Genomic DNA, 70,154 nt, shown 5'->3' on the forward strand with positions numbered 1-70,154 from the left:
TATGAATTTTTAATGGAAATACTGGATACTAATAGAAAAAAATTATATAAATAAAAATTATTTAATTTCAATTTCAATTTCATATAACAAAACAGTGGTTTTCAAAAATTATGGAATCTTTTTTTGACATATGTATCTCCCCCTTCTCGACTAGGTGGAGGCTCTCGCCATTCCGGCGATCAAACAACATGTTTCAAACTTTTCTCTTGACAATGCTTTTGTCATCATATCAGCACCATTATCATCAGTGTGAACTTTCTCAAGTTCTAACAACTTTGAATCTAACACATCCCGTATCCAGTGATACCTAACATCAATATGTTTAGATCTTGGATGAAAAGTAGAATTCTTGGCAAGATGAATAGCACTTTGGCTATCACACAACAACACATAACGGTCTTGCTTGAAACCAAGTGCTGCAAGAAACTTCTTCATCCACAACAACTCTTTACATGCTTCAGTTGCTGCAATAAACTCTGCCTCTGTGGTAGAAAGTGCAACACACTTTTGTAGCCTTGACTGCCATGAAATAGCTCTCCCTGCAAACTTGACCAAATAACCTGAAGTAGACTTTCGAGAATCAATATCTCCTGCCATGTCTGCATCAGTAAAGCCAACTAGCAAAGGTTTCTCACCACCAAAACTCAAACTCAAGTTAGTTGTACCTTTGAGATATCTCATAATCCATTTAACAGCATTCCAATGTTCTTTACCTGGATTAGAGAGAAAACGACTCACAGTACTAACTGCATGAGCAATGTCTGGTCTAGTACACACCATAGCATACATCAAGCTTCCAACAGCTGAGGCATAAGGAATTTCATCCATTGCTTGTTTCTCCTCATCAGTGGTTGGACACTGCTTGGTACTCAACTTAAAATGAGGAGCAAAAGAACTAGCAACACATTTGGCATCATTCATGCCAAACCTTTGAAGCACCTTCTTTATGTACTTCTCCTGTGACAAATAAAGCTTCTTGGAATCTCTATAACGAGTAATAGTCATGCCCAAAATTTGTTTGGCAGGACCCAAGTCCTTCATAGCAAAGAACTTGCTTAATTGTTTCTTCAACTCATTAATCCTCAAAGCATTCTTGCCCACAATCAAAATATCATCCACATAAAGCAAAAGAATGATAAAATCATCATCAGAAAATTTTTGCACAAATACACAATGATCTGAAGTTGTCTTACGGTAACCATGCTTCCCCATAACAGATTCAAACTTCTTGTACCACTGTCTTGGAGCTTGCTTCAACCCATAAAGACTCTTCTTAAGCTTGCACACAAAATCTTCCTTTCCTTTAACAACAAAGCCCTCCGGTTGCTCCATGTAGATCTCCTTGTCTAAATCACCATGAAGAAAAGCCGTCTTCACATCCATTTGCTCAATCTCCAAATCAAGAGACGCTGCTAATCCAAGCACAGCACGAATAGATGACATCCTCACAACAGGAGAAAAAATCTCCTCATAATCAACACCTTTTCTCTGGCTAAAGCCTCTAACAACCAATCTAGCCTTATACCGAGGCTTAGAATTGTGTTCTTCATTCTTGATTCTGAATACCCATTTGTTCTTCAAAACTCGCATACCCTTCGGTAGCTTCACCAACTCATAGGTATCATTCTCAAGCAAGGACTTCATTTCTTCTTGCATAGCTTCAAGCCATTGAGCTTTGCTTTCATCTTCAACAGCCTCTCCAAAGCATTCAGGTTCTCCCCCATCAGTCAACAAAACAAACTCATGTGGAGAATACCTTGACGAAGGCTTTCTCTCTCTTGTAGACCTTCTAAGTGCATTTGCAGGAATTTCTAAAGCTGGTTCTTCATCTTGATCATCATCACCAACTTCATCAAGTATTGGATCAACTGTTCCATCTTCACCTGCACTTGTATCATGCTCATTATTTTGAGCTTCAACTCTACCATCTTCTACCATAGGCATAGAGGGAGTAATATCCAAGTCATAAAAATCATCACTAGGCTGAACCATTGGCTTCTCTGCATTATCAACATCCTTCAATGTTTGGTCTTCAACAAAGACAACATCTCTACTCCGAATCACCTTTTTGTTAATAGGATCATAAAACCTATAACCAAACTCATCCATGCCATAGCCAATAAAAATACATTGCCTAGTCTTTACATCAAGCTTAGATCTCTCATCTTTAGGAATATGAACAAAAGCTTTACATCCAAAGACTCTTAAATGATCATAAGAAACATCTTTACCTGACCATACCTTCTCTGGCACTTCAAATTGCAAGGGAACACATGGTGTTCGGTTCAAGACATGAACAACAGTGCTCAAAGCTTCACCCCAAAAGGATTTTGCCAATCCAGACTGTGACAATAAGCACCTAACTCTTTCAACCAATGTTCTGTTCATCCTTTCAGCCAAGCCATTCAACTGAGGAGTCTTTGGAGGAGTCTTCTGATGTCTTATACCATGCTCTTTACAATAAGCATCAAATGGACCTGAGTACTCACCACCATTGTCAGTACGAATGCATTTCAACTTCTTCCCAGTTTCTCTTTCAACAGAAGCTTGAAATTGCTTGAACACATTCAAAACTTGATCTTTGGTCTTCAAAGTGTAAACCCATAATTTCCTAGAATGATCATCAATAAAGGTTACAAAATAGATAGACCCTCCAAGTGTTCTTGTCTTCATCGGCCCACATACATCAGAATGCACCAAGTCAAGTATCTCTGACTTCCTTGAAGGTGGGTGGCTCTTGAAAGAAACCCTGTTCTGTTTTCCAGCAAAGCAATGGTTGCACTTTTGCAAAGCAACCTTACAACCAGATAAAAGATTTCTCTTGGATAACATATTCATGCCCTTCTCACTCATATGACATAATCTCTTATGCCATAAATCAGTTTCATCAACAAACTCAGCAGCATTAACAACATCTTTTACAATCTTTGCTTGAGTTAAATAAAGAGTAGAGTGTCGAGTACCTCTAGCAACAACCATGGAACCCTTGGTGAGCTTCCAACTATCACGAGAGAATGAGCTATCCAAGTCTTCATCACACAACTTACCAACAGAAAGTAAGTTCAACCGAATATCTGGAACATGCTTCACACGCTTCAAAGTCAACTTGGTACCATTGGAGGTTTCCAAGCAAACCTGTCCAACACCGGCACATTTTGCAACACCTTGATGAGCCATTTTTACATCACCAAAATCACCAGGAGTATAGGACGTAAACAAATCCCTCCTAGATGTAACATGAATAGAAGCACCGCTATCAATCACCCAACTAGTACTATTATCAACAAGGTTAACAGATTCAAACTCCTCAACAACAAGAAAATCATCATGAGTTACATTAACCTTGTCTTCCTTGCTACCATCATCTTTATTTGTGCTCTTGTCTTTACTTGCCTTGGCTTTCTCCTTCTTTAGCTGCCAACAAAATTTCTTCACATGTCCCTTTTGACCACAATGATGACACTCAATATTCTTATACTTTCCTCGAGACTTGCTCCTGCTTTGATCTCTACCTTTAGGACCTCGACTTTTGCTTCTCCCCCTAGACTCAGAAACAAGAACATCTGAATGTGTAGTCGATGTACCTTGTGACTTTCTTCTCATCTCTTCATTCAAAACACTGCTCTTGGCAAGATCCATAGAGATTACACCATCAGGAGCAGAATTGGACAATGACATTCTGAGAATTTCCCACGAGTCTGGTAAGGAGCCAAGAAGTAACAATCCTTGAACCTCTTCATCAAACTTGATACCCATGGAAGATAACTGATTCATAATTCCTTGGAAATTATTCAAGTGATCTGTCATTGATGTCCCATCTGTATACTTCAAAGCCAACAACTGCTTGATCAAAAACATCTTGTTATTCCCAGTTTTTCGAGCATACAACTGTTCAAGCTTAATCCAAAGAGTCCGAGCATGTGTCTCTCCAATAATATGGTTCAACACATTATCGTCAACCCACTGCCTAATATATCCACAGACTTGTCTATGCAACAAAGTCCAATCATCATCAGATTTATCATTAGGCTTCTCTGTACCAAAAACTGGTTGATGAAAATTCTTGACATAAAGCAAATCTTCCATTTTTGACTTCCACAAATCATAATTAGGACCATTAAGAGTGATCATCCTACTAGTATTAGTATTAGCTTCCATTGTTCACAAAATCACAAGCCCAGAAAAATACCAACAAGCTCTGATACCACTTGTTGGGGCCACCGTGGGGAGCTCTTGACCATTGGAGAGAATTCGGGGAGGAATCAAGTGAGAGAACATAAGATGAGAAGACACCACATCCAACTCAAAACCTTAAGGTGTCAAGTTAATGGGTCTCTTATCTTATAAACTCCTCACTCTTCCATGCTTTCTTTGATGTGGGACTAACTTCAACACTTCTCACACTTGCAACACTAACAATCTCCCCCTCAAGTGTGAGCCTCCACATCAAGCATCAACTCCCCCTCTTTCTAGCTCCTCACCACCACGAGTATTCGTCCATCACACCACCGCAAAACACCGCGGGACACGCCGCCCGGACCACCTTTGCCGGGAAGACTTTCGATGCTTCACCTTGAATACTCCTTAAACCAGACCGATTAAACCATCGGCTCTGATACCAGTATGAAAAGAGCCTAGCAGCGGAAACGACACAAATGTCCAATACAAGAACAATATGGAAGCACTCACAACACAATATGGTAGCAACTATAACAAGCAAATATAGCAAGTAAAGCAATAATAAGAACACACCGAGATTTTAACGTGGAAAACCCCCTCAATGTGAGAGGTAAAAACCACGAGTCGTCCAGACCAATGAAATAGCTCCACTATAATCAAATGAGGTACAAGAGAGTCTCAAATAAAGCACAAAAATGTGCATATAACCAGCCAAAACATCAAAGCACCAAAGCTCACAAATGAAAAGCAAGAAGATGAAATATACCCAAAAACAGAGCTACTGTCGAAGCCAATTTCTCCCTCTGCAGACCTCCAATTAAAATCTCCACCATCCAGAATGAAGAACAAGATGTGAAGAATCTACAGTTCAAATTTCACGTCGATCCAACGGTGAAAGAATGAGAAAATGCCGTTCCAAAATCGCTGCTCTGTGTAAAAACGGGAAACCTAATTTCTCTCTTGCGAAGCCAATTTCTCTCACTGAAAATCTCCAATCAACATCTCCACCGACCAGAATGAAGAAAAAGATGATAGGAACATGCAGTTTAAATTTCAAGCCGATCCAACGGTGAACAACTGAGAAACTGACATTTGAAATTTACAGCTTTGGGCAAAAACGGGAATTCTGTTTTTCCCCTTCTCTCTCACTTGGTGGCTACTCTCTCTCACTCTCAATGACCCCAAAAATCTGAACTAGGGTTGTGGCACAATGGGTGTAAGAGACACCCTCAAAATGTTGGGCTTGGGCCTCACAAAGGAGAGAAAAACCCAACACCTTTGACTTGAAAGGCTATATAGAATAATTTAGATAATTTAATTTTATGGTTTTCTTTTTTTAGTGTTATTTATTTAATTTATGCAGTCTCTCCCAGTTAAAAATTATTGTAAATCTTTTAGACGATATTTTTAAAAAATCTCATTTTCTTGCTACTTATATCTTTTATAATCCTTCTTGTATTTTCTTTCGTAATATACAAAATTAGCTTATCTTTAATTAAAAAATGATAATTATTCTAAGTAAAAGAAATAGTAATTATCTTATGAGTTTGATTTTAATATCTTAAAACAAGTTTAATCACCCGTGCCATGCACGTGATAAGATTGAAATTATAATTTTAAGTTGTTATGTTAAATTTCATTTTAATTATAATAATTTAATTAATAAAAAAATAACTTGTATGCGTTGTTTTTCTTTTCTTAATATAGTGTTAATTGTATTAACTATAAAATAGTTATTTAATCTATTTTTTTTCAATAAATCAGGTATATATACTCAATATGACCATAAATAATCTAGTAATACTTAAATCTACCAACAAAGTTTTATATGTTGGTTTACTGTGAAGTAAGAAAATATCAAAATCAACTCAAAATGAAGAACAAATTAATAGAGAATTCTAATACAGAAAGTTTTGTAATAAACAATATATATACTAATTACAAACAATATGAATTTTTAATGGAAATATTGGATACTAATAGAAAAAAATTATATAAATAAAAATTATTTAATTTCAATTTCAATTTCATATAACAAAACAGTGGTTTTCAAAAATTATGGAATCTTTTTTTGACATATGTATTATGCCATACGTATAAATTATATGGGTTATTATTTAAATTCATATATATACATAACAAAACAGTTTAATATTACATATTTTTTACATTAATTATATGCTAATATTTTGAAAAAAGAGATAAAAGAAGAGATATATAAATATATATAATATTATTGCTATATATGAAACAATTTTATATTGCTTTAATTATAGAGACTTACTATAATTATATAAAATTTAATTTTAGAAAATAATTTCTATTGCCATAAATAATATACTAAAACTGTTAATATATTATCTTCTTTATGGTTAATTGAATTTATCAATGATTTTCCCGTGTAAATCGTTATTACTCAGTTTTTAATAAAGACTTAATATACAAAATTTGAAATTGGAAATTGTTATTACTAATTCAATTAACTGGTTAATTGAATAATAATTGTCAAATTATTAAGGTGCAAAATCATTGATTTATTCAATAGATTTTCATATATTATTTATATTTCAAGTAATAATTTAAAATTATATTATTTACCCAGGTAATAATACTATTATTAAAAATTATTTTTTGCATTGATTTTTAAATCAATTATTAAGTAATTATTTTTGTTAAGGTAATTGTTTATAAATTATTTCAAATTATATTTTGTTAATATATAATTATTTAGATTATTATTCATGATATGAGTATTGTTCATACCCTGTCCCAACACTAAGGCCCAGGATAAAAAAAAAAGGCCCAACCCAAAAGAGTTGAGCCTTTCATTACACCGACCAGATACCTCAAAAGTCGGCTATCTTCACGACTTGCTCCAAAGAAGTCAGTACGAGGATTAGCTGGCAGATCAACCCTCCCTCAAGATGATAACTGCCCCTAGAATCTCTCTAACCACTTCCAGGAGTCATATCTTAACCTCCCTAAGATAAAGGGACGGTTATTCTCCTTGAAAGGCGGAACTACTTCAACGGTGGTTATGGGTTTATCCCTATAAATACACTGACACTTCTCAGGTATCTCAGAAGCCCAATACTCTCTAGACCTGTTTTGCTCCCTTTGCTGACTTTGGCATCGGAGTGTCTTTGCAGGTACCACCCCCCTCACTTCTCACGAACAAGTCAGACGGAGGCCCCCAAGGCGTCAACCCACTTGCAAGCCTCCTCTTTCATACGTTTGGGCTAACCAATACCATCTAGCCCATTAATCTCCGGTTACCCATCGTAACATTGGCGCCGTTGCCGGGGAACCGAGAGATCAACCAGTGATGGCGGACAGATCCCCTGAGGAGGGTCATGTAGAAACAGATTCCGAACAAGAGAATCTGGATACCGGAAATAATGACGCGGACCTAACCCTTCGCCAGGAAACCAACAATCAACACAGAGAGGGTACCTCCAGAGTCAAAACCCCGAAGGAGAATTCCTCTGAAGGCCGTGAATCAGAGAAGGACGGACAGTCTCACGCAACTGAACTTATGGGATTAGTCCATGTCCACCAAAGTCGCTTGGAACAACTAGAACAGGAATGGGAGCGACAAAGGGAGATAGAAAAGCACCTAAGAGAGGAGATGGATCGACGAAAAGAGTTAGAGAAAAAACTCTTAAAGTTAGAATCCTCCCTCAAAGGTCGGAACTCCCGTGACGATAGAGAAGAGTCGCCCCTAGGAGGGGAGGATCCTTTTAGTGAGGACATAATGAGGGCAAAGGTTCCAAGAAACTTTAAAAGCCTCGATATGGACCTCTATGATGGAACCACAGATCCAAAGCATCACTTGAGCAACTTTAAAAGTCGGATGTATCTGGCTGATGCTTCTGACGCAACGCGCTGCAAAGCTTTTCCGACCACCTTGTCGAAAGCAGCGATGAAGTGGTTCGACAGCCTCCCCCCGAGGTCGGTAACCAGTTTTGAAGACCTCTCAAGGAAATTCTTGATGAGGTTCTCCATCCAAAAAGACAAAGTAAAACATGCGCCAAGCCTCCTGGGAATAAAGCAGGAGGTTGGAGAATCCTTACGAGCCTACATGGAAAGGTTCAATAAAGCATGTCTAGAAATTCAAGACCTGCCCACTGAGGCAGTCATAATGGGGTTAGTCAATGAGCTTAGAGAAGGTCCCTTCTCACAGTCCATATCTAAAAGACACCCCACTCCCTAAGTGATGTACAGGAAAGAGCTGAAAAGTACATCAACATGGAGGAAAATGCTAGACTGAGAGAGTCGAGTTGGCGACCTGGACATCTCCCCTCAACAAAAGAGAGGGAGAGGGAACCCAAGAAGAAGGAAGAACTCGGCCTCGATAGACCAAGGAAATATCACTCTTATACTCCTCTAAAGGTCTCTATAGTGGATGTATACAGAGAGATCTGCAATACTGAAAGGCTGCCGCCTCCCAGACCCATCAAAAATAAAAAAGGGGGGAGTTGCAGCGACTACTGTGAGTACCATAAAATATATGGTCACTCGACAAATGACTGTTACAACCTTAAAAATGTGATAGAAAAGCTGGCTAGAGAAGGCCGGCTTGACAGATATCTCATAGAAAGGTCAGACGGTCATGGGAAGAGAAAGCGAGACGAGATGGATAAAAGAGACCCACCACCGTAGACTCCGGAGAGACATATACATATGATCTCAGGAGGATTTGCGGGTGGGGGACTCACCAAATCCTCTCGCAAAAGACATTTCAAGCGAGTTTATCAGGTCGGAGGAGAACCATCCGACCTTCCCACCATTTCATTCACAAGAGAAGATGGGCAAGGAATAATTCCTGGGCACGATGACCCAGTAGTAGTTACTATGATCCTAGCCAATGCCCATCTCCACAAAACCCTAGTAGATCAAGGGAGCTCAGCGGACATCCTTTTCAAGCCCGCTTTCGACAAACTAGGGTTGGATGAGAAAGAATTAAGAGCCTACCCCGACACCCTGTACGGACTAGGCGACACACCAATAAGACCACTAGGATTTCTACCCCTACACACTACCTTTGGAAAAGGGGAAAAATCCAAAACTCTGAGCATAGACTTCATAGTCATCGATGTAGGGTCAGCATATAATGCCTTGATCAGCAGAGCTACCCTAAATCGACTCGGAGCGGTGGTGTCAACTCCCCACCTTTGCATGAAATTCCCGACCCCAGCGGGAATAGCAATGGTGAGGGGAGATCAGAAGCTAGCAAGAAAATGCTATAACGAAAGCCTGAACCTGAGGGGAAAAGGCAAAGAAGTCCACACTATAGAGCTCGGCGGTACAAGGGCCCGAGAAGAGCTGCGACCACAGCCGGGAGGAAAAATTGAGGAAATACAGGTCGGCAAAGAGGAAGGAAAAAATACCAACATAGGAGCAAACCTAGGGGAAACCCTAAAGCAAGGGTTGACTAAGCTCCTAAGAGACAATTCTGACCTCTTTGCCTGGAAAGCCTCCGACATGCCCGGTATAGTCCCTGAGCTCATGTCCCACAAGCTCTCGGTATACCCAGGGTCCCAACTTGTGCAACCGAGAAGGCGTAAGCTCGGCCCAGAACGAGCTCTAGTAGTGGAAGAGCAAGTGCAGGCACTCCTAGAAGCCGGCTTCATCAGAGAAGTTAAATATCCAACATGTCTAGCCAATGTAGTGCTAGTCAAAAAGCAAAATGGCAAATGGAGAATGTGTGTCGACTACACCGACCTAAATAAGGCATGTCCTAAGGACCCTTATCCACTCCCAATCATTGACACCCTTGTAGACTCTAGCTCAGGGTATCAATACTTGTCATTCATGGATGCCTACTCGGGATATAACCAAATCCCGATGCATGAGCCAGACCAGGAGAAGACCTCATTCATCACGCCCAGAGCTAACTTCTGCTATGTGGTCATGCCCTTTGGATTGAAAAATGCAGGGGCCATATATCAGAGGCTGATGAATAAGGTGTTCACTCCCCACCTGGGGAGCCTAATGGAAGTTTATGTAGACGACATGCTGGTAAAAACCGAAAAAGAGGCCGACCTCTTAGCAGACCTCTCGCAGGTATTTGACACCATAAGGTCACACGGGATGAGACTAAATCCTGCAAAGTGTACCTTCGCGGTGGAAGCTGGAAAATTTCTAGGGTTTATGCTGACGCAAAGAGGGATCGAAGCGAATCCCGATAAGTGTAGAGCTATCCTAGAAATGAAAATCCCGACTTGCTTAAGAGAGGTCCAGCAGCTAAACGGCCGACTTGCAGCCCTCTCCAGATTCTTGGCAGGATCAGCACTAAAATCCCTTCCACTGTTCTCCTTATTGAGAAAGGGATGTCAGTTCGAGTGGACCCCTGAATGCGAAGAGACGTTCCAGGAATTCAAAAGATTCTTGAGTCAACCTCCGATTTTGACCCGACCTATAGCTGGGGAAGACCTCGTCCTATACTTATCTGTAGCAGACAAGGCTGTCGCATCAGCCCTGATAAGAGAAGATGAGGTCGGTCAGCACCCAGTGTATTTCATCAGCAAAGTTCTACAAGGCCCTGAACTAAGGTACCACAAACTAGAGAAGTTTGCCTACTCCTTAGTAGTAGCCTCACGAAGGCTACGGCCTTACTTCCAAGCTCACACAATAAGAGTCCGCACGAACCAACCCATGAAGCAAATCCTCCAAAAGACGGATGTTACAGGGAGAATGGTTCAATGGGCAATAGAGCTCTCCGAGTTCGACTTGAGGTATGAAACTCGGACGGTAATTAAAGCCCAATGCCTCACCGACTTTATAGCAGAATACGCAGGAGATCAAGAGGAAAAGCCAACTACATGGGAACTCTACGTAGATGGATCCTCAAATAAAACAGGAAGCGGTGCAGGCATAATATTGGCGGATGAAAGAGGAACCCAAATAGAGGTTTCCCTCAAATTTGAATTCCCAGCTTCAAATAATCAGGCAGAATATGAAGCCCTGATTGCTGGATTAAAGCTGGCAGAAGAAGTCGGTGCAACAAAAGTGATGATATATAGCGACTCCCAAGTGGTGACTTCCCAGATAAACGAAGAGTATCAAGCAAAAGATCCAAATATGACGAGATACTTGGAAAAAACTTTGGAGTACCTCGGGCACTTTGCGGAAACCGAGGTCAAACACATAACTCGGGATCTCAATAGCAAAGCAGACGCCCTCTCCAAGTTAGCAAGTACCAAACCAGGAGGGAATAATAGAAGCTTGATCCAGGAAACTCTCCAGGAACCTTCCGTGGTAAAAACAGAAGAAAGGCAAGTGGTCCTTAAAGTAACCGGATTAAACTTCGGATGGATGAACCCCTTGGTCGAATACCTGAAATTCGACATCCTCCCCAAAGAGGAAAAAGAGGCTAAGAAAATCCGGAGGAAAGCACAACACTACACTCTGGCAAAGAATATTCTCTATAGAAGAGGAATATCAACACCATTGTTAAAGTGCGTACCGACCTCGAGAACCACGGAGGTATTAGAGGAGGTTCACAGTGGGATCTGTGGAAATCATCTCGGAGCAAAGTCACTAGCCAGGAAAGTAATCCAAGTTGGATTCTATTGGCCGACCTTGCAGAAAGATGCCTCGGAATTTGTGAAAAAATGTCAACCATGCCAAATGCATGCAAACTTCCACGTGGCTCCCCCCGAGGAGCTAATCAGTATAACTTCTCCATGGCCCTTTGCAAAATGGGGAATGGACTTGTTAGGCCCTTTTCCCCAGGCCCCGGGACAAGTCAAATACCTGATCGTGGGAATCGACTACTTCACAAAGTGGATAGAAGCAGAACCACTAGCCTCCATCACAGCCCAGAAAAGTCGAAAGTTCCTCTACAAGAATATCATCACAAGATATGGGATACCATATTCCATCACCACAGATAATGGAACCCAGTTCACCGACTCTGCCTTTCAAAGCCTTGTAACCAGTATGAAGATTAAACACCAGTTCACCTCGGTGGAACATCCACAAGCAAATGGACAAGCCGAGGCAGCCAACAAAGTCATACTGGCAGGACTGAAGAAAAGGCTACAAGATGCAAAAGGAGCCTGGGCTGAAGAGCTCCCAGAAGTGCTATGGGCTTACAGAACAACGCCCCAATCCGCCACTGGAGAAACACCCTTCCGACTAGTCTATGACGTAGAAGCCATGATACCCATAGAAATCAATGAACAAAGCCCAAGGGTGATTCTCCATGACGAGATCGGAAACATACAGGGGCACAAAGAGGAGCTCGACTTGCTGCCCGAAGTCCGAGAAGAAGCCCAGATAAGAGAAGCAGCGTTGAAGCAAAGGATGACTACAAGGTACAACAAAAAAGTCATTCGAAGAACCTTAGCACCGAACGACTTGGTCTTGATCAGAAACGACATTGGGGTCAACAAATCGGGGGAAGGAAAACTCGCTGCCAATTGGAAGGGACCATACAAAATCAATGAGATCTTAGGGAAAGGTTATTATAAGGTGACCGACCTGAACGGCACCGAGTTACCGAGGTCGTGGCATGCTTGTAATATGAAAAGGTACTACAGTTAAAAGCGAACTCTACTCCCTGATGTACTCTTTTCCCAACTTCATGATTTTTTCCCGAAAGTAAAAGGGTTTTTTCTGGAGAAGGGTTTTTAACGAGGCATCATAGTAGAGGCTAAGGAAAAATAGGCTGTCAAAAACCCTTAGTAGCAATAAGGTACCTTCCCAATAAATAAAGATCTTTTTTCATTTCACAAATATCTCTTATAAATTCCTTCTAGTTTTCTCTTTCTACGAAACGCGCCGACTTAAGCTCGACAAAACGTGAAAATCCCATGAACCGACCTAGATGGTCGTCAGGATAAAACGACGAGGTACAAGTCGGTGTAAAGAGGTTATAAAAGATGATCGCGAAGAACCCGGAAACGTTCAGACTCATAAGTCAAAATGAAAATCTGAGTAGAAAAGAAAACGCATCACAAAAATAACCTAAGTCATAGGAACTCAATAAATCACAAAGTTGAGTAAAAGGAATAGCAAAAGAGATCGAAAAACCTATTAAAGCATAAGTACTATCCTGAAGTCCTTAGAGAAAAGGAACCCAAAAGGACAGACAGCCAGGAAAAAGGTTTTCAAAACTGAAAAGATCAAAAAGGGTTTTTTTTCAAAAACAGAAGTCAGAAAAGCATACACGCATAAGGTAACTTAAACCCTTATCCAAAAAAGGGTATTTATTTTGTTAACTTAAACCCTTATCAAAAAGGATATTTTTTGTTTACGGCCTTAAAAGGCCAGAAGAAATTGTTCAACAAACACCACCACCAACAAACAAATATAAAGAGTTTAAAAAAGGGGGGACCCACAGGACGGGCCCCCATATAGCCAATAAAATTATTTTTGCAGAGGAGTAGACGGATCACCACCAGAACCAAGAAGAGTAGTTGGAGCAGCTTCAGGGCCAGGGAGAGAAGTATCCATAGGAGTCGGAGATGAGGAACCTTGGGGCTTTGAGGAACTCGGAGCATCCTTCGAACGAGGAGGGGACTCAATGATTCTTTGCTCCCGAGTCTTCAACTCTGACTCGGAGACAACCTGAGGTGCTGGGGGATAAACAATGGCCCCATCAATCACAACCTTGTCGGGATCTAAAGGGGAAAGATCCAAGTCGGGGGCAATGACTCCGACCTGATCCTTAAAAATCCTCCAAGCTTCCTCAAATCCCTCAGCAATGGAGTCCTCCAACTCGGCGTAGGCAGCCCGAGCATTCAGCAAATCTTTTTAAACCCCCACAAGGTCCTCGAACAAGCTCTGGTAACTCTCCTGGGCAGTCTTTCTCAAGCCCACCTCCATGTTGCACTGAGCCTGCAGCTTGCTCTCCTTCTCCCGAAGGCTATCTCTCTCCTCCCTCAATTTGGTAACTTCCTTCTTCAACTCCTTCTCATGCTCCTGATACATGAGAAGTCTTCCCTCTAACTCTTCAACCTTCGAGGTTGAACCCAAAGAACTAAGAGGGGCCTTCTCAAAGATATCCAAGAGCTTGGTACAGACCCCCGCTGCCCTGATACTCTCCTCAGCCAGAGAGGTAAGGTGGTTCCGGACAGAAACATCATCCATACCTATACGAGTATGGGGATAGATGTTTTTCCGGATGAATGCAGGGGCATCAATTTTAACCTCACCTTCCAAGGAAGAGCCAGGCTCCAAAGCCTTGCGCTTCTTCCTCTCTGGCTCAGGAGAAGGTCAGGGAGAGGGGGGCGGCTGAGAAGAAGCTGAAATCACAATGGGCTCTGAAGGAGTCCCTAAATTTCGGGGAGGAGGAGGGATAACCGCCCTGGCACCACCAGTCCTGGCCCGGGACCTCGCTTTAACTTCCTGCACTCTCTGGTAAGACTCATTCGAATTCCTCTTCGCCATCTCTGCAAAAACAAGTAACAACCAATAGATTAGACAAGTTGGAAAAGCAAGTCAGACAAGTCAGAAATTTAATAAACAAGTAAAAGCCACCTAGTTGTGCCTGGACAAAGGTCGGGGACCCCTGGAGAAACTTTTTAGTGTCCAAATATGGGGCCCTCCCCCACACTTCTCGGAGGAACCCCACAATGGCTGCCTCCACTTCATCCAGGTCATCCAGGCCATATTTCTCATAGGGGGAGGCCTCCAGCCAATATAGAGGAAAGCGAGGAGAAGAGTCATCATTCAGAAAAAAGAGGTGGTGACCCTCTACAGCTTGCACTTTGAAAAAATAATTTTTGAAGTCATGAAAAGATTCATCAAAAAGGGTGAAAACCCTTCGACATTGGATAGCTCGGAGGGACACCCATTGCTGTTTATTATTTTTCCCACTAAAGGGCTTGGTCATATGGAAGAGATAGAAAAAAATCCTCAAAGACGTCGGAAATTCCAGGGCATGACTGATGAACTGGTAAATTTTCAAAAAATCCCAAGAGTTGGGATGAAGTTGAGTAGGAGCAACTCGGCAGTGGCGTAAAACATCAACTTCAAAATCGGAAAACGGAAGAAAAACACCCAAACGGGTAATCATACTCTCGTACATGAAGAAGAAATGAGGGGCCGCCTCAGTGGCCCTCCCAAAACACACCCGGTCCTCCGGACCTGGGGCCACTAACTCATATTTCGACTCATCCTCCTCAGACGTACAAAGCCGGTGATGAGTGCGAAGGTGGGTGATAAATTCGGCATCCACCAAAGGTTCCTCTTCTAATACAGTGACATCAACCCACTGAGCAAGAATGTCTACAGAGGCCATTATTTTTCCTAAAAGGTGAGAAAAACCTACAAAGGAAAAAGAAAAAGAAAAATAAAAAACAAGGTCTCTAAGGGGAATACGGAGTCAGAACCTACAAACCAACTTCTCTCTAAGCATGAAAGCCAGAAGCATTTTTTTCGTAGAAAAGAGAAGAAAGGACTAACCTTTGTCTGGGTGTGAAAGAAAGGAAGATGAAAGCTTTCGAACAGAGGTTGCACCACGAGCAAGTAAAGAAGAAGAGAAAATTTTAAATCGTAGAAACGAAATAACGAAGGAGAGGGAAAGTATTTATAAACATGCTAGGGGCATAATGGTAAAAGCGGAGCAGTCATTAATAAGAATGCACCGTTACCAAGGTCATCAATCCCTACGCAAATCCCTAACGGACGCGACCCTTGATTAGACGTAACTGTCAGAACCAAAAGGTCACGAAAAGTCACGTCGGTTACAGACCATCACGTCGGTCCCCCAACAAGTCGGCTACGACCCCGAGTAGAATACTCGAACCCAAATCTTGAAGGAAATTGGGCTCGAGTAGGGGCACTGTTCATACCCTGGCCCAACACTAAGGCCCAGGATCCAAGAAAAAAGGCCCAACCCAAAAGAGTTGAGCCTTTTATTACACCGACCAGATACCTCAAAAGTCGGCTATCTTCACGACTTGCTCCAAAGAAGTCGGTACGAGGATTAGCTGGCAGATAAACCCTCCCTCAAGAGGATAACTGCCCCTAGAATCTCTCTAACCACTTCCAGGAGCCATATCTTAACCTCCCTAAGATAAAGGGACGGTTGTTCCCCTTGAAAGGCGGAACTACTTCAACGGTGGTTATGGGTTTATCCCTATAAATACACTGACACTTCTCAGGTATCTCAGAAGCCCAATACTCTCTAGACCTGTTTTGCTCCCTTTGCTGACTTTGGCATCGGAGTGTCTTTGCAGGTACCACCCCCCTCACTTCTCACGAACAAGTCGGACGGAGGCCCCCAAGGCGTCAACCCACTTGCAGGCCTCCTCTTTCATACGTTTGGGCCAACCAATACCATCTAGCCCATTAATCTCCGGTTACCCATCGTAACAGGTATAATTTAATTTTATACCAATTAATCAATTATAATTATATGACACGGGTGTAATTTTAATTTTATCTACGGATTATTTCCCGTAATAATATACAATATATTATTTACCGTGATAATTTGATTTGATTGATTTCTATTTTATTTATGTAATAAATAATTAAAATATATAACATAAATATCGTAATTATTATAATTCTATGATATAATTATAATTAAGATATTTTATCATAATTAAATATTAATTTGATATAATTATAATGAAAATATTTTCCCAAAATGATATAATCTACTATTATTCATCCACTAATTATTTGGCAATAAACCTTAATATGATTTTTTACATCTCCGCTATGAGAAATAACTATTTAGATATACCAAATAATATGTAACATATTACTACCTGTATAAGTTAAGGCACAAAGACAGAATTTAATTAAAGTGATTGAAACTTTCACCAAACAAAATATGACCTCAATCGAATAAAAAAGGGTACTCGATTTTGTATTAATTAGCTAGTCGAAGAAATAACATACTCATTCATTATTCATGTTTCATTATATTTTTTAAATAATATATAGAAAACATATATCCTGTGTATAAAAATGTGACTATTAGTAATTTTATTAATAAACCTTTTTTTAAACTATTACTAATTTCAATTTTAATAGAAAATCTGAGGAAATAATTTCGCTTGCCATAAATAATATACTAAAACAGTTAGTATATTATCTTCTATCTGGTTAATTGAATTTATCAATGATTTTTCTGTGTAAATCGTTATTACCCAATTTTTAATAACTACTTAATATACAAAATTTGAAATTGAAAATTGTTATTACTAATTTAATTAACTGGTTAATTGAGTAATAATTGTCAAATTATTAAGGTACAAAATCATTGATTTACTCAATAGATTTCTATATATTATTTATATATCAAGTAATAAATTGAAATTATATTATTTACCCAATTAATAATACTATTATTAATAATTATTTTTTGCATTGATTTTTAAATCAATTATTAAATAATTATTTTTGTTAAGATAATTGTTTATAAATTATTTTAAATTATATTTTGTTAAGATATAATTATTTAGATTATTACTCATGACACGGATATAATTTCATTTTATACCAATTAATCAATTATAATTATATGACACGGGTGTAATTTCAATTTTATCCACCGATTATTGGTAAATAAATTTTATTCCAATTATAAATAAAATCTGTTTTTATTGGTAAATAAATTGTCTTTAGGTCAACGATTTAATATATGTGTAGGTTCATTTTTTTGTCAAATATAATGAAAATACAAATAAAGAAATAAAGGATAAATATAAACTTAATAATATCTGACACTACTTTATTTTATTAAATTATTTAAAAATAGTACATCTACAAAAAATAATCGTAATATATATAAATTGAGGCAATCATTTAAAATTCTATAATTATAATTTAATCAAATACTAATAGTAAAACCAAATTATCTAAGTAATATTGAACCTATTCTAGTCCTTAGTCACGTATAGTATAAAATTATTCTTGTAACGACAACCAATTGAAATAACATCGTAAGTTTCAATATTTAGAATTCGTGCAAAATCAATCCATTCTCTTGTTAGATAAGCTTCATCATCCGCTATCCATACAATGCAGCAAGGTATAGAATTGCCACACCGAGAAACCAAACTAACTCTTATTCCCCTCAATGGCATTGCATGCATGCAAAAGAAAGCTGGTAATTTCTGAAAAAAAATCAAAATATATTAAAAAATTATTCTAATAATGAACGACTTAAACTAAGAAAATTTAAATATATTACCAATCGTTGAAATTGCATATCTGAATTTGTCACGAATTTATCAAAACTGAACTGAAACTGAGGGAATTCAATTTCATTATATGCTCCACTTCGAAGATTTTTGGGCAGACGTAAAAAGCATGGAGGGGATGGAACTTGAACTTGCCCTATAAAGTTCCATGGATGCAATTCCTCAATCAAAAATCGAGCTCCTCCTAAGAAATCTAACTTTAACCACATTCCATTGGGTTGGTCATAATAGGCGAGTAGATCCAACCATCCTTCGGTAAAGTAGAGACTATTGCCTCTTCTTTGAACGCTTACATCCATGTAGTTGAAACCCGAATCAGTGAAGACAACTCGATGAGGTATTTCATGGATGTGATGCATTGTAAATGATTGTGGCAAAAGACAATCGAACTGGAACATTAGACGATAAGAATAACTTAGAGTAACAACAAATAAAAAATTATCAAAAGAATAATATAATAGAATGAGTATATGAAAAATATTATAAAAAATTATAAATTGTACCTTAAAAGGATCAACTTCAATAAAAAAACGAAGAATACATTCTTATTCTATGAAGTAGTAAAAAAAAAACACTAAATATAAAATTATGAATTGACTCTCAAATTTAGATTCATGTACCACAGAAAAACACTATATATAGACTTTAGTAAAACAAAAATAAATATGTAAATTACCTATTATTAAGGTAATTTTTTAATAATGCATTAAATATTGATTTGATACGATTATAATGAATATATGTTCCTAAATTAGTATAATTATATATTAATTTCATCATATCACGGGTAACAAAGATTTTTTATTATTAGTATTACTATTATTGATATTATTATTATCATTAAAATGAATAAAAGTATTTTTAATTGATAATTGATAAGTAGTTTAATAATGCATTAAATTTTTATTTGATACAATTATAATGAAGATATGTTTCTAAATTAATATAATTATATATTATTTATAAATATTAAATACAAAATAATTATATTAAAGATATTTTTTATAAAATAATTTAAAAAAATTATTTGATATACGTGAATCGGGTAACAAAGATTTATTATTATTATTATTACTATTATTGATATTATTATTATCATTAAAATTATTAAAAGTATTTTTAATTGATAATTGATAAGTAGTTTAATAGTGCATTAAATATTGATTTGATATAATTATAATGAAGATATGTTGTTAAATTAGTATAATTATATATTATTCATTTAGTATTAATTATAATATAATTACAATAAAATAATTTAGAATAGAAAAAAATTTATTCGTTTTGGAGGGAAAACGGAGGCATGAGAGATTGACACGTCACCTTTAGTAGTTAGGGAAAAACCCAGTTTTAGTATATTAAGTAGATAGATATTTTTTATAATCATTCAATTAAATCATTTTTTAATAATTATTTATGTAATTAATATAAAAAATAATTATTTTTATTAATATAATGTTACGTGATTAGATACACATATAAAATTATCTTACATTAAATTTAAATTCTTATCTTATATTTTATTAAAAGTTTTGTTTATTACTATATTTTTAAAAAAATAATAAGATATTAACATTTTTAATGTAAAAACTAAAAAGAAAGGAATTTACTAGTGCTGATTGAAAAGTAAAAAAAAAAAAAATCAGCTAGAATTTCTCTTAATTTTTTTACTATAATTAGTTAAACAATTTTTAGTTAAAAGATCTACAAACTTTAATGTATACCCTTTTTTTTATATCACTATGTTGACAACTGGTAACACACAACGGCACAGATAGTCAGATACATATGAATATCTAATAAATAAAATAAAATAGGAAACATTTCAAGTGCACCGGTACTATTTTAATCGTTGATCTGAATTATAAAAAAATATATAATAAATATTAATTGAAATCAACGATTAAAATAACTGGTACACGAGTTCTCTCGATACACTTGAAATGTTTCCAATAAAATAATATTAATAAATTGATTTATTACAATTTATGAGTTTTCTTTTTCTGGCACCATTTTCCCCTCATGTTCAAAATCCAGAATCCCCAACTAAATCATGTATCAGCCAGAAAACACAAATCAACAACAGATTCTGTCATCGGAAAAGAAGCCTGAGCCGCACGTGTTACATGCCACATATATAAAAACCACACATCCCAAAATCAAAAAACTTGTTCTTCCCTCTTACGTTGCTCCATTATTTGTAGTCCAAGGTTTGTTTTTGTAACACACCCTCTTCAAAGCTTTAATCTTTTGTTGCTGCTGTTGCTGTTGCTGCTTCAAGATGGAAGGTTTGACCTCCCTCAAGGTACCCTTTCAGGCCTTTTCATCATCTTCCAGACCTAGAAGTTGGATTACCTCAACCCAAGTGAATGTTTCTAGAAGAAACCCGTTTTTCACTTTCTCTGTCCGTGCTCAGGTGATTTTTTTTATTATTACCATAAATTTTATATCTTTTGTTGGGGTTTTGTTGTGCATTGATATGGGTATCTCTTAATTTTGTGGGTATGTTGATTTTTCATTTTGGATTTGGGTTCAATTGGTGTATGAATTGCAGAATCTTGTACTTATGAGGAATCCCAGTTGATTTTATCATGTGTTATTGTCTCTTAAGTTGGATTTCTTGTGGTTCACTGATTAGGATAAGTTTAGATTAGAACCATTGGAATAAATCAATTGCAACCACATGAATTTGACTAGTCCAAATGATGAAACTGATTGTAATAATTAGCCTTAATATGCTGTGAATGTTAATATGTGTTATAGAAGTAGAACTTGGGTTCAATTGGAATGCAGAGTGCAGAACACTTTTTTCAATTTTGGAGGAACCCTGATCAGTTTTTTTAATCATTTGTTTCTGTGGATGGTTTGATTAGGTGGAGTCTACTGAGGGTTCGGCTACAATTGCTGCAACCTCTGCTGAATCTGTGGTAGAGGCACTGAAAGTGAAGGAGTGGGAAGTGGGAATGTTCCAAGATGAAGTTGCTGCTAGCCAGGGTATCAGGATAAGGAGGAGACCACCAACAGGACCCCCTTTGCATTACGTAGGACCCTTCGAGTTCCGATTGCAGAATGAGGGCAATACGCCCCGTAACATTTTGGAAGAGATTGTGTGGAACAAGGATGTAGAAGTTTCACAGGTACTGATGGTTGATTTGCTTTATTCTCGGTTTTTCTGTATATATGTATATTCTGGAAAAAACTGCTTTAATGCTGAGTAATATTTGATTTTCAGCTTAAAGAAAGAAAACCCCTCATTTCTCTGAAGAAGGACCTTGAAAATGCTCCTCCTGTGCGGGATTTTATTGGTGCTTTGAGGGCGGCACATGAGCGAACTAGACTTCCGGGATTGATAGCTGAAGTGAAGAAGGCTTCACCAAGTAGAGGTGTCTTGAGAGAGAACTTTGATCCAGTAAGTTCATTTTGTTTTTCTGCTATTGTTTTTATTGCTAGAATTGTTATGTTTCTTGTTTCTTTGTAACAGCTTTGGACTTGTTACATCATAGGTGCTTGATTTGAGTCATGTTTGCAGTGATAGGTCTTAAATGATTTCATGCTGTATCAATTTCTTCATTCAAACATCTTAAGCTTTTTGCTTCCCTCATACACTATGAATTGTTCTTATCCCTTTGTCATGACCACCAAAATGAGTTGTTTCGTCCCTCATGATATATGCTCTTGATTGCTGATCTTATAGGTTGAAATTGCTCAAGCTTACGAGAGAGGTGGAGCGGCATGTCTAAGTGTTCTGACAGATCAAAAGTATTTTAAGGTAAACAACTAACTTGAAATTTGTTAGAAACTCTATAATATTTGGTCAAGTGAGAAATTGGTCTTATTCCGATGCTAAATAAAAACTAATCCTGGTTTATTTATTCAGGGAAGCTTTGAAAACCTTGAGCTAATAAGAAAGGCTGGAGTAAAGGTTTGCTTTCTGAATTGCATTACTGTGGTTTCATGCTTTATGTAGGCCATGTTATTGACTCTTAAAAAAATTTGCAGTGTCCTTTGTTGTGCAAAGAGTTCATCATAGATGCATGGCAACTCTATTATGCTCGAATCAAAGGTGCAGATGCAGTGCTTTTAATTGCTGCTGTTTTGCCTGATCTTGACATAAAATACATGATTAAGATATGCAAAATACTTGGACTGGCAGCACTTGTTGAGGTACCGGTTGTGTTTCTTTGTTTTGTTCCCTTAATTTCATATAACATCAAACACTAATGGAACCTTTTGTGATTTTACTGATATATGATGTTAATTTTGAATTCAATCATATTATATAGTGTAAACTTGTCTTTTATGTGGACCTGATATGAGTTGAGGTGTGAATAGTGCATATATACAAATTTAATTCATTAACGTAATGATTTCTTTCTTTAAGACAAGAATTTGATTGTTGTGTGGTATTTAGGCTGAAACCATGAATTGCTATAAAAGGTTTCATGAATGTGATACTCAATCTGTTTGGCATATTCTTGTTTGTTATTACCTCATAGTCATAGGTCAACTGTGCACCGAACGTTTTATTTCATGATGGCTCGGAGGAAAGAAACCTTCTCTTATTTTGAAAATCTTATGATTGGTTTCTTCTAGGTGCATGACGAGAAGGAATTCGATCGTGTTCTTGGCATAGAGGGGATTGAGCTTATTGGCATCAACAATCGGAATCTTGGTAGGCGTTATTATTTGTCTTTCATCCTTTTTGGTCAATTTGTGAATATATCTAAACTTTGAGGCTAGGATCATCAATGATTGATTTACCTTTATTGGCTTGCAGAAACATTCGAGGTGGATATTGCCAATACGAAGAAACTTCTCGAAGGAGAGCGAGGCAAGATAGTCCGTGAGAGAAACATAATTGTAAGTAGCCTTTTCTGTTAATTGCAGTTAAATTAAAGTGATGTTATCTGAATCTTCTTAACCCTGCTAATGGTTTTATGGCTTCTTCAGATGGTAGGAGAATCTGGTCTTTTCACACCAAATGATATTGCATATGTGCAAGAAGCAGGTGTTAAAGCTGTAAGTATTGCAAGTTTAATATGTACATAAAAGTGATTTTGACTTAAATTTTTGTAACCAATTGTATCATATAATGTTAATGTGCCAATTTTACTTTTATGCAGGTATTGGTTGGAGAGTCTATTGTGAAACAAAACGATCCTAGGAAGGGAATCACCAACCTCTTTGGCAAAGATATATCTCTCAGTTGAATTCACCAAACATTTCTTGAGATATTTGAGTCAACAGATTTTGCTAGAGTCCTTGATCTGCTCATTTCTACCTTTTATTGTATTAAATTATCAAACTCTTATTAGTAGTAAACTTATGCCAAAATAAATTAATGTATATCTAAGGATGCTTTTCAACCAAATATATGGTTTTGTCCCATTGGATTTATTCAATCTTACATAAATTCTTAGCATGTTCCATTGTTCCTTAATCTTATTCTTGTGGCTGTGTTGTAAATGTAAAGAATTATTGGTTCTTTCATTATAAGAATTCTGTTTGCATGTGTGATTATTGATCATAGCAAATCAGTGTGAATAACTAGTAGAATAACATAAGTTACAAGTTTAGGTACTCTCTAGTTTGATTCTACTTCCCTTTGCTCACTTGAAGTATCACATTTTCTAAATTCATTCCGAGATTCAGAGATTTAAAGCTCAACCATGAGACATGGCACTTTATAAATACATGATATATAAATTTCTCACAAATACTAATAAGGACTCAAATAAATAAACTAAGTGAGAAGAATGAATCTACAAAAGCTACTAGCTCCCTAGTATCTGATTCCCTTGGCAACCTCAAAAAAATGTGCTACATTCTCCTCAGGAGTTCCTACAACAATTCCATGACCAAGATTCAAGATATGCTTCCCTCTACCTGCTTTTCTCACAGTATCATTTATTCTCTCAGTGATGAACTCTTTTGAACCAAAAAGAACACCAGGATCCACGTTCCCCTGCACTGCCATGTTTGCACCCAACCTTTTTCGTCCCTCGGCCATGTCCACTGTCCAATCCAAACTAACTACGTCGACACCTGTCAATGCTAGCCTCTCAAGCAAACCCCCTGAACCGCTCGCATAGAGGATTATAGGTAGTTCTGGATGAGTTTTCTTCACAGTATCTACAATCTGCTTCAAGTACGGTAAGCTGAATTCTTCGAAATCGACTGGACTCAATTCTGTGGCCCATGAGTCGAAGATTTGAACCGCTTGAGCACCGTTGTCGGCTTGGTATTGAACATATCTTGCCATTGATGATGTGAATTTCTGTAGTAATGAATGGAGGACCTGTGGAAGGATCATGGTTCGATTAAAGGCATGGAAGTTACAAGCAAACTACATATTTGCTTTTGTTTTTGTTTCCTATTTTCACTTTCAATGTTATGTTTACAAAATTTTTTAAAGGAAAAAAAGTAAAAATAATAAAATCTTATTTTCTGTTTATGTTTCACTTTATATGAATAGGATCAAGCTTAAGTCTTAGATTCGCAACAGAGCTGAAGACTTCTAGCATCATGTCCAAGTAACTACTGATAGGCCAACAAGAATGTGTTTACCTTGGGTTCGGAGAAAGCTAATCTCTTTATTTTTGAGAAGTGTTTCGATGAGCCTCCTTCAACCACATATGATGCGAGGGTGAATGGAGCCCCAACAAAACCAAGAACCGCTGCTTTATTATCCACCTGCAATCATCATACAGCTTTTGATATTCAATAAGGGCAGAGAAATAGTAGTTTTGTACCATGAGACATAAATATCAACCAAATTATCTTAAAAGCAACATTCTAGAGCTAAATAGGTTGATGAGTTCTCAAAATTATACACTTATTTGGGTATCTAATGACATATGACATTAATCGCAATTTTCATGTCATTACAACCTTCCACCAATGCCACACAGTCAGTATCCATCCATAATATAGTAATACACAGCTAGACTTTACAACAACAACAACTAAGCCTTGCCCACAAAATAAGGTTGCCTATTTGGATTAAAAAACGCCATGTGTCATATAATAAATGTTAATAGACAAATAATTTCCTCTCCTTTGTGTTTGACTGTACTGAAATGATGATGGTGTTAAAGAAAATCAGCCTGAATGAACAAAAGCAAATACGTGGAAACTCTTAAACGGGAATGGGACCAGTAAGATACCTCTTTCCTCAAAATTGTAAGTGCTTCACCAACATAAGGAACTGAATCTTCAGGAACAAACTCTCTCACTTGATCGACCTGTGCGGCTGAGCGAATCGGATCAAATATGATAGGACCCTTACCCTTCACAATATCAAAGGGTATGTTCATTCCGGAAAGTGGGGTAAGAATGTCCGAGAATAAAATCACCTGTCGCACAATCATACGAAGCAAACTATTATTGCTATTGAATGATGATGAAATGAAAATCATAACACAATGCCATAAATAAGTATAGAAATGAGCGTTAAGAGAGTTATCTTACCCCATCAGGCTTGAAAACATTCCATGGTTGCAATGAAATTTCCACTACAAGATCAACATTTTCAGATCTTTCGCGAAATGAGGGATATTTCTCACAGATGATTTGGTAACTCTGTTTAATAAAGTTCGGTAAATTAGAACTACTTTCAGCGAAGAAGAAAACTCATATTGCAGTGAATTGTGCATACTACAGTCAACTACATTGCAAGCCACAATAATCTAAAATCAAAATTTCAGTACCTAAACTCACAAACCACAATTAATGCAGGATGAAAACCAGCATGAACTGATAACTCTATTGATGCAATTGCAAATTTCGTACTTGAAGGACATATTGACATTTAAATTTGCACATGACAAAGAAAGTAGGAAAATTTGAAACATCAAATTCTAAAGACAAATCTATGCAAATTACAATTGAGTTGTTCTCATTGTATGAATTCCCAAATGCCGAAAACTATAATGCAAACAGAACCATTAACTGCATAAACCTGCCTTCATGTACCTCCCTGCTTGCCTCATGAGCCAAACCGGGGGCCTCTCAACATCTTCTCCACAAACTGCATTAAGCAAAAGTGGTTCAGCAGCAGCTGTGGCCTTCGCTTCAGCAACTGCTCCTACATGTAATTTTCAAGAATTCAGATTCCAGACAAACTCAAAAATCACTTAAACTCTCTGTGGAAGACATCAATACAAAATCAAGACTTTTGCTATGGACTGTTGAAAACGAAGAAACATGGTGTCAGCATTGTGAAATGTTGGATGAATGCATTTTATAGGATTAACAAAATCTGTCTACTAGAGTTCTGAGCTGTCTAAACTACAAATCTTCTATCTTTAGGCAGGATAATTCTACAGCAAAATTACCCTAAAAAGCTGCAAAAATGACATGCTTAAAAACCAAAATCATTAACTTTCCAGTATTCTACAAATGAGCTGGCATTAGGTCGAACAGGTGAAAAGCACAAAAAGGAGGGAAAAAAAAAAAACAATTCTGCGAGAACACAAGCATAATTCACAAACCTACATTTCTAAAGCTAACACAATTTCAATGTTGGATTAAAAAATTAAAAAGAACAATTGAGGAAAGAGTGATATAGAGAAAGGGAAGATTACCTCCAATGGAGCAAGTAATTGGGTGTCTAGATTTAAAGGAAAAATTGGAACTTGAAGAAGTAGTTCTTCTGGGGGTGGAGGAAGGAATATTGGGAGTGAGTATGGTGGAGGTGAAAGTGGTGTTGATGCAGGACATGGCTGAGGCTGAAGATTGAAGTGTTGGGTGTCCCTTTTGGTTGGCCAAAACCAAAGGGAAAGAGAGATAACAAAAAGGGGAAATCAATCAAGAACCTGATCTGATCCTTGCAAGAATCCACTAGACATTGACTTTCGCCATGTCAGCACTCCCTACCCTACTCCTCCAGAAACATAAATATTACTATCAATTTTTTTTTTTTTTTGGTGACTAAATATTACTATCAATTGATACTAAATTATATTTTTATGTTTAAAAGAATTTCTAACTCTTGCTTTTCCGACAGGTGATAGTATATACTGTATAGGAAGGTTTTTTTTTTCTCTCTGTTTTTTTAATTCTAGGATAAATTATTAAATTACACATAATAATTTTCTATTTGTTAGTATATACTCATTTTCTGTCTATTACATAATTGAGTTGTAATAGCATTAAAATAAGTTGTAAGAAAGTCATTTTTAATCTCCACAACCTCTCTATGCAGAGAGAAATCATAAAGAGGGAAAAACAATCATAAAAACTCATTTTCTTTTAACGTTAATGAATGGCATTTTTGTCATTGCAAATTTTGCAATTATAGAAAACAAAATAAAATAAAAAATACTAATACACAAGGGAAAACTACAAGTATAAAAATCTATTAGTTATATTAATATACTAGTCACATAAAATAATTGTGTAATTTTAATAAACTGTGAGTGTAATTTATCCTATATACTATATAGGAAGCTAAGTACTATATTATTTAGCAGTTACATTATTTTCCTGCTATGACTTGCAAACATTCAAAAACCTATCATTGAATACTCTTCATGATGCCCTAAACAAGCCAGTCAACATTGGACAAGCTTACTATAAATAATCTTGCTGGTGGTGAAGTTCTTAATCTAAGGTCTGGTTTCCCTTTAACCAAGTTTACTTGATTTTTTTTTTTTATGTATAAAAGTTAATTTTTTTAGGGGATAAGAATCTCTATAGTTTTACTTTTATTTATCATTTTTTGTGAAAAAGCAGGAACAGACATCCACATTTTCTACAAAGTCCTCTTTCAAGCTTCAGTCATAAAAGATATTGTGCACAATATAAACATGCAACCTCAACTTTTTTCATCTAGCAACATCAAAGCATTATATTCATTTCATATTAAGTGATTTGATCTCATTACAATAGAAGACATTTACATTGGCTAGTGGCTAATTGCTATGGACCAACATTTGACCAAAATATATATGGATTGATGAAAACCATCACTCTTTATCTTAAATTACATATCAACAAAAAAAACCAAGAGAGATTGTATTCTTCAAGCTCCATGATGCAAAGATCTTCATTGGTACAAAACTCCATACCAATATCGTTTCTGTACAACAGACAAATAAAATAGCTTAGAAATTGGAAGTAACTAAAATTTTCCATCATTGCTAATACTATGATCCTTATATATTCACAATGATCTCAATACACAGTTTAAGTAGTTCATGTAATTCGCCTAGGAAATTATTGTTCAATGGACATATAAACATGCAGACATTAGAAAGGGGAATAAAAGGTTTTAATAGACACAATAGCATTGAAATTCGGGGTTAAATGCAAGTCGAATTGTACCAAAAAGAAATTGACAAGTTGAATAAGAATTAAGCAGAAAAAAAAAAAAGAAAACAGATACAAGGAGAATGGAAGAAAGTTAAGTACCATATTCACAAAACAGTCATTCATCATCTTAATTCTCCTAATCAGAGTCTATAAATGTGACTTTTCCTTTGGCCTGTAAACCATGCGAACAAATCATGACTGAAAATGATGTTCATATAAAACTAACTGCACAACTTGACAGTGGAAAATGGAATCCATCATGACTTATAAGAAGGCAAACCTTATCGCCATCGTTGTTCTCAAGATTCTCAACCAATGCTGATTCAGCCTCATCATCCACCTGCACCGTTTCATCTTGTCATGGATAGAGTGTGAATCTTGAACTCAAACAAACGAACACCATCAATTAAACTTGAGTAAAACAAACAACCGTTTGAGGATCATGATCGACAATGGAACAATTTGTTCAATGTGATAGTTTAAGCATAACAAATTCAGAAATTCCTAAGTGAAACTGCACAAGTGGTGTTAACTTCAATGAATTCTCAGGATCCCAAAACCATTAAGCAAGAACAGAGGAAATAAGTTTCAATTCTAACAAATACGAAAACACTATTTTGGTGTATCAGATTTTTCTGTTACCTTTATGATCTCTTCAGCCTCCTTCCTCAAAGTATCTTTGTAGTAACCGTCCATTACTCTAGCATGAAATACATATGGAAATTTCTCCTGAAAAGAACAAAAAAAGGAAATCATGCTTCAAAGGAAACACAAACTTCATGTCAAAGATATTAGAAGGCCGAAAGGTTTTACCGAGTCATTCATGCTTTTCCACTTCTCAAACCCCATCCTTTCAACCATAAGCAAATTGTTTAGTTGATGATTCTCCGCAAATTGTTCCCTGGCAAAGAAAGCTAATCAATATGAACATGAATTTTACCACAAACCAAACATGAAAACCTCATTTCAATCGCAAACAAAGATTGTAGTTATTCAACATAAAAAAAGAAACAGAATTTTAAATCTACATCATATTTTTAAATGGAAAGAACACGGCTACATAAAGCAAAACCTTAATTGACAACATGTTTGAACATGAATCCCATCTATAACAACAAAGCCTCATAAAACTTCATCGCTTAGCTATATGAATCAAATGGTGATTTACTATCCTATCATGAATCATGTTTACATTCAAAAAACTAAACATATATCAAATATAAAACCATTCATGTGGATCAGTCAAATACCTTACCCCATGTTTACATTCAAAAAATTAAACTTTAAAGATGTCAAAGCACAAACATGGCACCAGAACGCAATTGAAAGTTCATTGATACTCCACTAAACAAACATGGGGTCAAACAAAATATAAGATCATGAACACTTGAGGGTAAGAGAGGGAGAAAGTTACATAAACAAACGGAAAGCAGAACGAGGCTGATCAAAAAAACGTGGCTTGGATTCGGGAAGTGATTTAGTTTCAACCATTCCTCTAAACCTCTTAGGCTCCATCTTGTGCTCACAATCATGAATATCAGCCAATGCAATCGCCACAGAAACCCCACACGTACCACTACACAAAAATAAATAAAATTAGGGAAGAAAAAAAAAAAGAAAATAGGGACATAGAAAGATTTGTTTGCATGCAATGAGCGAATACCATTTCTGAAAGGCGCTTCCATCTGGAGCTCGTAGAAGGGGAAATACCCTTTTCCTTGCTCTTGGTCTTGCTGCCATGGATGAAGAAGCTTTGTTTGTAGCACTACATGCAATAGTTCGTTGTTGGTGTGGGAAGTAAAAGGTTCGAACTTGAGGCTGTCATCGTTATCAGGATTTGATGCTGAAAAATGGGGTGTGCTTTGAAATTGAAAATGAAGTTGCTTTATTTTTTGGGGCACTGCGAACTCAGTAGCGAAGAGCACTCAACAGTTTCGAGCTTTGGTGGGAAAGTAGCGCGCATTCTCCTCCGTACTTTGTAAATTTCTTTTTTTTTTTTTAACTAAAATTTACATTTTTAACCAAATATTTTACCCCCTTTTTTTTTTATCTTTAGACTTTAGAGTCTTTATAACTTTAAATCAGTTAATATGATGATAAATAATTTAGATTCTAAGATTATAAAATATTCTTTTTGATAATAATCTCATAAAATAGGTGGTCGATTGGAAAAAGAATAAGATTATCTATCACAATTTGATGTCTTTTTTACTGTTCTTCTAATTAAATTATCATACGTGTATCGATTTTATTAATCAAATGAAGAAAAGTTAAAATTAATTTTTTTTAATTAATACATGTATCATAAATGTATTGGTACTAGTATATCTATTGACAATTTGACATATAATAATGAGAAAATATATCAGAATTCGAAAAAAGAGCCCATAAAATAGTAAGATTAATATTAAGAGTTAATAGTCAAAATCGTCCCTAAAAGATACCTTGATTTCCATTTTCGTCCTCGAAAGATAAAATTAATCGAATTCATCTCCGAAAGATGGCCAACATGGTCACGTTCGTCCTTCCATCATCTCCTTCGCTGAGATGGCAAACATTCGCTGATGTGTCCCGTTAACTGGCAGCATGACAGACGCTAAGTAGCACCCTCTTAATGCTGACAAGACAAGTCTTTTAAAACAATTCAAATTAGTCCCTAAGTAGATGAACCATAATCCCAAATTCTTGGGATTACCTAGCTACTTAGAAATGCAGAGCAATGCCGTCCCAACAACTGCACTCTAACCACCGTCTGCAACCGTTCCCCTGTCCATGTTGCCTTAACCCTCAACCTCGAGTACCTCTGTAACTCCATTGCCGGCTCCATTGCCGCCGTCCACTTCATCCTCCAGCACTCTCTTGCCCTGAGAACATCTTCTTCCATTTCCTTGTCTCTGACTCCAATCTCAATTTCCTTGTTCAATCCACCTTTTCGCAGTTAACAGGACAATTTCCTATGTTCTGTTCTTGAGATGGGGGTACAATTTTGTATTCACAGTAAGTATTTCAATGGCTATTCTTTCATTATACACACACTGAGTTTCTTTTACATGGTGGAAAAAAATTTAAAAGAAAAAGTAGAATTGAAATACTCTATATAGGAAGCAAGATACATTTCTAAGATGTATAAATTAGATTGATGTGATTGTATTCCTCTTCCAGGATGCCGATATCATGTGGTTCAGGGACCCATTTCCTCGGTTTCACCATGATGCAGATTTTCAGATAGCATGCCATCATTTCATGGGTAGCTCATATGATTTAGAGAATAGACCCAATGGCGAGTTTAACTTTGTAAAATCCAATATTAGATCAATAGAGTTTTACAAATTATGGTACTCTTTGCAAGAAGTCTATCCGGGATACTATGATCAGGATGTGCTCAATTTCATCAAGGTAGATCCTTTCATCATTGATACAGGACTGAAAATGAGGTTCTTGGATACAGTAAATTTTGGTGGCCTTTGTGAACCAAGCAAAAATTTAAATTAAGTTTGTACAATGCATGCAAATTGTTGCTATGGCATGGATAGTAAACTTCATAATCTTAGAATTACTACTTCGATCCCAATATCGTTCGCAACCTGATCTCAACTTCCGTCAAGCAACTGCTAAATTACGCCAGAAATGACCTCGCTGACCTTCTCGAAACTTGCATCAATAGAGTCATCTATCTTGATTCCGATTTGGTTGTTGTGGACGACATATCCAAGCTCTAGAGCCCCAGCCTGGGCTCCATGACCATCTGAACACTCGAGTACTGCCACGCCAACTTCAGCAAGTATTTCATGGTGGCGTTCTGGTCGGACCACCACTTTGTGGGGACATTTGAGGGGCGCAGGCCCTGCTACTTCAACACGGGATTGATGGTGATGGTGATGGATTTGGTGAGGTGGAGGACAAAAGGGTACACAAAGAGGATAGAGAGGTGGATGGAGGTTCAGAAGAGCATACGGATCTACAAGCTCGGGTCCTTACCGCCGTTCCTTCTGGTGTTCGCGGGACACGTCGGCCCATTGAGCATTGGTGGAACCAGCATGAATTGGGAGGTGATAATGCTAAGGGAAGCTGCTGGGACCTCAACGCTGGCCCGGTGAGCCTCCTGCATTTGGGATTAGGTTTCATCTATTTAGGGACTAATTTGAATTGTTTTAAAAGACTTATCTTGTCAACAATAAGAGGGTGCTACTTGGCGTCTGCCACGCTGGCAATTAACGGGATACATCATCAAACGTTTGCCATCTCAGCGAAGGAGATGACAGAAGGACGAACGTGACCATGTTGGTTATCTTTCGGGGACGAATTCGATTAATTTTATCTTTCGGGGACGAAAATGAAGATCGGGGTATCTTTTAGGGACGATTTTGACTATTAACTCATTAGTATTAGTATTTAGTTGAGTACTATTATTTTGATAAAAAAAATTTAATAAAAAAAGATATTTTTTATTTTTTAGTATGTTTGGTAAATTTTTAATAGTAAAAATAAAAGTACTAAAAAATAAAAAATATCTTTTTTAAGAAGTTATAATTTATATTTTTTTTAAAAGATTTTTTTAAAAAAAATATTTTTCATATAATAAATAAATAAAATTTTTTTTTATATTATTATATCCAAACATAATTGATAGATAAAAAAAAATTTGTATAAAATATTCAAATATAAAATTATTTTTACTTTTTTATAAAATCTTTTAAAAAAAATAATTAAAAAAAAGATATATTTTTTAAAAGTTCACCCGAATAAACCCTTACAGTAATAGTGTTTAAAGTTCTTAAATTTGCTTGTTTTGCTATTGACTCTACTTTCTAGTGTCTTTGAAGATATAAATTTTTTTCATATTAAATATCTAATTTTTTTAAATATAAAGATAAGTTTAATTTTAATATAATGACATTTGTAAATTATTTTACACTGATATTTAATTATGTTTATTTTTTTAGAAGATATTTTAATTATTAAAATTAATTATTTTTACTGATGTAGTGATACGTAATTTAATGCACATATAAAATTATTTTATATTATCAGTATATTAAAATTAAATTTTATAAAAGATTTAGTCGTTATTTAAATACATTTGTTTAAAAAAAAGTGTGAGAACTAAAAACATTTTCCGCTGTAAGCAAAATTTAAGGGGTCAAAACCACTTTTTGTCTGTCTATTAATTTAGTATAAAAACATGATGCCAAGATGGGATTAAGGGTGAGTACGGGTCGGGTTAGTTCGGGTTTAAAGTTAAATTAAAATCGAATTAATTGAATTATAATTGGTTTGGTTTAATTTAAATTTGTATTTTTTTGTGTACCCGAACTAAACCAAAATGATTAAAAATGGATTGGTTCGGTTCGGTTCGGATAATTGAATATTCGATGAAACAAAAATTTATAAAAAAAATAAAATTATCTTAAAAATTCTGTAAATACAATAAACATGTAACATTAATAAAAATAATCCAAACATGTTAAATACTAAATACATTAAAAATTAAACACATTAAAATTCAAATATATTAAACACTAAAGATATTAAAATCCAAACATATTAAAAGACATATATATTTTTAAATTTTTTTTATTTAATTAATATATGGTCGGGTCTACGAATTGGTTCGGATTTCGTACCCTAAAACCATTATCCGAACCAATTGCTAGAAAGAGTCATTGGTTTGGTTCGGGTTGGACTTGATTACCCGTTGGTCCCAGAATCAATTTAATTAGTTCGATTTGGGTTCGAATGGATAATCGGATACCCGCAACCCGTGCTCACCCCTAGATGGGACTCAAGTTTGTTTTATAAAAAGCTATAGGAATAGCATCTATTCTTGCAATATTTAATTTGATCATATCAAAATTATAATGTTACATATATATAGTGTTGGAGCTTTTGTGGTGGAAATGGAGGCCATGGCCTCCCAAACCGATTAAATATTATTAGTTACAACATATGGTAGTATTCGTATGGTCTGTCTAAAATTAGCTCAAGTCTTTTAAGTTTATCTGATACATCATCAAATTTAAAGCATTGGATTAGACTAATAAACGATCTAAAAGTTTAGCTTTAATATATTTATAATTTATCAAAAATTACAATAAAAGATACAAATCTTTTGATCTTTTAAAATTATCTCATATAAAATTGAAAAACTAAACCCTCGGCTTGTTGCCTTCTTCCCTTACCCTCATTTTCGCGTTGAGCCTCCGCTTCTTTCCCTACCTCTTTCTCACTAGATACCTTCATGTTTCAACTCAATTTCATGATTTCATCCAAATTCCTTTGAATTCGTTTGAGATGCGGTGCCTCACCACAACAATAACCACCTCTCATCCCTCAAATCCTTCTTCATCCCCTCCTCCTCCGCCCAAAACTGTCAATGATGTCTGGAAATATATTATCCTAACCCACTCTCACTGAGACTCACCTTACCATAATCACCACCCGTTCGAGGAAATGACCCTTGAGACTTTCCTCTAAAAAAACGCTGCCGTTATTGATGACGACGTCACCGCTGCTACTCCTATTCATAATCATCATCCTGTTCCTCATCAGTTCTCGCAGGTGTCCGCTGTTGAAGGCTCATCCTCCTCCACAGCTGAGCCTTTTGCCAATGGGTTACTGCAGTGGCAAGTGGAGTCCCAGCACCCTCATCATTATCAGGAGGAGGCAGTGGTGGTGGAGGAAGAGGGGCAGCTGCGGTAGCAAAGGGGAAGAGAAGGGCGGTGGAGGAACCAGTGGACAAGGTGATTTTTCAAAAGCAGAGACGCATGATCAAGAATCGTAAGTCTGCTGCTAAGTCTAGGAAACGCAAATAGGTACTTACCCCCTTTTTCAAATTTTAAATTTTATTTTTATATTTTTATTTGATATTTGAAAAATTGAGATTCTTATGTGGTAAGTGAGGTTCACTATTCTTAGGAATCTCACTATTGGGGGCTATAATTGTTGAGTTGGAAGGAACAGAAACTCAATTAAAGTTAAGATTTTTCAATCTTATCTTTATAACTTTAAATTACTTGTTGCAGCTTCTTGAGTTCGTCATTCCAGTTTTCCAGTTGTGGAGAAGCATAAAGCAAAAAAGCTTCTAAAAACGAATTTAGTTCAGTCATTGTGATCAGTTTATGGCATGATGTAGATACAAGGGAAAACTTATCTGTGAAACCATAGCTGAGTATACTTATTCAATTCACAATTATAGTTCTTCTTTTAGTTGAATTCAGGCTTTAACAGTGATATGAAGCAATTCTATTTCCCCTAAACATCATTACTTCAGTCACTGAACTATCTCCTTGTTGAAGAACTGAAATCAGGCTGATATATCTGCTGAGGATAACTGCTGCTCATATTCACTGCGGTCGAATATGGATCAGCAGTTTAGGGGGTTAGAATATTCTGTTGTGAATAGTGAGAGTCCCACATCACTTCAGTAGAATGACCATTGCCTACATTCGCCGCTTGGGAATGAAAATCAAGAGGCGGCTGTGGGTTATTGTAATGTAAATATTGAGAATCTTAAGCCGAATTAGCCTGACTCCTACCCATAGTCATCGCATACCAATGAAATTCAGGGTGTGAATGTTGGATATTATGATATACATGTTGAGGATCTTGGCAAGACTGAGCATAACCATTGCTGCTATTAACCTGTAACCTTCATTCCCTCTCTATTCACTAAATCACCACAACGGCACAATTTACTCCATGGTTATCTATTCTTTACTGTCGCCGTGCATCAAGCATTTGCTGCCGATCTCAGACCCTCGCCGTGCATAGCATTGAGTATAACCATTGCTGAATATTCGCCATGCATAACCATTGAGCATAACCATTTATTAATTTTCAATCTAATTAATATTAAAATAATTTCTAATATTGTCTATTTATTTATTTATTTACTTATTTTTCTTAAAAAAAAAAAAACCATAGTCATAGCTTCATCTTGTGTTTTATTCGTATAAAACTTCTAATGATTTTTACATTTGTTAAAATTGTTATTTGGGAGTTTATGTTTTATTCAATAAAGTGAGATGTGTAAAAGTAAAGTTTTGAAAATAAAATTCTTTATCCAACTATTTTTAACTATTATTTTATTAGTTCAAGATTCAATTAAATGGAAATAATTGTATTATAATAAATATTATATAAAATTATAAATAAATACACAAAAATATAATTATATTCTAATATATTTTTTGAAAGTAATAGCTCAACACAATAGAGTGGAGCATACAGAACTAGACAGACTCCACAACTCTAACTAAAAATAAGGACACACCAAGATAATGAAAAGTCCACATGTCATCTTCGACATAGCCATCAACAACAAAAAGGATCAACACCTGTCCACTCGTTAATGCTAGTCACAGTCATGCTAATTATCTCTTCAACACCTTTACTTTTAATCTGAAAAATCCTCATGTTCCTTTCCATCCAAATGTTCCACACAATAGCACAAAAGCACCTTATCTTCTGCTTGCGACCCTCCTTACTCCTCGATTCCTCTGTCCAACTTAAAAAGTGCTTTTTCATCAAACCTGGATACGGCCATTGACGACCAAAGCCCGATATCCAAGCACTCCACACTTGGCCAAGCAAATACACAGCCTAGAAACAAGTGATGTACGTATTCCAAATCGTTGTTACATAAAACACAGACCTTATCTTCCGGCCTGACAATCCCAAACCGGCTTAGCCTCTCTTTTGTATTCACCCTACCTATCAAAACAAACCAAGCAAACAGTTCCACTCTTGGTGGAACCAAACCTTTTCAAATGGTCCTAGTGAAGCTGTAGCTAGTTACCTCCTCCGGAAGTATTTCTTCCTACAACACTTGCACAAATGAGTTAGTTGAAAAAATACCTTACTTATCATATTTCCACACCACTCTATCCTCCCGGTTATTTACTAATCTCACAGTTCTCAAATCCTCATGTAATTGACTCAGGAATTCCAACTCTCATTGAAAAATCTCTCGCCTCCATTGGAAGTTCCAAATCCACTCTAACCCATCCCAAAACCCGCAATTCCCAATGACAGATCTACATTGGTTTGAAACAGAGAAAAGCCTCGGGAACCGATTCTTTAGAGATCCACAGAGTGACCATACATCCTCCCAAAAGTGAGTCCGTTGCCCATCATCAATCTCCATTGACAACCCTGTAACCACCTTATCCCTTATACGTTGATTCGTGATCTATATCTGGCAAATATTCTTCCATGGGCCTCCTTTAGTAGGTAGCGCTTGAGTAGACAGTAGCTCATTGGGATTCAGATTATTACACGAACATACGATCTTCTTTCACAATGGGCAATCTTCTTTTGCAAACCGCCACCACCACTTAAATAGAAGGGCTGCATTACGAAACATAGCATCTTCAACTCCCAGCCCGCCTAGTTTCTTGGGAGCTTGCACCACTTTCCATCTTACTAGAGCCATATCGTTTCTACCGTCTTCCTTACTCCACAGAAATCTTCTCTGCAATGCAATCAATTTCTCAACAACCGCCTTCGGCATCCTGAACAAACTCAGATAATACACTGGCAAACTATTCAAGACAGACTTGATAAGCACCAACTTTTCAGCTTTGTTTAACACCTTAACTTTCCACAAACTGAGTTTCTCCTCCACTTTGTCTATTATAGGCTTCCATGTCTTCACCAATCTCGGATTTGCTCCTAAGGAGATTCCAAGGTATTTAACTGGAAGGGTGTCCCCCTTACAACCCAATAAGTTGCACATACGCTGGACCCACTGCTCATCACAATTAATCAGAATCAAACTGGACTTATCAAAATTGATCCTGAGCCCTGACATCAACTCAAAACATCGCAGAAGCCTCTTGTAATTCTTAATAGTCTCCTCTTCAGGTGGACAAAACAGAATAGCATCATCAACAAACTGCAGGTTTGACAATTCTATATTATCTCTCCCATCCAACAACAGTGATATACGTCCGTTCCTGATGGCCTCTCCAACCATTCGATGCAACACATCCACAACCAGTACAAATAAGAAGGGGGACAGTGGGTCACCTTGTCTCAAACCCCTTTCCATTTTGAATGGCTTATATGGCGAGCCATTTATCAGAACCGACATAGATGCAGTTGTCACACACTCCATAACCCACACTCTCCATCTATGCCCAAAATCCATCTTTTATAATACAATGTCCACAAAACTCCATTTGACTCTATCATATGCTTTCTGAAAATCTAACTTGATTATTGCTGCCTCCTTTTTCCTCAGTTTAAGCTAGTTCACTGTTTCACATGCAATAAGCGCCCCATCATGTATTTTTCTTCCCTTGACAAACGTACTCTGAGTCTCCCCTACTAACCCCGGCATCACAGCCCTTATCCTCCTAACTAGCACCTTCAAAATAACTTTGTAGACGCACCCCACCATACTAATAGGGCGTAAATATTTGATCTCCTTCGCACCAACGAACTTGGGTGCTAGCGCCACCCAAGTGATGTTGGCATCTACCGGTAATCTGGATGTCTGAAAGAACCCCATTACTACTATCGTGAATTCAGACCAATCTCACCCCAGCACCTCTTAATGAAATTCATGTTGTACCCATCACAACCTGGCACTTTAGATGACTCACAGTCCCATGCAGCCTTTCTGATCTCCTCAGCCGACGGTAGCTCCTCTAAAGTCAAAGCATCTCCCTCATCTATCTTACCCACCAAACCATCTCTAAAACCCATCATAGGCGAAGCTTCCTGATGATATAACTCCTTGTAGAACTCTCTGACATCTATCGTGATTCTCGCTTGATTCCCGACCTGTCTGCCGTTTATTACCAGTTTATCAATCCTATTATTTTGCCTCCTTGCTGATGCTATATTGTGAAAGTATCTTGTATTTTTGTCCATCTCCTTTGCATGCCGAGACCGAAACATCTGTTTCCAATGTACTTCCTTTCTTCGATACCATCTCTCACAACAAGTAATCAACGCCTTTCTTCTAGCCTCCATTGTTTCATTATACACTCCATTGCTTACCATGTCATCAATTTTCTTGATTTCTTCCTCAAACTTAGTAATTTTGTTGTCCATCTCACCAAAATTGGCCTTATGCCATCTTCCCAATGGAATTGTCAGCGCCTTTAGTTTATCCGTGAACTGTATCTCCCCCAATCCTCTCCACTCCTCTTTAACCATGCTAAAAAACCCCTCATGTGTATACCACGAATCGAGGCTTCGGGACGGCCTTGGACCTCCCCTCATCTTCTTGTCCTTCACTATTATAGGGCAATGATCAGACAAACTCCTTGGCCCACCTCGTAGGCGACTATCCGAAAACTCTTCTAGCCACTCCACATTGACCAGTGCTCTATTTATACGACTGCAAGATCGTCCCCGAAACCATGTAAACTTATGATCAGTGAGCGACAGATCCACTAAGTGCATATCTTGTATCCAAACCTTAAACTCATCCGCAGACAAAGGTAAGCTAGTGGCACCTTTCCGTTCCTCCACATGGACTATTTCATTAAAGTCTCCTAAAAAATAACAAGAAACTTGACATAACCCAGCTATATAACTCAGCTCCTCCCAAACATGAGTCTTTTCATCTCTATTATGTGCACCATAGACCAAGAAGAATGCACAATTGAAACTACTATTTAACATTATGCCTTCAACACACAACCACCTCTCCCCCTTATAGCAATTATTCATTTTAAACATACATTCATCCCATATTAGCAAAAGTCCACCAGATGTACCATCAGAACCTACATATTCCCAACCTGAACTGTCCTATCCCCATATTCTTGCAACATCAAATTTCGTCACAACCTGCCATTTAGTCTCAATCAATCCTAACAGATTTAAGTTATATTTTTTCTTTAGCTCTTTTACCATCCTCAACTTCGTATCCCCCCGTAAACCCCTCACATTCCAAGCACTAACAATCATTAAAAAAATTTTTACACACCTACTTTTTATGTTTGAGTTTGCACCGTCTCATTTTCTCCTTCTGCTTAGCCACTTTCCTTTTCCGAGCTATCTCTTCATTCTGTGCCTGTAAAATTGTCATAATGTCTTCCTCTTCATTGTATAGCATAGCCCCTGACTCTGTGTCCAGCTCCCAGGTCCTTCTATTTTCCAGTAATTATTCCCTCAATATTGAGCTCTGGCTACCACCGTCTTCGGCTTCATTATCTGTACCTTCATGGCCAAAACCGTCATATCTAATGCCATTGTGATCATGTCCAGCGACTCTCATATCATTCTGGACAAGCCTCTGGTCCGTGCAGCCCCCATTCAATATCATGCATCTCTCCTCCACGAGCCCATCTGCTTCGCCTCTTCTTCCGACTTCCACCCCCTGTTGTTCCGCACCACGTAGCCTCCATTGGTGCCCCTGACTGCTCAGTTCTCTGCCCTACCAACCATCGCACTTCCGTCACCGGCTTGGGCGCGTTCCTCCCCTCTGTGGGTGGACCAGCAACATAGCTTCCCGTCCTGCCGAGTACTACTGTGGCTAACCCCATCATGCGTGCTGCTATCACCTTCGAGAAGGACTTTGCCCTGAGCGCTACCTTCGTTTCTCTCGCCCTTTGCAGTTCGAGACCCGCTCCCAGCACAAGTGTTGGAAACCCGATCCGGAAGATCCACCACGGGCCCAGGAGCTCCCTCCGTGGAATCTGTTGGCGTTGGGCCCATCAAGGCCCGCTTCCCCTCCTCTAACTTCTAATTACAGCTGGTCCAATGCTTGCTTAGGTAGCCCTTTTTTTATTCTCTCTATTGGACCTCCTGTCCAACCCATTAAGCTCACATGTCCATGTGTTTTCAGAATCTGCCACACAACTTGTAACGTTCCCTCCCTCAAAATCTGGCAAGTCTTGATTATCGCCAGTAACTGATTGATTTGTTGCGATCTCTCCGTGATTGCGATAATTATTGACAGTAACACATTCATTCAAAATTATGTATGGAATTACTAATCTGCCTTGTCTTCTTTCTCCCCCCGTGCTACCATCATCACCAGCTCTTCGTCTTTGCTTCCTTCATGCAAGACTTCTATCCCCTGCTGCAGCCTTAAACCCAGCCTTAGGCTCTTACTAGTGTTACCGTGATGCCATTCTATACATGTCCCTTCATCTCCAATAATTCACGTGCACTGCAAATTACACGCCTCATGTCCCACCTCCTTCACCAGAACATCAAAACCTCCCATACCAATACTGATATGGATCCATTCTTGAATCACATCCATTACACAAGTATCAATCTGAACACGTCCTATAGTGAAAGATTTACACAATTCCATCTCTCGATCACATCCAACCACTTCGCCCCATTGACCTCCTATAATTTTGAAAGTGTCAGCTGACCATGCGTGCAGCAGAACCCCAAAGCATTCCAGCCACACTCTTCGAGTTTCACTATGTTCCAACTCCTCCCATCTCCATACACTGTGAGACAATTGTAGGAGACTATTCATGTTCAATGTGTATGTTTCCTCAGCATGCAAAACAACGTCAAATGTTAACAGCGTTTTGTATGCTCCCATTTTTCCGAACCTGGACAACATTTGGAACGTTCTTCGCAACCATTCCCTTCAAAGAAGCAAAATATATAGGCATCGTCGTGCCTCCTACAAGACTTCTCTGTAGCCATTCCAAATTTTCTGTCGCAGTTGCTACTTCTACCTTCTTCGTCCATCCATTTCCATGCAGGTCCTTTTCAACCTTCTTTGCTTTTAATTCATGTTCAGATGATAAAGAATCGTGTTGCACTGCTTCCATGCGTGGTTTCTGAGTATTGAGATGTTGAGCGCCATCACTTCTATGTGGTGTGGTTATGTTTGCTATTTTCGACATTCTTCTGTACTTAGCCTCTCTCACAAAGACAATCTTCCCTCTCAGCCTCAGTCGATTCATTTCTGCTATAACTTTCAACGCCCCTCCTTTTGTTGTGTACCGAATGAATACAAACATGTATATGATCCAAATTTTATGTTTTTGGGATAGATATATATCATTGATGCGTCCCATCCAATTAAACAAATGGAATAATTCTCTCTTAGATATGTCCTCAAGAAGATTACTCACAAATATGGAGAAGGATTCATTCTCCAGCCGCCGATACTCTTCTCGATTCCAAACCCTTGGATCCTTGCCATGTTCTTTAGACCTACCCTCCCTGTGTTTCCTACTCTCTCTCTCATCCTAGTTTCTTTAATTATATTCTAATATAAATTTAAAAAAATACACAAATTAAAAAGTATAAAATTAACTAAAATTTTATAATCTTTTGTAATTATAACAAGAGTCTAATACAACAAATACTTCTTGATTAATACATTGTCCATAAAACGATAACTAAAAACAAATCATAATTAAAACTAATTATAATAATCAATAGCAATTTTACGACTGAATATTAATTTGAGAGTTTGGCACTATGTCTTGAAGATTGAATTGAATTATGATACCGACTTTGCTTTTTTTATTTAAGTAAAAAATTTTCGTTATTTATTATTTTTTAAAGAAAGAAATTATTATAAATTTATGTATTATTTTTCGATTTTGCTACCATTCTAATTTCACAGGTTGTATTAACAAAATTAATAAGAATGAATTTCATGTAAATTTCACTATTCATTACAGTAAAATTAAGGTGAATAACTGTATTTTTTTCTTAATTTTACTAGCATAATCTGCAAAATTAGGCTGCTAGCAAAATTGACAAATAATTTTTAGAAAAAAAACTCTTCATTTTTATTTAAATAAAAAAGGGTGAAACTTGCAGCAGAACAAAAGTAATTTTATGTTTGGCCATTTTGTTCTGCTTTGCTTTTCGTATGATATAGCAGCCGCCTTATATAATCATGACCCACTTTCTCTCTTGCACTTTACCTATATTGTGCATACAATATATACTAGTTACTAGTTAGGTTAATGATTCTACTCCTTCTAGCAAATCTTTATCATAAATGCCAAAGTCTCTCTGGTGGTTGAGAGCTACCTATAGTGGCTCAACAAATGGTATCAGAGCCGATTTAGTGGTCGAGAACTCTCCATGGTAGCTCAACAAAGTGGTATTAGAGCCGATGGTTAACCGGGCTGGTGTATTAAGAACCTTGAGCAAGAGATTATTAATGTTGCAATTGTTAGGAGTGTATGAAATTAGTCCCATATTAAAGAAAGTAAGGAATAGTGAGGAGTTTATAAGATGAGAGATTCATTAACTTATTACCTTAAGGTTTTGAGTTGGATGTGTTATCTTTTTATCTTATATTCTCTCACTTGGTTCCTCCTTGAAAGTCTCCCAGAAGGTCGAGAGCTCCCCATGTCTTCCCAACAAGTGGTATCAGAGCCAATAATTAGTTTAAGGAGTTTTCAATAAGACCCACAATAGCCAATTTAAAATTTTGATTTATTTAAAATAATTCAAAAAATATAATTATAATTTATATTTAGATAGTCTTTTGTAATTACAACAAGAGTCTAATACAACAAATACTTCTTGATTAATACATTGTCTATAAAATGATAACTAAAAACAAATCATAATTAAAGCTAAAAAGTTTCGTTATTTATTATTTTTTTAAAGAAAGAAATTATTAATAACTTATGTATTATTTCTCGATTTTGCTACTATTCTAATTTCACAGGTTGTATTAACAAAATCAATAAGAACGAATTACATGTAAATTTTACTATTCATTACAGTGAAATTAAGGTGAATAACTGTATTATTTTCATAATTTTACTAGCATAATCTGTAAAATTAGGCTGCTAGTAAAAGTGACAAATAATTTTTTAAAAAAAAAATTCTTCATTTTTATTTAAATAAAAAAGGGTGAAACTTGCAGCAGAACAAAAGTAATTTTATGTTTGGCCATTTTGTTCTGCTTTGCTTTTTGTACGATATAGCAGCCGCCTTATATAATCATGACCCACTTTCTCTCTTGCACCTTACCTATATTGTGCATACAGCATATACTAGTTACTAGCTAAGTTAATGATTCTACTCCTTCTAGCAAATCTTTAACATAAATGCCAAAGTCTCTCCCGTGGTTGAGAGCTCCCCACAGTGGCTCAACAAATGGTATCAGAGCCGATTCGGTGGTCGAGAACTCCCAACGGTAGCTTAACAAAGTGGTATTAGAGCCGATGGTTAATCGGTCTGGTGTTTTACAAAACTTGAGCAAGAGATTATTAATATTGCAATTGTTAGGAGTGTTAGAAATTAGTCCCATATTAAAGAAAGTAAGGAAGAGTGGGGAGTTTATAAGATAAGAGATTTATTAACTTACTACCTTAAGGTTTTGAGTTGGATGTGGTATCTTTTTATCATATTTTCTCTCACTTGATTCCTCTCCGAAGTCTCCCAGAAGGTCGAGAGCTCCCCATGTATGTCCAACAAGTGGTATGAGAGCCAATAATTAGTTTAAGGAGTATTCAAGAAGTCTCAAAATGGCCAATTTAAATTTTTAATTTATTTAAAATAATTCAAAAAATATAATTATAATTTATGTTTAGATAATCTTTTGTAATTACAACAAGAGTCTAATATAACAAATACGTCTTGATTAATACATTGTCCATAAAACGTTAACTAAAAACAAATCATAATTAAAGCTAATTATAATAATCAATAGCAATTTTACGATTGAATATTAATTTGAGAGTTTGGCACTATGTTTTGAAGATTGAATTGAATTATGATACCGACTTTGCTTTTTTTATTTAAGTAAAATGTTTCGTTATTTATTATTTTTTAAAGAAAGAAATTATTATAAATTTATGTATTATTTCTTGATTTTGCTACCATTCTAATTTCACAGGTTGTATTAACAAAATTAATAAGAATGAATTGCATGTAAATTTTACTATTCATTACAGTGAAATTAAGGTGAATAACTGTATTTTTTTCTTAATTTTACTAGCATAATCTGTAAAATTGGACTGCTAGCAAAAGCGACAAATAATTTTTAGAAAAACAATTCTTCATTTTTATTTAAATAAAGAAGGGTGAAACTCGCAGTAGAACAAAAGTAATTTTATGTTTAGCCATTTTGTTCTGCTTTGCTTTTTGTACGATATAGCAGCCGCTTTATATAATCATGACCCATTTTCTTTATTGCACCTTACCTATATTGTGCATACAGCCTATTCTAGTTACTAGCTAGGTTAATGATTCTACTCCTTCTAACAAATCTTTAGCATAAATGCCAAAGTCTCTACGGTAGTTGAGAGCTCCACACAGTGCCTCAACAAATGGTATCAGAGCCGATTAGGTGGTCGAGAACTCTCCACAGTAGCTCAACAAAGTGGTATTAGAGCAGATGGTTAATCGGTCTGGTATTTTAAGAAATTTGAGCAAGAGATTATTATTGTTGCAATTGTTAGGAATGTATGAAATTAGTCTCATATTAAAGAAAACAAGGAAGAGTGAGGAGTTTATAAGATGGGAGATTCATTAACTTACTACCTTAAGGTTTTGAGTTGGATGTGGTGTCTTTTTATCTTATGTTCTCTCACTTGGTTTCTCCTCGAAGTCTCCCAGAAAATCGAGAGCTCCCCATGTCGGCCCAACAAGTGGTATCAGAGCCAGTGAATAATTTAAGTAGTATTCAAGAAGTTCGACAATAGCCAATTTAAAATTTTGATTTATTTAAAATATTTTAAAAAATATAATTATCATTTATGTTTAGATAGTCTTTTGTAATTACAACAAGAGTCTAATACAACAAATACTTCTTGATTAATACATTGTCTATAAAACGATAACTAAAAACAAATCATAATTAAAGCTAATTATAATAATCAATAGCAATTTCACGACTGAATATTAATTTGAGAGTTTGGCACTATGTCTTAAAGATGGAATTGAATTATGATACCAATTTGGCTTTTTTTATTTAAGTAAAAAGTTTCGTTATTTATTTTTTTTTTTTAAAGAAAGAAATTATTATAAATTTATGTATTATTTCTCGATTTTTCTACCATTCTAATTTCACAGGTTGTATTAACAAAATCAATAAGAACGAATTGCATGTAAATTTTACTATTCATTACAGTGAAATTAAGGTGAATAACTGTATTTTTTTCTTAATTTTACTAGCATAATCTGCAAAATTAGGCTACTAGCAAAAGTGACAAATAATTTTTAGAAAAAAGTTCTTCATTTTTATTTAAATAAAAAAGGGTGAAACTTGCAGCAGAATAAAAGTAATTTTATGCTTGGCTATTTTGTTCTGCTTTGCTTTTTGTACGATATAGCAGCCGCCTTATATAATCATGACCTACTTTCTCTCTTGCATCTTACTTATATTGTGCATACAACATATACTAGTTACTAGTTAGGTTAATGATTCTACTTCTAGAAAATTCTTAGCGGCATAAATGCCAAAGTCTCTTCGGTGGTTGGGAGTTTCCCACAGTTTCTCAACAAATGGTATCAGAGCCGATTCGGTGGTTGAGAACTCCCCACGGTAGCTCAACAAAGTGGTATTAGAGCCGATAGTTAATCGGTCTGGTGTTTTAAGAAACTTGAGTAAGAGATTATTAATGTTGCAATTGTTAGGAGTATAAGAGATTAGTCCCATATTAAAGAAAGCAAAGAAGAGTGAGGAGTTTATAAGATGAGAGATTCATTATCTTACTACCTTAAGATTTTGAGTTGATTGTGGTGTCTTTTTATCTTATGTTCTCTCACGTGGTTCCTTTTCGAAGTTTCCCAGAAGGTCGAGAGCTCTCCATGTCGGCCCAACAAGTGGTATCAGAGCCAATGATTAATTTAAGGAGTATTCAACAAGTCTCACAGTGGCCAATTTTAAATTTTGATTTATTTAAAATAATTCAAAAAATATAATTATAATTTATGTTTAGATAGTCTCTTGTAATTACAACAAGAGTCTAATACAACAAATACTTCTTGATTAATACATTGTCCATAAAACGATAACTAAAAACAAATTATAATTAAAGCTAATTATAATAAGGGTGGTTAAGTATTCTTTTCGTCCTTAACGTCTTGGGTCAAAATCAAAATCGTCCCCAATCTTTTTTTGTTATTAAAATCATCCTCAATGTTACAAAACGTTATAAAATCATCATTTTTACAAAAAATAATAATACTTTGACAATTTTATCCTTAAAACAAAAATAAAAATAATATTAAAAAAAAGAAAAACCTCACCCACCTCACTCCCAGCCTCTTCGGTCTCTTCCCCCCCCCTCACCCCCAAAATTTTACCTTCCTCCTACTTTCAGATCTAGCCAAACTCTCAAGCCCCTGACCCTCCTTTTCAAGTTTCAACTTCCTTCTTCCTCATTCTTTCGGATAATCAGTGATGGGGTCTTCCATGAGGGGATTGTCGGTGGTGGGAGATCCGGTGACGCCGCCGCCTCCGATGGCAGGGAAGAAGGCGGCGCCGGTGGCGGAGGAGGATGACGCAAGGAGCAAGTATGGGGAGATGATGGAGATGAAGATGGTGGTGCGGCATAAGGACTTGAAGGAGATCGTGGAAGCCATTAAAGAGAGCTTTGACAAAGCTGCGGTGGCCGGAGATCAGGTCTCTGAGATGTTCCAGATCAGTCAGGCACAACTCGATCGCAGTTTCAAGCAATTGAGGAGTTTGTTCTCTTCTTTTTGTTTGTTTGTTTTGATAATTAGTTGATAATCAATTTTGGCTTTTTTATTTGTTTCATTTGTATGGTTACTGAATTTTTGGGTAACTAAGCGGTGAAGTTCATTAGTTCTCCTTGACCATCACTTCTTTTCTGGACCCATTCCTCCCTTGATGAATCATTACTACTGCTACTCATCAATCTATTTTCGTTGTTCACGTTGTTGTCAAGATGCGCTAGTTGCCTCAGTCCCACTTGGGCGGCAACAAAAATAGCATGATGATGTTGATGAGAAGGGTAGTTTGGAGGTGGTACTTGCTGCAGCATGTTCTAGAAGTTGAGAGTACCTAAAGAAGACGAAGAAGAAGAGACAGGTTGTTGAAGTTAATGGCAATAGTTGGAGAGAAGAAAGGAAAGAGATAAGGAAGTGGGGGTGCAAGTGGAGGGGGGGAGTTTTTTTTAATATTATTTTTATTAATTGATAAGGGTAATTTGGTAAAATAAAATAAAAAATGACGATTTTATAACGTTTTATAACGTTGAGGATGATTTTAATAACAAAAAAAGGTCGAGGACGATTTTGATTTTCACCCCATACCTTAGGGACGATTTCAGTACTTAACCCTTATAATAATCAATACTACAAGAAAAAGCAATATTTGTAACAAAAAAAATTGTTACAAAAAATCAAAATTTTGAAACAAAAGAATTTTGTAACAAAAAAAAGGGTCGTTGCAGTATGTCCCGTTACAAAAAATTTTTGTAACAAAAAACGGAATTGTTACAATTTAAAGTGATATTTTGTAACAAATTTGTCTGATACAAAAAATCGGAAGTCATTACAAAAATAGTAACAAATTTTGATCTTCAATGTATTTTTGGTGACAATATATTTTTTCGTATCATAAAATTTTGTTACAAAATGTTACTTGATTTTGTAACATTTTTTTTCTTTAGTTACAAAAGTAAAATAATTATTTTGTAACATTTTTTTTAATGCAAATTGCATGCATAATTTACTAAATTATTTTTTTAATTAACTAATATATTAACTATTTTACTAAACAAGTCTACATTTATATAATATGTAAAAACATACATAATTCAAACATGCCTTATTAGCTAAAATTGTTTTAAAACAATAACATTAGTGAGTACATTGATTAGTTCTACAAGTTATATGTCTTGCACAAGTTCAACCAAAAGTTAAAAGTTCTAACATAGATTAGTCTCTATGAATCAATATTCTTGAGCCCTCAAAGTAGCATGTGGTCACCATTTCAGCACTCCTGTAAATAAGAAAAACCGAAATAAAAAATTAGAAATACGATATAACACTAATTATAATTTTTTCCATTAGGTTTTATCCAAAATGTTTAGAAAAATTTGGGCAAAACCTCCCCCTAAAACTTGGATATTTCCATCGTCTACGGTTCCAACAAAAACAACCAATTCACAACTTATTTCTCCGCCAATACACAACCAAATTTATCAAACCAAATAATAGGACATTTGTCATTTCTCAACCATGACACAAGTAAAATGTGATAAATAGATCCATATACAAATTAAACTATACTAATAGTATAGAAATCATCTAGGAATATGTATTAAAACCATAAGCAATTTTAGGAGTACCTTTAGTTGTCTAGTTTCTTTCATTGTCAAAGCGCGCTATGAAAGAATTCACAACGGCTTGTTGAGCTTCCGATTGAGCTTTCATTTGAGCTAATTCTTCCTCTTGCCGTGTTCGTTACTCTTCAAGTTTTTATTTGAGCACATCTATTTCCTTTATTAGCTCCTCATGGTCTTGCATTGCCTCTTGAAGTTAGATTTTGAAGTCTTTGTGTCATAACCTAGCATTACAGCGACTATCACTTTCAAAGGGCTCTATGTAAACTAAATTCCAAGGCGGTTCTCTATAACTCCACAATACAAACTATCCTAATTCAATGCATTGTAAAAAATACAAAATCAATAACAAAATTGAATTAATATTTCTATGTTAATAATGATGATGTAGTTACCTAAGACACTCAATTCACAAACACAAAAATTTAAGAAAACAAAAAGTATCAAAATCACCAAAAAAAATGCAAAAAATAGAATCAAAATAATAAGGCACTAGAGTAAAATAATAACGCACCATAGAATTGTCAACTTTCTGATAAAACATAATTGAAACAACAGAAATTGAAAGCGTCAAATAAAATGCTTGGACATACTCAAGAACATGATAAAAGAAGAATTTGCTAGCAAGCTTTCATCCAAACTCAACAGTCTACACCACCAGACAACAATCACAAAAATAGTAATGACAATATGATGCTAAGAATTGTACCAAGATAATTAATTAAAATATTCAGCAGATTTGTCTGATCATATGATTAACAAATATAAAATGATCAAAGAATAAGAAACAATGACTACATATGAGGATTTCTGCATGGGTTTTAGTTGTATATAGGGTAATTAAATCCATACCTCTGGGCTTTCTAGATATTGACCTTCAGACAAGAAATTTACAACTTCTGACTCAAGAAAACAGTTAATGAACCTGCACATTTTGTGAAATCTGTCCTTCACAGGAATAAACTCTTTCATTTTGCAGACAATTACTGCAAGTTCATCAATCTTTATCCAGATTTGGCTATAGTCTTTCGGGCTCACAATCTCCATTGGCACCCTCTTTATCAACAGAGTACTCTTGTGCATTAGTATTGACTTTAATTTCAGCTTCAAATTCCTTGGAATTACATCCTTGCACTTCTTGAATAGAACTAGTTTCAGATTGCAAATCCTTGCTCTCATCAACATTAATCAACTCAGATTTCACACCTTCAACCTCATTCATCTTATCCCGATCTTCAGTATTGCTAACCTTTTCGATCAATTGAACACTCTCTTCATTCTTATCCACTAAATCTTTATGTTCCATGGTTAAAAATTTAAAATAAACCTAAGATTTCCTCGTCAACAATGCAAAAACTGAAAGTTTACTCAATAAAACATAAGCCCTGCGATATTGCCAGTTACCAGTCCATATTACTATATATACAAAAAAGATTTAAAATACTAATAATCCGATTGTTCTAATTTTAGACGGCAGCAGAAAAATATAGTAAGATTAAGACTAAGAACTAGAGCAAAAGTGAAGTATTCCAATTCCAATAGCAGAACACATCGAATAATCAGGACTGCGAGAATACAAACAAAACAAAACAAAAAATTTAAGACCAATCCATAGAGAAAGCATACAAGGCAGACCAAAAAATTTAAACTTTATGCGGAATTTGAAGTGAAATTCTGAAGAGAAGGACCAAGCACCAAGCTTTACCTTCAATAAGCAGAATCTTTAAAATCAGTGAGCAGCATCAAGCAAAAGCACAAGCATCAAGTTTTACCTTCAGTGACCACAAGCACAAAGGAGAAGGCAACCACCGAACATATTACCGCCAAGCAGAGCAACGACGCACCACGATTCACACGGACTAGCAGAGCAGCAACGGACCACCAGCAACGAATATAAAGCTTAAATCCTAAATCAACCAATGATAAACCCTAACTACCTAAATCAGAATGGCATAATGATACAATACTACTTTATATGTTGAAATTTCAAAACCACAACACTACTTACCTTCTCAGTTATGCAAAATTGATGAGCACATCAGCAGTAAGATGCGCAGCACAAGCTGCTTCAATGCTGCAACAGAATAAATCACAAAGAGATAATAAAACAACAAATTAAAAGAATTCCACTTACCAAACTGCAGAAATATGCCCAAAAAAAGTGAAACAAAATAATTAGATAAAAAATCATAACCGAGAACAACTTAAAAAAAATCCTAAGGAACCAGCTACGGTAGCAGTGGCGTCGCAGCAGTGGGCTTCTCTTCACGGCGAACCAGTTGCGGCGGCTACGAAGGAACGGCAATGGAAGTGGGTGGCTCGACGGCGGTGAGGCAGAACGGTGGCAGTCCACTCGCGCATCCTCTTCTACCTTTCGCGACGGCGACGCGATGGTCTTCCTCTCCTCCAATGTCTCCTCTCTCTCCTCCTCGGTTTTGAGCTCCTGGCACGACACGGCGGCGGCGGCAAGGAGCGCGACGGCATGAGCACCACGGCGCACTCCCTCTCCTCTCCTCGCGTGACCCACCTCTCCCTCGGTTCTCTCTTCCTCTCCGCCCTCCCTTTCTTTCTTTCCTTCTTTCTTTTCTTTTCTTTCTTCGCTTCTGCGTCTGTGTGTGTATAATTGAGTGGAATGAATGCTGTAAGGGAGTGTGAGCGGCGTTGTGTGAGGAGAGTGTATTAGAGTAAGGTGAGAGTGTTGTTAGAACTTAGAAATTAGGGATAGGTTTTAGGTAAAAATAGGTATAAAGGTAATTTGATAATTTTTAATAAAATAGGGATAGTATATAATTGAAACTAATTTTAATTTAATAAAATTATTTAAAAAAAATATTATTCAACTATAATTTTATAAATTAATTTTAAAAAAATATTATTAAAGTTTTAATTTTAAATTAATTTTATAAAATTATCTTTAAAAAATATTATTTAATTAAATTACTAAAATTTTAAATTCTAAATAAGAAAATATTTAAAGAGTGAAGAGTGAAGTAAAGGGTTAGAATTAGGATTTTTAGTTGTTACATTTGTTTTTATTTTTAAACTTTAACTATTTTTATTTGTGTTTAATAATTAATTTTTTAATTTAAAAATTAATTTTTAGTCAACATTTAAGACTTGATCATTAGTAAAAATTATATATTAATTTTATAAAAATATAAAATAATATATACTATTTTTAAAAATTAATTCTTTAATCTTTAATTTTTTATAAAAAATAATTAATTAATACAAATAATATTTTAAAAAAATAAATTTTAGAAACAAAATAAAATTATTTTAAAGATTTTAACATTTTAAAATATTTTTTTAGTTACAAAAATTCTCATATTTTGTGACAAACAAATAATTTGTTACAAATAATATTAAATTTTGTGACAAATTAATTTTTTGTTACAAAATAATTGGGGTTTTTGAAACAAATGAATATTTTGTTACAGAATATTTTAAACTTTTGCAACAAAATACCGATTCATTACAAAAGCCAATATAATTTGTAACAAAAAATCAAATCATTACAAAATATAAAAACATTTTGTAACAAATCGTATTGTTGTTACAAAATATTATTATTATGTAACAATCACTAATTTTTGTTACAAAAAATTAATTTTTTGTAATAATTTTAAATTTGTTACAAATTTTTTGTTACAAATGTTCCATTTTCTTGTAGTAATAGCAATTTTACAATTGAATATTAATTTGAGAGTTTGGTACTATGTCTTGAAGATTGAATTGAATTATGATACCGACTTTGCTTTTTTTATTTAAGTAAAAAGTTTCATTATTTATTATTTTTTAAAGAAAGAAATTATTATAAATTTATGTATTATTTCTCGATTTTGCTACCATTCTAATTTCACAGGTTGTATTAACAAAATTAATAAGAATGAATTGCATATAAAATTTACTATTCATTACAGTGAAATTAAGGTGAATCACTATATTTTTTCTTAATTTTACTAGTATAATCTGCAAAATTAGGCTGTTAGCAAAAGTGACAAATAATTTTTAGAAAAAAAACTCTTCATTTTTATTTAAATGAAAAATGGTGAAACTTGCAGCAGAACAAAAGTAATTTTATGTTTGGCTATTTTGTTCTGCTTTGCTTTTTGTACGATATAGCAGCCGCCTTATATAATCATGACCCACTTTCTCTCTTGCACCTTACCTATATTGTGCATACAGCATATACTAGTTACTAGCTAGGTTAATGATTCTACTCTTTCTAGCAAATCTTTAGCGGCATAAATGCCAAAGTCACTCCGGTGGTTGAGAGCTACCCATAGTGGCTCAACAAGTGGTATCAGAGCCGATTCGGTGGTCGAGAACTCTCCATGGTAGCTCAACAAAGTGGTATTAGAGCCGATGGTTAATCGATCTGGTGTTTTAAGAAACTTGAGCAAGAGATTATTAATGTTGCAATTGTTAGGAGTGTATGAAATTAGTCCCATATTAAAGAAATCAAGGAAGAGTGAGGAGTTTATAAAAGTTGTGGCGGTTTGCCACTCTCCATTGTTGTTTTGGCAGGGTTAATTGCAAACAAGAGGAAGTCACATAGGGAATGGTTCAAAGTTGTGGGACATGTCAACTGGTATCTTACTCAAGATGAGTCCCAAGTTAAGGATATTGTACTCAAACTCAACTACCACAACTTGCCTACAAGACTAAAGCCCCGCTTTCTGTATTTCGGGATCTACCCTGAAGATTTTGAGATACCTGTAAGGTCATTGCTGCAAAAATGGGTGGCTGAGGGATTTATTCAACAAACTGGGACCAGAAATGCGGAGGATGTTGCTGAAGATTACTTGTATGAGCTCATTGATCGTAGCTTGGTTCAAGCATCGCGAGTGGACTTTAATGGAGATGTGAAGGCATGTCGCATCCATGATCTTCTTCGTGATCTTTGCATATCTGAGAGCAAAGAGGACAACCTTTTTGAGGTTTGCACAAATAATAACATCTTGGAGAGATCAAAACCTCGCAGGCTTGCAATCCAATGTGGCATGCATTGCTATGTTTCTTCAAGCAACAATGACCATTCATGTGTCTGCTCTTTGTTTTGCCTTTACCCAAGAAAGTACGATTTTACCCCAGTGAGGTGAAATGATTTTTTAAATTGTTCAAATTGATTCGGGTATTAGAGAATGAGACGTTAAGTATATATAATATTTAGTTGCTTGTAACTCAGACACGGTATAACAATAATGGTTGGAAATGAAATTAAAGAAAAGAGAGTGTCGTCCCCACTCCCTTCGTCGTTAGCAGTACTGCAGTAGTACATAAAGCACTCCAACTCTTTTTATTTGTTCATTTTTTTTTCTCCTCATTTCTCCTATTTTTTCACAAAACAGAGCTGCATTTGTTCATCTCCTCGGTCCTAAAAATCTAAATAAGATAGGTCGTAACTTGGTTATTAATAGGTTTGGAAGAAGGTAAGGAAGGCGAAAGGAAGAAATCTTCTTTCGTTCCAAATATTGATTTCGTTCTTGCAATTTAATTCAAATAGTCGTTAAAATTTTTTATTTCTACTTTCAACGAGCTTCTCTTAGCTGCATCAGCTTGTAAAACTCTCTCTTCCACCAAGAAAGGGAGAGCAAAAAAGTTTCAACATTTAGAAATATATTTTATTGGATAAGAAGAAAGAATGATGCTACAAGAATCAAAATTCTTCCTAAACCGTTATCAGCCTCTTTCTTTGAACGTTTAAAACTCAAACTCAGAGTTGCCAACCAACTGAAACTTGAGGGGTGTTAAGGAGTGTGCATTAGTGGACAGTGAAACCGAGGCTCAAGAAAATTAAGAATTAATTAGCAAGTTAGTTAATCAGTAAAGTATTGTGTGCTTGGTTTGTGCTGTCACAGTTGTATATAATTGCCGAAGTCTCTCTGGTGGTTGAGAGCTCCCCACGGTGGCCCAACAAGTGGTATTAGAGCCGATTCGGTGGTCGAAAACTCTCCACGGTGGTTCAACAAAGTGGTATCAGAGTCGATAGTTAATCGGTCTGGTGTTTTAAGAAACTTGAGGGGAAGATTGTTAATATTGCAAGTGTGAAGAGTGTATGTAATTAGTCCCACATTAAAGAAAGCAAGAAAAAGTGAGGAGCTTATAAGATGAGAGTCCCATTAATTTACTACCTTAGGGTGATGAGTGAGTTGAATGTGGTGTCCTTTCATCTATATTCTCTCACTTGGTTTTCTATGGTAACCCAATAAGTAGTATCAGAGCCTATTTGGTAATCATTCAGAACAGTTGAGAGGTAATTAGTCTAAAATATTTATCAATTCATTGTACATACATCATACACTAGCTACCAGCTAGGTTAACAATCTTACTCCTTTTAGCAAATCTTTATTATTATAGATTTTTTCTTTTATTTTTTTAACATTTTTGCAATTGGATGATAAATATCTCCTGCTGTAAAACAAGTAACAACTGAACAATCGTAGTAGGACTATGAGGCACAGTATTAGTCCCACCTTTTTTGAAAATTTAATTTTGTTTATTTTAAATAAATCAAAGTTTTGAATTGATAAATATTTTAAACTAATTACCTCAACCGTTCTGAATCATTACCAAATAGGCTCTGATACTATTTATTGGGTCACCATAGAAAACTAAGTGAGAGAACATAGATGAAAAGTCACCACATCAATTCGAGGACCACTACATAATATTTAAGACAACTTACGGTCAAAATTAAATTTTCAAGAAAGGTAGGATTAATACTGTGCCTCATAGTCCTACTACGATTGTTCAGTTGTTACTTGTTTTACAGCAGGAGACATTTATCATCCAATTACAAAAAGGTTAAAAAAATAAAAGAAAAAATCTATAATAATAAAGATTTGCTAAAAGGAGTAAGATTGTTAACCTAGCTGGTAGCTAGTGTATGATGTATGTACAATGCAGGTAAAATTTATATATCTAATAATAATGATGCAACTACTTTTATAAATGATAAGTTTAATATATCTATCTAAACATAAATTATAATTATATTTATTGAATTATTTTAAATAAATCAAAATTTTGAATTGATAAATATTTTAGACTAATTACCTCAACTGTTCTGAATGATTACCAAATAGGCTCTGATACTACTTATTGGGTCACCATAGAAAACCAAGTGAGAGAACATAGATGAGAAGTCACCACATCAATTCGAGGACCACTACATAGTATTTAAGGCAACTTACGGTCGATAAATATAATTATAATTTATGTTTAGATAGATATATTAAACTTATCATTTATAAAAGTAGCTGTATCATTATCATTAGATATATAAATTTTACCTGTATTGTACATACATCATATACTAGCTACCAGCTAGGTTAACAATCTTACTCCTTTTAGTAAATCTTTATTATTATAGGTTTTTTCTTTTATTTTTTCAACCTTTTTGCAATTGGATGATAAGTATCTCCTGTTATAAAACAAGTAACAACTGAACAATCGTAGTAAGACTATGAGGCACAGTATTAGTCCCACCTTTCTTAAAAATTTAATTTTGACCGTAAGTTGCCTTAAATACTATGTAGTGGTCCTCGAATTGATGTAGTGTCTTTTCATCTATGTTCTCTCACTTGGTTTTCTATGGTGACCCAATAAGTAGTATCAGAGCCTATTTGGTAATCGTTCAAAACAGTTGAGGTAATTAGTCTAAAATATTTATCAATTCAAAACTTTGATTTATTTAAAATAATTAAATAAATGTAATTATAATTTATGTTTAGATAGATATATTAAATTTATTATTTATAAAAATAACTGCATCATTATCATTAGATATATAAATTTTACCTGTATTGTACATACATCATACACTAGTTATCAGTTAGGGTAACAATCTTATTCCTTTTAGCAAATCTTTGTTATTATAGGTTTTTACTTTTATTTTTTCAACCTTTTTGTAATTGGATGATAAATGTCTCCTGTTGAACAATTGTAGAAGGACTATGAGGCACAATATTAGTCCCACCTTTCTTAAAAATTTAATTTTGACTGTAAATTGCCTTAAATACTATGTAGTGGTCCGACCATAATTTTCATTCGTTACTCGTAAAGTTACGAAAAAAAAAAAAAAAACAGATCAGGATTATTGTGGAGTATGATAAAGTTTTTGTTTTATTTCAAATTAAATTTTGTAATTACAAAATATACAAATTGATGATGGCAATGTTAATACATTATTGTTCATATAAATAAACAAAAGATAAATTACAAATAAAATAAAATTAAAAATTTTTATTTCTAAAAAACCACTGTATTTTTTATATTAACATATAATAATCTCATAAATTCTTCTAAAATAAAAAATTATATCAAAACACTTAAGTAAATATATAATTATTTTTGAATCAACATAATAAATCTCATATAATAAAAATTACAAATTTAATAATGGTGAATATTTTATTTTCTTACATTATCCATTTTTTTAGAGAATCTTTTTTATTTTATATATTGTCTGATTTTAAAGATACTACAAAATTTTCTTTTTGAAGAGGGTGGTTGATGGAAATGTCCCCCACGCACTTATTTGGAATCAAAAATCAAAATTATACTCGAGTTATACCTTAAGTCTATTATATATAGTGTTCCATGACCACCATGCCAAAAGTCTTTAGATGAAGTGGTATTTTATTATCTCCTTTACAAGAATGGCTTCACTTCTAACTAATAACATTAGAAACTTTTCTTTTATTTAGATCAACAGTTATAATTACAAGTAAAGGAAGAGAGAAAATAAGTTCTTAATTAAATTTTAGTTTATAATAAAAATATATAGGATAAATTGACTTTCTATCCTTGTTATGCTTAGAATTTCTGAACAATTATTTATTATACGTCAGTCATCAACTCATCATTATCGTTGTAAAAGGAAAGTTACTTTCAATAAAAATAGGAGAGAGAGAGACAACCCTCTTATTCAGAGAATTGTTTAGTGGATAGTTAAAGAAATATAAATAGGTGTGAGGAATATAAATTTGGGCTGAGTATGCTTTTGATTTTATATTTTCAATAGAATTCATTGTTTTCATTTTTCTCAAGAAATCTTTTCTATTCTAGAATCCTCTGCTTCTTAATTTCTTCCTGCTTGGGTTCACTGCAAAGTAGTTTTTTTAGGGTTTTCAATTCCTCTTTTATGGTATCCAAAGCCTATAATCTTGCTCATCTTTGTCATGGAGATTATCCTCTCTGACTCTTCCAAGAAGATCTTCTCACCTATCTCAGACAAACTCACTCAAGACAATTATAGCACATGGAGACACACGGCAATGTTAATAATTCAGAGCCTCTCGATGGAAGATCATCTATACAGCTCCAAGATTCCGCAACAGTTCGTGACTGATGAAGCGACCAAAACAATTTCTGGATCGGCGAAGTACAAGACATGGAAATTACAAGATTTAACTCTCACTACTTGGCTTGTAGAATCGATGACTACCAGCATCAAGAACAAGGTAATTCATCTCTCACAATTTTATGAAGTTTGGGAAAGAATTGAAAAATACTTTGAAGATGCTTCTGCTTCACGAATTCAGAGTTTGAAATCCCAACTCAAATCATGTAAGAAAAATGGAACTGTTTCTGACTTTCTGAACAAGATTCGGAATGTGGTCGACGCCCTTTTTGCTCTCGGCTATGAGGTACCTGACTCAGATCACATACAAGCAATAATCGATGGTCTTAATGAAGACTACAATGTATACATTGGTTCGGTAATGTCAAGGCTTGGAACTTTCAAGGTTGCAGAGGCTGAATCTTATCTGCTTGCGTTTGATGATATGCTGGACAGGTTCAAGAAACCTGATGTAGGTATGCCTGTAGCTCATTATGCTCAATCCTCCTCATCATTTGAATATCAAAGAGGCGGAGGCTTTCGAAGAGGCCGTGGTGGCCGCAGTAATCGTGGAGGACATTTTGGATACACCCAAAATCGCCCTCAATGCCAATTATGTGGAAGGCAAGGACATGTTGTGTGGGACTATTTCCATCGTTTTGATCCTGCTTTTCAGCCTAATTCCACAACCAACTCTACTCCAATGCAAATTTCATATAGTAATACACAACCACCCCCTCCATCCGTCAATTTTCATCAACCTAGGGCATATCTTACCCATTCCTCTTCAGTAAGTGAAGCTTCTTGGCTGCCGGACATAGGAGCGAGTCATCATGTCACTTCAAATCCAGGAAATCTCCTCACAGCATCACCAAATCCTTCAGATAATGATCAACTCTTTGTAGGTAATGGGTCAAGTATTCCAATTACTCATTCTGGTTCTCCAGTTCTTTTTTATTCCTCCTCAAATATTGCTTTTCGTTTAAAGAACTTACTTCTTGTACCACAAATTACTCAAAATCTATTGAGTGTTTCTAAATTTGCAGCTGATAACCATGTCTACTTTGAATTTCGGCCTGATTATTGTGCTATTCATGATCAGGATACCAAAGAACTTCTCCTACAAGGCATGTCTAGAAATGGCACTTACTCTTTTGATAACCTTCGAGTACCAAAAAATTTGTCTAATACCTCATTACAGATCCCTGATAACCTGTCTAGTTCTAGATCTCGGTATTCTAGTGCTTATACTACTACTACACAGCTAGCTAATCAATCTTTAGATTCTAGTGCATATCCTGTTTCCAAATGTAATCAGAATAACACTGTGGATTTATGGCATAAACGATTGGGCCATAGTTCTCTTAAAACTGTAATGGATGTTATGAATACAATTTCTTTACATTTCGGTTCTCATTTTGCTGCCAATCATGTATGTGAAATCTGTCCTTTAGCTAAGATGCATAGATTACATTTTTCTTTAAATGATACTGTATACATGACACCTTTAGAACTTGTTTTTGTGGATATCTGGGGCTGCTCCTGTAATATCAAGAAGTGGATTTAGATATTATATTTCTTTTGTTGATGCATATTCTAAATACACATGCATTTTCTTACTCACAAATAAATCTCAATCTTTAGTAGCTTTTCAGAATTATAAAACATTTATAGAAAATCAAACTGGACAGAAAATAAAGGCTTTATAAACAGATTTGGGAATGGAATTTATGTCACGTGCTTTCACTGATTTTCTTGCAAATGAAGGTATACATCATAGAAAATCATGCCCCTATACTCATCATCAACAAGGAAGTGTTGAGAGGAAGCATAAGCATATTACAGAAGTGGGTCTCTCCCTCTTAGCTACAGCTTCTTTGCCTATACAATTTTGGGAAAATGCCTTTTTGAGTTTTGTTTATATTATTAATCGACTTCCTACTCCAGTTCTTGATAACAAAAGTCCTTTTGAGGTTCTTTTTAAGCATCAACCAGATTATACTTTCTTTAAAATTTTTGGATGTATGTGTTTTCCTTTCTTAAGGCCATATAGTAAAACTAAATTTAATTACAAATCTGAACCATGTTTATTTTTAGGATATGATTCAAATTTTAAAGGCTATAAGTGTATGGCACAAAATGGTAAAATTTATATGGCTCGACATGTGTTGTTTCATGAGCATACTTTTCCATATCAAAAATTGTTTTCTAACACCTTGGGCAGAGATGATTCTTCCAAGAATAATCCAGAGAGTGGCAGCCAGCTTACGGCCCTTGCATTTACCATCATTGATTCAACTCCACCATCAATGTCTTCATCGAATCAAGCTACGAAGTCTTTGAGTATACATTCAGATACTAGATTAAAAATTACAAGTGAACCATTGCCCGATACAGCATCTCCTTCTCACTCAGGCTTGGACACTCATGACACTACTTCTAGTCATGAGAATGAGATCAGAATTTTAGAATGTCACCCACCTTCATCATCTCATGCCAATTCTTCTCCGTACATGATTCCTATTAGTGGTATTAAAACTAGTCTTCCTTCCATCTCTTAAAAAAATGCTCATTCGATGACAACAAGATCGAAATCTGGAGTGTTCAAACCAAAAGTCTTGACTGTTCAACAAACTGATCTACTACACAATACTCCAAGGACTGTGGCTGAAGCGTTACAATGTTCTCACTAGAGAGAGGCAATGGATAAAAAGTTTGCTGCTCTTCAGAAGTGCAAGACATGGGAATTAACAGAATCACTAGCTAATACCACAATTATTGGAAGTAAGTGGGTGTTTGCTATAAAGAAAAATGCTAAAGGTGATATTCTGAGGTATAAGACAAGACTTGTTGGACAGGGTTTTCATCAAGTGGAAGGTATAGACTATGATCAAATCTATAGTCCAGTGGTAAGGCCTTCTACCATTATAGTTATCTTAACTATTGCTGTTTCATTAAATTGGCCATTGAGACAGTTTGATTTTGATAATGCCTTTCTCAATGGCACCTTAAATGAGACTGTATACATGATGCAACCTCTGGGATACTCTACAAAGGGTGAACAACTAGTGTGCAAGCTAAACAAGGCCATTTATGGTCTAAAACAAGCACCGAGGACCTGATATAAAACATTATCTACTACTCTTCAACAGTTTGGATTTAAAGAAACCAGATCTGATGTGTCTTTGTTTGTTATATTTTTTTACTCTAATGTGATTTACTTGTTAGTTTGTGTAGATGATATAATTGTTACCGGTAATAATGCTGCAGAATTAGATAAATTAATTTATCAATTGAACAATATTGTTCTGTTAAAGGATATGGGGAAGTTTAGTTATTTTTTAGGCTTGGAAGCTTCATATTTGTCTACAGGTAGTGTTCACATTTCACAAGCCAAATATGCATCTGAATTACTTAAGAGAGCTGGAATGGAGACTGCGAATTCGATGCCTACACCAATGATGTCCAACACAAAGCTTTCGGCTCATTACTCGGAACCTTTTCATGATCCCAAGCTGTACAGATCAATAGTTGGTGCACTTCAATATCTCACAATGACAAGACCAGATATTGTCTTTGCTGTTAATAGAGTATCTTAGTTTATGCATCAACCAACATTGCTGCATTGGAAGAGTGTAAAAAGAATTCTGAGATATGTGAAAGGTACAGTGGATCATGGATTATTATTTTCTAAATCTACTGATTTTAGGTTGTTGGCTTTTTCAGATGCTGATTGGGGTGGAGATCTAGATGATAGAAAATCAATCACTGGATTTTGTGTTTATCTTGGATGCAATCTGATCTCATGGAAGAGTAACAAGCAGATAAAGGTGAGCAGGAGCAGTACTGAAGCAGAATATAGGGCAATGTGTGCTGCACAAACTGAGCTAATGTCCATACAGCAGCTTTTGGGAGAGCTTCGAATCCCACAACCTATGTCACCAACCATCTTTTGTGACAATCAGAGTGCCTGTCTATTGGCTGCAAATCCAGTTTTGCATAGTAGATGTAAATACCTTGAGCTGGATTTGCATTTTCTAAGGGATTTAGTAAATTAAAAATCTCTCTATGTTGTTAATATACCCTCTCAAGATCAGGTGGCCGATTCTTTAACTAAACCATTGTCCCTGAGTTCGTTTCAGAAATACAGGTTCAAACTGCGACTTCGAGACAAATCGTGCCTCAGTTTGAGGGGGAGTGTTGAGAGAATTGTTTAGTGGATAGTTAAAGAAATATAAATAGGTGTGAGGAATACAGATTTAGACTGAGTGTGCTTTTGATTTTACATTTTCAATAGAATTCATTGTTTTCATTTTTTTCAAGAAATCTTCTCTATTCTAGAATTCTCTGCTTTTTAATTTCTTCTTACTTGGGTTCACTGCAAAGTAGTCTTTTTTAGGATTTTCAATTCCTCTTTTACTTCGGAATAAAATAATGACACAAAAATAATGAGTTATTCTTGCTATATATCACTACTCAATGAATTGTATTTCTTTGTTGATTGGTAACTATGCTGCATGTATGAAATATGAATACATTTCAATTACTAGGGTAAAATTGGCATCCAAATGACTGGTTTAATATCTTATTAATTTTGAATATACTGATTAAAGTCTAAGTTGTCTAGGTTCATTAATTATTGGTTCCAAATCACCATTGTCCTTGGTTTGATATCATGACATTATTCGGTTACTTGAATCTGCAAATAAGAGAAGGGCATTGAGGATCACAGAGATAAGAGATTTCAAACTTTTGAAACTTTAATTTTTTTTTTCTTCAATGGTATTGTTAAGTGTAATATCATGATGAATTGTAGATGTAGTAACGCTCATGAAGTCGTTAACCTATTCACTAACAATATTTATATTATGTATGTAAATCACATAATTTATTAAAATAAGAAATGTTAATCCTTCTTAATTATTATCACATAAATAATTTTAATAATTACGAATTGTATCCTAAACAGGAGTAATGGTTAGAATATTTTTAGAAACAACTCTGGTACGTTTTAGGGTGACCTTTGCAGTTAGGTTTGCTAGGCAGACAGGCGAAGTCAGTAGGAGACTCCAACTTATAAAAAAAAAATATTAATTTTAAGTTCCACAATTTGAAGAGCTTGTATCTTCTCGGCCTTGGCTCTTGCAACTTGGGGAGTACAACGAGCCTCGCTTTCCATGCTGCTTTCCTAGTTGGTTCGCTTCCATGCCATTTTCATCCACATTAATAGTTTCGTGCAAACAGGCTTACTAAGGAATTTGCTTTGATGCATTAAAAAATAAATGTGTGTGTTGGTATAATAAATATATGATTTAATAAAAACTTGACATGTGGCCGGACTACAAAATCCACATCAACAAATATGTTTACTTATAAAAAATATTATATATTCTTTAATATTAATATATCTTTTAAATTAATTATAAAAAGACTAAAATATCTTTATCATTGCTTTTCGAAAAGATTAAAGAATTTTTTAATATTATGAAAAAATAGTATTTTAGTATCAATATTAAAAAGATCAAAATCCCTTCTGTCTTTAAAGTTTTTTACTTGTAGTACAAAATAAAATCAAAATTTTATTTTAAAATATTAAAATATCAACAGAGTTCATTTGAAAAAAAAATTAAGATACCTTTTATTATTAATTTTAAAAAGACTAAACATATTCATCATTCTTCTAAAATTATATTTTTGTATTAAAATTAATATAAAATATATTTTTTGATCAAAGAAAAAATTTATAAATGTTAAAATATACCCCTCATTTTTCTAAAAGTAATTTTGCATGAAAATTAATATTAAAAATTTTTTCACAAAAAAAAAAGTTATAAATTTTTAAAATATAGTCATATTCTTTTAAAATTATGTTTTGTACCAAAGTCAAAAAAGACCGAGCAACCATTAACAAAAGAGACACTCTAAATAAAAATGACAAACAAACATGGCAGTTTAATTATGGCAAAAACAAACTAGTTTATTTTATTTTAAAACATTAACGTATAATAAACCTGCTTTTTGTCCAAAAGACCCCAAAAGAGCTAAACTTAGAAGCCCACAATTATATTAAACCAGTGTATGTTTCGTGCAAATACAGAATAATTAATAAAAATATATAAATTTTTATTAAAAAAAAATAAATAATATATAATAATTATTACTATTAATATTTTATAAAGTTATAATTAAAATCAAAGTTTAATGACTTTTAGTTTTTAAAATATTAAAAATAATTAATATTTGTCTTAACTAATTTAGGTTGGTTGAGTGGTCATTTTACTCGTTCACTTAAACAATTATTAAGGTTTCGAATCCGCCTTGTATATATAAAACTCATTAACTAGCTACAGATCCTTAATAAATGGAGTTTCAATCCATAGTGGATTAGTTCTCAGCCTACCGAATATGAAAATACAATGAAAAAAATAGTATTTGTCCTGAAAGGAAAACAATTCTCATTGATAGCAATATTTACAGAAATTTATTTTTGTTAAAATTTAACTGTTACAACTTTATTTGTTGGTATTATATTCATTCATTAAGTCAAAAAATATGATCAATGATGTTATCGGTTAAAATTTCACATTTTATGACTTAATTTTTAACTTTCTAAACATATAGACTTGTATTATTACAAAAGCTACTAGATTGTTTACTATTCTTTGTTAATATTACCAAAACACCATTGTTGAGTATTAATTTGTGTGAAAAGAACTACAATAATTTTTATTATTTAATATATAATTCATTTTATTAAAAAATAAATTATTATTCCTAAATTGATAAATATATTTCTTTTTATTTTTATGCTATTTTATTTGGCAATAATTACTGTTAAAGAAAAACGATTGACTATAGTATCTTATAATATAATGTATAAAATAATTTTTTATTTTAAAATTAATTCTAATTAGTGAAATAAAATTTAAAATAATTTTGTTATACAAATTTAAATTTGAATTTAGAATTGATTAACAACTAATTTTTTTTAATTTTAATAACAAAAATAAAATTAGTTAGATACAAAATATTTAATATTTAATAATTTTAATTACCAAAAATTAAGTTAAAAATTAATTATAATTTAATAATCGATAACACATACATATATAGATAAGCAAACATTAAAATTTACAAATAAATAAAGGATAAATAAATAAAAGATAAATTACACATAAAATAAAATACAAAATTTCTAACCCTAAAAATTCACCGTATTTTTTATATTAACATATAATAGTCTCATAAACTCTTCTAAAATAAAGAATTACAACAAAACACTTAAGTATATATATAATTATTTTTGAATCAACATAATAAATCTCATATAAAAAAATTATAAATTTAATAATGGCTAATATTTTATTTTCTCACATTACCCATTTTGTTAGAGAATATTTTTCATTGTATATATTGTCTGATTTTGGAAAGACTACAAGATCTCCTTTTTGAAGAGAATAATTGGTGAAAATGTCTCTCAAGCACATATTATGGATCATTAAAGGTGTGTGTGGTTCAAGTATTACTTTGTTATTCATATTCCATTTTCATAGGAATCAAATATACCTAGGAAAAAGGTGAAAATTAAATTAAAATAATGATATTTTGATTCTCTAAAATCAAACTTGTTTAAACTTTTTAAATTTTAAACCAAATATGAGAATATAATATTTTTATTTTAAAATTTTTAAAAATTATTTATAATTCTCTAACCACATACACCCTAAGTCTATTATAATATTCCATGACCACTATGCCAAAAGTCTTTAGATGAAATAGTATTTTATTATCACCTTTACAAGAATGGGTTTTACTTCTAATTAATAATATGAGAAATTTTTCTCTTATTTAGATATATAAACAATTATAATTACAAGTAAAGGAAGAGAAAAAATAAAGTTCTTAATTAAACTTTAGTTTATCATAGAAATATATAGGATAAATTGACTTCCGATTCTTGTGCATATGCTTGGAATTTCTGAACAATTATTTATTATGCGCTAGTCATCAACGCATCATTATTGTTGTAAAAGGGAAGTTACTTTCAATAAACATGGAAGAGAGAGAGAAAACAACCCTCTGAATGAAATAATGGCACAAAAATAATGAGTTATTTTTGCAATATATCACTAATTGTATTTCTTTGTTGATTGTAATTATGCTGCATGTATGAAATATGAATACATTTCAAGCATTAGGGTAAAATTGGCGACTGATTTAATATCTTATTAATTTTGAAAATAGTGATTAAAGTCTAAGTTAGTTGTCTAGGTTCATTAATTATTGGTTCCAAATCACCATTGTTCTTGATTTGATATCATGACATTGTTCGATTATTTGAATATGCAAAGAAGAGAAGGGCATTGAAAACCACAGATATTTTTAAACTTTTGAAACTTTAATTCTTTTTCTTCAATTATATTATTGTTAAGTGCAATATCATGATGAATTGGAGCAACGCTCATGAAATCGTTAATCTATTCACTAACAATATTTATATTATATATTTAAATCATAGAATTTATCAAGATAAGAATGTTAATCCTTCTTAATTATTATCAAATAAATAATTTCGATAATTACGAATTGTACTCCAAACAGGAGTAACAGTTAGAATATACCTAAAAACGCAAACTCCCATACGTTTTACGGTGATCTATTACAGTATTACGTTACTTTGTGACGCATGCATAAAAACGAACCACACAACAAGAACGAGGTTAATAAAACAAAATTCTCTTTACAGATAAATATTTCTTATCGGTTACTTTATGGTAGTTCTGCTTCTTCTTTTTTGTCTGATGTTTTTTCGCTGCATTTGGCTGCTAAAGAGTGTACAAGATTTGTCTGAAATTCGACACTTTTTTATTTTTAATATTGGGGAAAGGATGGTGTATAACCACGTTATAGGATGCATGGTGTTTGACAAGAGTGTGACGGTCTAGATCGAAAAAATTGGATGGTCCGTTTTGGAGAATAGTAATCGAACGGTTCGATTACTGACTGGACAGGTACACAAATCGGACCATCCGATTTGCGCCCCCAACCACGTATCGCGCATGCAAGTTGGCCCAGCTCCAAGTATACACTCCCAATCTCACAAAGTTCCCTTCAGCCAGTTTCACTTTTCTTTTCACTTTCGTCCAATTCTCCTCTCCAATAAATCCCACCACCAGCTTCATTCATTCTTCATTGATGAAGGTTTGAGTTAAAAAAAATTGGACCACACAAAAATTATGCTTAGAAGAAGAAGAATAAAAGATGTCAATCGTCCGGATCTCCACATTGCTAATTATCTTGATCATCTTAATTATGTAAGTTTTTATTTCAAAAAATTTTATTTTAGTTAAAATAATAATTATAATGTTAGAGATTAATAATAGTTTATTATAGTGATAATGTTAGAAATTAGTGGAGTAATAATTTTTAAATATTTGAGTTTAATTAAAATAATATTAGAGATTATTAATAATAAATTATGATGGTAAGATGTAGGGTATTAATATTGTGCAGAAGAAAAAATTATGTTACATTATAATAATAAATTAATTATTGTTATTAATAGAATAATTACAATAATAATATTCTTAATAATAATAATACTACGGTTATTAAAAAATTTGGATGTATGATAAATAGAATAACTAATATTAATTGTTATTAATCCGCTTATCGTAATAATAATTATTACTGCTAGTAGTGTAATAGTTTAATTATCATTAGAATATAGTAGTACTAATATTGTTTTGTTATGTACGTGTGAAATTAAATAAGTTAATTAGTTTTAATTGTTAATAATAAATAATTTTTTGTAGTAATAATGTATTAGTCGTTCGTAAATAAATATTATGAATTAAAAATTATTGAATTAATTATTTATATTATAAGTTTAATAAAATATTTAATAAAAGATTAATGATTGATTTATTATTGTATATTTGTTGTTAGAATAGAATAAAATAGAGTAGTTAGTTATTTGAGTATTAGTAGATAATATAATAGTTATTTGTATAAAGTATTGTTATTATTGTTATATTTATTGATTCTGGTTATTTGATAATGAAAATTTGATTCTTTTAAATTTAATTTGTTAATTAATTAATATTATGGTTTGTGTTTAAGGATCTAAAATGTTGTAATGTGACCACTACATGCCGCCGGATCGGTACAATCCAATAGTGGAGGGGTATTTACGGGACACTGGCTTTTATCATGTTTCACAGATCGGAGTTGTCCAATGTCAGTCGGCATTGGTTAATGCTCTGATCGAGAGATGGCGCCCCGAGACTCACACCTTCCATTTTCCGGTTGGTAAGTGTGCCGTGACACTGGAGGATGTGGCGTTAATTCTTGGTCTTCCGACGAATGGTTTGCCAGTTACGGGACCGACACTGAGTAGTTATGAGGCGTTAGAGGCTGAATGCTTGGATCAGTTTGGTGTTGCACCTAGGAAGACAGACTGTAGGGGAAGTTTCATCAAGTTGACGTGGTTTCAAGCATTGAAGGATCGATTAGTGTTGGTTGATGATATCCAGATTCAGAGGTACATGAAGTGCCACATAATGTTATTGTTTGGGACCGTTATGTTTGGAGATAAGTCTGAAGCAGGGGTGCACTGAAAGTTTCTGTCGTTACTCCGTAACTTTTCCGGGATCATACAGTTCAGTTGGGGTTCGGCATGCTTGGCACACCTGTACAGAGCGTTGTGTAGGACAACTCGTGTCGACTGTAAGGAGATTGATGGCTCACCTGCATTTACATATTGAGGAAACTCCGGTGCATGCATAGCCTCCAAATCCAACGACTGTATGAAACTCGGCTCTACAAACGGCTGCTGGTTTGCTAGTGCATTTGCCACATCCGCCACATCTGCCACCATAGCCTCGTCAGCTTGATCTTCGTCTACACCCGGAT

At 34.8% G+C, this 70,154-nt stretch overlaps 4 protein-coding genes and 2 pseudogenes across 5 annotated transcripts; 3 read left to right on the forward strand and 3 right to left on the reverse strand.

Moving 5' to 3' along the window:
• Positions 1 to 20,306: 20,306 nt before the first annotated feature.
• LOC107608918 (indole-3-glycerol phosphate synthase, chloroplastic) lies at positions 20,307 to 23,884 on the forward strand. The gene is made up of 10 exons (XM_016310705.3): positions 20,307 to 20,766; positions 21,224 to 21,487; positions 21,583 to 21,759; positions 22,045 to 22,119; positions 22,228 to 22,272; positions 22,350 to 22,514; positions 22,944 to 23,022; positions 23,128 to 23,210; positions 23,301 to 23,369; positions 23,474 to 23,884. Exons 1-10 carry the CDS (start codon positions 20,632 to 20,634, stop codon positions 23,558 to 23,560), a joined length of 1,179 nt encoding a protein of 392 aa, XP_016166191.1. The 5' UTR covers positions 20,307 to 20,631; the 3' UTR covers positions 23,561 to 23,884.
• Positions 23,885 to 24,005: 121 nt separating this feature from the next.
• On the reverse strand, positions 24,006 to 27,340 carry HEME2 (Uroporphyrinogen decarboxylase). 2 transcript variants are annotated; one of them, XM_088492960.1, is made up of 7 exons: positions 27,293 to 27,340; positions 26,936 to 27,254; positions 26,315 to 26,430; positions 25,821 to 25,931; positions 25,517 to 25,705; positions 24,918 to 25,043; positions 24,006 to 24,648 (listed from the first exon to the last, which is right to left on the reverse strand). In XM_088492960.1, exons 2-7 carry the CDS (start codon positions 27,069 to 27,071, stop codon positions 24,133 to 24,135), a joined length of 1,194 nt encoding a protein of 397 aa, XP_088349086.1. In that variant the 5' UTR covers positions 27,072 to 27,254; positions 27,293 to 27,340; the 3' UTR covers positions 24,006 to 24,132. The 2 variants fall into 2 exon arrangements, with proteins under 2 accessions (XP_088349086.1, XP_088349085.1); XM_088492959.1 differs by lacking the exon at positions 27,293 to 27,340 and having other exon boundaries at positions 26,315 to 26,436; positions 26,936 to 27,163.
• Positions 27,341 to 28,152: 812 nt separating this feature from the next.
• Positions 28,153 to 30,625, reverse strand: LOC107608920 (HMG-box (high mobility group) DNA-binding family protein). Its single transcript, XM_016310707.3, has 7 exons — positions 30,328 to 30,625; positions 30,079 to 30,240; positions 29,478 to 29,565; positions 29,307 to 29,393; positions 28,945 to 29,004; positions 28,764 to 28,836; positions 28,153 to 28,431 (listed from the first exon to the last, which is right to left on the reverse strand). Exons 1-6 carry the CDS (start codon positions 30,402 to 30,404, stop codon positions 28,801 to 28,803), a joined length of 510 nt encoding a protein of 169 aa, XP_016166193.1. The 5' UTR covers positions 30,405 to 30,625; the 3' UTR covers positions 28,153 to 28,431; positions 28,764 to 28,800.
• A 1,213-nt stretch (positions 30,626 to 31,838) lies between these two features.
• On the forward strand, positions 31,839 to 32,940 carry LOC107606688 (putative galacturonosyltransferase-like 7 pseudogene; annotated as a pseudogene).
• Positions 32,941 to 34,955: 2,015 nt separating this feature from the next.
• Positions 34,956 to 35,476, forward strand: LOC148550277 (uncharacterized; annotated as a pseudogene).
• A 3,706-nt stretch (positions 35,477 to 39,182) lies between these two features.
• On the reverse strand, positions 39,183 to 40,947 carry LOC107606687 (uncharacterized). The gene is made up of 2 exons (XM_016308722.1): positions 40,842 to 40,947; positions 39,183 to 40,171 (listed from the first exon to the last, which is right to left on the reverse strand). Exons 1-2 carry the CDS (start codon positions 40,945 to 40,947, stop codon positions 39,183 to 39,185), a joined length of 1,095 nt encoding a protein of 364 aa, XP_016164208.1.
• Between the last annotated feature and the right edge of the window lie 29,207 nt (positions 40,948 to 70,154).

This window comes from Arachis ipaensis, chromosome B7 (genome assembly GCF_059453495.1).
Source record: "Arachis ipaensis isolate K30076 ecotype BB chromosome B7, ASM5945349v1, whole genome shotgun sequence".
NCBI lineage: Eukaryota > Viridiplantae > Streptophyta > Magnoliopsida > Fabales > Fabaceae > Arachis > Arachis ipaensis.

Excerpts from the sequence above, each read along its gene's own strand:
- LOC107608918 (XM_016310705.3), top strand. The coding sequence starts at position 20,632 with ATGGAAGGTTTGACCTCCCTCAAGGTACCCTTTCAGGCCTTTTCATCA. Across the intron at positions 20,767-21,223 it reads CTTTCTCTGTCCGTGCTCAG|GTGGAGTCTACTGAGGGTTC; the intron begins GTGATTTTTTTT and ends TGGTTTGATTAG. Across the intron at positions 23,370-23,473 it reads AAGAAGCAGGTGTTAAAGCT|GTATTGGTTGGAGAGTCTAT; the intron begins GTAAGTATTGCA and ends ACTTTTATGCAG.
- HEME2 (XM_088492959.1), bottom strand. The coding sequence starts at position 27,071 with ATGTCCTGCATCAACACCACTTTCACCTCCACCATACTCACTCCCAAT. Across the intron at positions 25,932-26,314 it reads AAGCAGGGAGGTACATGAAG|AGTTACCAAATCATCTGTGA; the intron begins GCAGGTTTATGC and ends TTTATTAAACAG. Across the intron at positions 25,044-25,516 it reads TTACAATTTTGAGGAAAGAG|GTGGATAATAAAGCAGCGGT; the intron begins GTATCTTACTGG and ends TGATGATTGCAG.
- LOC107608920 (XM_016310707.3), bottom strand. The coding sequence starts at position 30,404 with ATGGCAGCAAGACCAAGAGCAAGGAAAAGGGTATTTCCCCTTCTACGA. Across the intron at positions 29,566-30,078 it reads TCTGCTTTCCGTTTGTTTAT|GGAACAATTTGCGGAGAATC; the intron begins GTAACTTTCTCC and ends TTTCTTTGCCAG. Across the intron at positions 29,005-29,306 it reads AGGCTGAAGAGATCATAAAG|GTGGATGATGAGGCTGAATC; the intron begins GTAACAGAAAAA and ends GAAACGGTGCAG.
- LOC107606687 (XM_016308722.1), bottom strand. The coding sequence starts at position 40,947 with ATGATATTGAATGGGGGCTGCACGGACCAGAGGCTTGTCCAGAATGAT. Across the intron at positions 40,172-40,841 it reads TGACGGTTTTGGCCATGAAG|GAGACTTTAATGAAATAGTC; the intron begins GTACAGATAATG and ends GTTATTTTTTAG.